The sequence below is a fragment of the Dendrobates tinctorius genome, unplaced genomic scaffold (genome assembly GCF_039654945.1).
Source record: "Dendrobates tinctorius isolate UK_male_01 unplaced genomic scaffold, ASM3965494v1 ptg000138l, whole genome shotgun sequence".
NCBI lineage: Eukaryota > Metazoa > Chordata > Amphibia > Anura > Dendrobatidae > Dendrobates > Dendrobates tinctorius.
Window position 1 is genome coordinate 7557315 of NW_027361806.1, and position 70495 is coordinate 7627809.

A 70495-nucleotide genomic window follows, 5' to 3' on the forward strand; every position below is an offset into this window, starting at 1 on the left:
TTTGGTACAGATACGATATGGATAGACAGATATGGATAAATGGATAGATAGAGCAGATTTCTAATCTGCTTTTGCTATTGAAAACATTATCTATGAGCTCAAAAACCTTTCAGGTGATGCGGTTTTTTAAAAAGATGATCAGCTTTTGCAGCTGAAAAACGTATCCTCAAAAAACACAGGAAAAACGCTGTGTGTGAATGTAGCCTTAGATCAGGAATAGAACAGCCATTTATAGGGCATTTCATAACTTTCCCAAACTCCTATGAAAAAATATTCAGCACATCCTGCATTGAATTACTGTACCCAATTTATTATATATTTTAGGAGTCGGAGTCGGTCCATTTTATACCGACTCCGACTCCACCAAAATGAGCACCGACTCCACGACTCCGACTCCGACTCCACAGCCCTGCTTCCTCCGGCACATCTTTCATTAAGACTGGAGTTCAAAATGTTGGTCCTAATGAATTGGAGCCCAAGTATGTCGGCTATACATTCCACATTATAGTCAAATTTTCATTGTGGAATTAAGAATTGTTTTAAACTGAAGACTTGAATAATGTAGGCCGGACCGGTTACTATCGTTTTTTGGAAAAAATATATATGTGGTCAATTTTAGGAGCGCTATGGCTAATGGAGCACACTGCAATGGATTAGTGGTAAACAAACCTTTTATTAGACCACCGCGTTTCGGCAGCGGACTGCTACCTTCCTCAGGTTACTATCGACTCCCTTCCATTTCATTGGGGCTGTCAGGCAACAATTGCTAGGGGCAGCCTGTAACAGACTGTTCGGTAAGACCGGCTGCGTCCAATGGCGTGAGATTCATTTAATCTTCCCTTTTTTCTTCTCCTTAGATGGTCCGGGTGGCGTGGCTCTTTCTTTTCTCCAAGTTTATTGAACTGCTTGATACGGTAAGTACCGCAGTACATCAGATACAAAATGTGTCCTACAAAAGATAGATGAGACGCCTTTTGTTCCTTGGTATGAAGGTCGGAGGACATAGCTACAACAATGACCGCCTGTCTGGGCATACGGCGAATGTTTGACGCAGGGGAGCACAGGGATGGCCATAGGTTGCAGGTCCCTGAGCTAGGAATATTAATGATGGGTTTTGTGGTTGTACTGCAGGTTGTAGAACTATAATAGATATTTGATGTGTTAGTCAGATACTTTCTTGGTCCAGAACAGATTTTTCTCTGGTCCATCACTCATCAGTCTTAACCTGCTTAAATCTGCTCCTCTCTTTGTCCTCTAGGCTATTTGCACACGTTGCGGATTTTTAGCGTTTTTGCCGTGTTTTTTCTCCTCAAACGCTGCATGAACACTAAAATTCCGCAACCCATTGAATTCAATAGCATTCCGCACGTGCTGTGCTAATGCTGTGTATTTTTCCGCGTCGGAATCACATCGTGGAAAAATACGCAGCATGCCCATTCTTTTTGCGGAATCGCGGGGATTCCGCACACATTGGAATGCATTGTTCCGCTTACTTTCTGCATGTGGCTGTGCAAACCATGCGCAAAGTGAGCAGAAAATGTGTGGATGGTACCCAGGGTCTGGAGGACAGGAGACTCTCCTCCAGGCCCTGGGGTACCATATCCCAGTTTAAAAAAAAAAAAAAATCGTGATATTCTCACCTTCCGGCGTCCCCCGCAGCCTTCCCGCCTGTCAGCCACGCTTCCGGCATCTTCGGGTCCCAGTGATGCCTTGCGACAATGACTTGTGATGAGGTAGCGGTCTCACAAGATGCTACATCATCTGGGGTCATTGTCGCAAGGCATCACTGGGAACGGGATTTGCCGGGAGCATCGCTGAGACCTGGGAACGCTGCAGGGGCCGCCGGAAGGTGAGAATATCACGATTTTTTTATTTTAATTATTTTTAACATCCTATCTTTTACTACTGATGCTGCATAGGCGGCCTCAAAAGTAAAAAGTTGGTCACACTCGTCAAACACTATGTTTGATAAGTGTGATCAACCTGTCAATCAGTTCTCCAAGCGATGCTACAAATCACTTGGAAAACGCTAGCATTCTGCAAGCTAATTACACTTGCAAAATGCTACTTTTTCGTGGGAAATACGCATGCGGCAGGGAGTTGCAGAATAACACATAACCCAATTCCTCCCTGTAAGGCTATGTAGAAATGGTGGATTCTTACACTGCAGATTTTGGTTCAGAAACTTGTTAGGCTGGGGTCACACTGCGTTATGGCAGTTTGTTAACACTGCCATTAACCCCCATTATCGAGTGCATCGCTAATGCATGCCATAATAGGCATGCGCTAGCGATGTGCCTTCATTCTATGATGGAGCCTCCGGCGCGGGCTGCAGCGTCTGAGGCTCCTTCACCGCTGGCGCAGATGGAGCATCTGCGCTAGCGGTATAGCATAACGAGATCGCGTTATGCTATAGCGTTAACGCAGCCCGTCAACGCTATACATTGAACGGGCTGTCTTAACGCAGTATGAACCTGGCCTTAGTGAAAATTTGTTCCATTTATGTGGGGTTTGTTTAGCTCAATGGCAGAATTTTTTTTTTTTTTTTAAGAATTATCTGCATCAAATCCGCAGCTTGTGAATTTATCTGGGGCCATGGCAGACCTTTTCTCTTTTGTTCTTGACTCCACATTGTTTGTGCCTCTTGTCTCCTTGTGCCGCAGGTTTTCTTTGTTGTGAGGAAGAAGAACAGTCAGATCACATTCCTGCACATCTTCCATCACTCCGTCCTGCCCTGCAGCTGGTGGTGGGGGGTAAAGTTCGGTCCAGGTAAGGACTCCAGACGTCCATCTCCATCTTGACTGAGTCCATCTTTGGTTTCTTTTGACCGATTCCTTTTTCACCAGGTGGTATGGGATCCTTCCATGCCATGATCAACTCCCTGGTCCATGTCATCATGTATTTCTACTATGGGCTGTCTGCTGCTGGACCGCGCTTCCAGAAATTTCTGTGGTGGAAGAAACACATGACAGCCATTCAGCTGGTAAGGACGTTGACATTTCTTGGATGATATAACCACAACATAAATCTTTCATATCCTCAGAAACGTACAAGTCACCCTCTTCTGTCCTGTCTCCCAGCTCCAGTTCGTTTTGGTCTCCATCCACATTACTCAGTATTACTTCATGTCCTCCTGCGACTACCAGTTCCCCATCTTCATCCACCTCATCTGGATCTACGGCACCGTCTTCTTCATCCTGTTCTCTAATTTCTGGTACCAGGCCTACACCAAAGGACGACGTCTCCCCAAAAGTAGCAGCAGCAGCATCTCCTCCAACGGAGCCGTGCACCAGAACGGCAAGTCTAAGAATGGCAAAGCCAAAAAGGAAAACTAAACCTCCGCCACAAGACCGACTTCTGAGTTCTCCCGAAACCTGTTTCGGGTGGAAATGTGGGAAGATGATATCTCCATTTTTTTTTTTTTTTTTCTTAATTATTTTTCTTAAACCAATAAAACCAGCTTTGTGATGGCCAGTAGAAACTGCCAAACTGGTTTCCAACTTCATCTGGGGGCTTACACCAGCCAAAAAACAAAGTGCCTAAAGAGACTGTATGAAGTGAGTGTGTCTGACTCCCTCCATCCACCCCCATCATCCAGCGTCTCGGCGAGCTCCCTGTCCTCCAGCATCCAGCTGCTCTCCAGAGAGAGTATAAAAACAAAAAAAAAAAAAAGTCCAGCTCGTTCCAAAAATCCCGTCTTTCTTTACTCTGTACTGTAGTCCCGCATCGATCTCCAAGAATCTGGATTCCTTTGCATCACATTCCAGTACATTGCCTCACTTAGGGGTGCAGGTTGGGGGGGGGGGGGGAGCTCCTTAACTCCAGTCTCCCAACTTCACCCCCCATATATATATTTTTTTATTGCACTGGGTTTTACTGTTCACAGACCTCTGTACCCAGCTTGCTAAAGGTGCAGGAATCCTGAAATACTTGAATATCGGGACGTTTGTGTCTTTTTAGCTTTCTAGGTCTTTATTTTTTTTATTTTTTTTTTGAAGGAGATGACAGTATTTGTGTGGTTTTTGTTTTGTACGTTTTTAGGCGGAATTTATATTAACTTCCCTGATTTGAAGAAGGAAGGGGTGTTATCTGCTCACACTCTCTACCCTTTAATTCACCCCTATGTCCTGTCCACACTGTCCTGTCCATACTGTTCTATCCAAACGCGTTTCACTGATTTCCAAGTATACATAGTAATACTGTTGTCTCTTCCTCGGGGGGCTGCTTGTAACTAGCAAAAACCCTTTAGCAGATGGTTCACTATAATCACTTTTGTATATTAAGAAAAATTGTGCAGGCCTACCCTATAGAGAAATTAGAAAGGGGGAGGACTAGCGCCCTACTGAACATGTGATGCTGGCGGCCTGGGCAGGAGAGGCTGCGCCAGGCTGGGACCACCTTATAACTTATCTGCACGTCTGCCAGAATATTTATCAGTTTTGTGTAATGCTATTAATAAAAGACTTATTGCACATTGTTTAATTCCAAAGCTAAAGCTCTTGTAGATAATACCGTATACGTGGTGGATCCTCTCGGGCGGTTATATACTATGCAGAGAAAAAGGCTATTTCTTTTTTTTTTTTTTTTTTTTTGACCCTTGGATGAAAAAAAAAGAACGCTCTCCATCTGATTTTTATACAACCTCCATGGTGCCAGAGCAGAAAAGTGTACAAAGCCTTAAAGGAAAAGTAGTAAAAAAAACCCAAACAAATTAAATGCTTGATACATATATGAACTCATATCATTCTGGGGTTGTAGGAGAATGGACTGTACCCTGCAGTTTTCTGGCTGTCGTAACCTGCAGTTTTCTGGCTGTCGTAAACCTGCAGGGAGTTGTAGTTGCACAACAGTTGGGGAGCCGCAGACTACTCGCCTAGGTCTTGTATACCTGATTGATCGGCTCAGTTCTGTCGGTGCAGATGGCCAATGCACCCTTTTAAAGGGAGGTAACACGGCCGTAGCAGAGACGGTAAGCCGGGGTCTTCCTGTTGGCTGTGGTGTGGCCATAGCTGCTTGCACTGATCATGTTTCTCCCGCCAGAAGGAAAATTGTCCCATCCTGTATATACCCTTCTCAACTTTGAGAGGTAACAAAATAAAGTTTGTTTTTTTTCTTCCTGAGCCTGGTACATTTGTCTTTGAAATATCTTATGTACAATTTGTAAGAAAAAAAAAATATTTGCAAGTATATAACTTCAATTGCTGCAGAATGCTGGGAAGGAAATACGGAGGTTTTATTGATGATTGTTCTTGGACACACAACCTTTACTGAATCCCCCTTCTAGGCACAGATCTAACACGAAGAGCAAAATCCACTGATACACTTCAAAATACTTTTGGCATATGGCCATTTAATCACTCAGACCCACAAGAATAACTATGGACACTCCAAAGATCATATTTCCTACATAACAAAACGGAGTACGAGTCCACCAAAGATGGTAAAAACAATATGTCTTTATTAGTTTAATTTAAACAATGATCATCATACACAAATTAATAGACAACGCACATACAAAAACTCGTGTGAATAGAACACAGCCACTGTAGTACCAGAATGGGCTATCCAGAAATACTCTAAATAAATCACATTAGGGATATTATGATGTCCAATTAATTAAAGTGCATAGTGCTAGCTAGATATTCCACAAAAAGTCACAACTGGTATCAATCATAAGTGCCTCAGACATCAACTAACAGTAATCGGTATCAAAGAGTACTATAAAAATCAGGGAATATCCCTTTAAGAGTTACTAGACTCACCCATATAAATCTGTCAGTGCGTGTCCTGTGCCAGCCCTGACGCGCGTTTCGCGTGGGCTTCTTCCTTTGGAGCTACAGCATGTAGAGGGCAAGATGGAGTCAAAACAAGAGTTAATATCTGTTAGGTGGAATCGTAGCATAATTGGATCTTTCAAAAACAGCAATGATGTCAAGCATACTCCAAAGCTTAATATTAGACGATAAACCCACAATTAGAACCAGAATGCGGCTGCTGCTGAGGAATCGTAGACTGTTAAGTTGGAAGGGATTTCAAGGGTCCTCATATCCAACCCCCTGCTCAAGGCAGGATTCACTAAACCATCTCAAATGTCTGTCCGGCCTCTGTTAGAAGACTTCCATGGAAGGAGAACTCACCACCTCTCGCGGCAGCCTGGTCCACTCGTTGATCACCCTGTCAAAAGTTTATTCTAATATCTAATTCTCCGTTTCAGTTTTATTCCGTTGCTTCTTGTGTTTCTATGTGCAAATGAGAATAAGGATGATCCCTCTACACCAGACATGGGCAAAGTGCGGCCCGTGGGCCACATCCGGTCCTCTGGCTGCTCCAGTCCGGCTTGTGGACCGAGACAGCTGAGCGACTGAAAAAGAGGCCCAGGGGCCGCAACGTGCCCGCACACTCACTGTCTCCCATCTGCACTGACTTAATTGGTGGAGGAGGGACCTCCGGCCCCTTCCTCCACTGATTACAGTGTGAAACGGCTGATGCGATGACATAATTTCATCGCATCAGCAGTGTACTGCGGAGAGTCAGTGCACCAGGAACAGAAGCAGAGCACCAGGGGAACGGGACCAAGGTGAGTAGGTGGTGGTCTTTCTTTTTTTCATAAGTATGGGATGTTTGGCTGGACATGGGAAGGCTATGGGGGTCTCATGCTGGACATGTGGAGGCTATGGGGATCTCATGCTGGACTTGGGGAGGCTATGGGGGGGTCATGCAGTATATAGGAAGGCTGTTTGGTGCTCATGCTGTATAGGGAGAGGCTGTTTGGGGGGGTCTTACAGTATATAGGGGCTGTGGAGGGCTCATACGATATATAGAAGGGGCTAAATTGGGGTTCAAATGATATATAGGGGGATGTCAGCATACTTAAGTCTTTTCAATATTAAGTGATGCAATGAATATAATTATCAATAACATTAATATAGTGATATTAATATTGAGCAAAATAAATTTCAGCCTATTGGTTTGGCCCTCCATCATGTGACCCCTTGGGAAAATGAATTGCCCACCCATTCTACACTGTGACATCCCTTCAGATATTTGTAGAGTTATTAAATCTCTTCTCCTTTTTTGCAAGTTAAACATTCCCAGATCCGTTAACTGTTCCTCATAAGACATACTCTGCAGTCTGTTCCCCATCCTGGTCGGTTCTCTGAACCTTGTCCAGTTTTTCAATGTGTTTTTTTTTTTTTTTTGTACTATGTGGTGCCCAGAACTGGACATGGTATTCCAGATGAGTCCTGATCAAGGAGGGGGGATAATTACTTCACATGATTTAGACTCTATGCTTCTCTTAACATATCCTAGAACTGTGGTGCTTGCCTTTTTTTTGATGCTGCATCACACTGTTGACTCATGTGCAGTCTGTGATCTATTAGTATCCCAAGTCCTTTTCACACATGCTGTTGCTTAGTTCTATTCCTCCCATTCTGCAGATGTAATTTTCGTTTTTCTTGCCCAGATGTAGAATCTTGCATTTCTCCCTGTTAAATACCATTCTATTAGTCACTGCCCATTGTTCAAGCTTATCTAGATCCTTCAGAATCCTGTCTTCTCTAGTGTTAGCTATGCCTCCTAGCTTTGCATCATTGCAAATTTGATTTACCTTCAGTTCCCTTATCTAGATCATTTATAAAAAATATGGATCAACACTGGGGCCAGGATAGAGCCTTGTGGTACCCACTTGAAACACTTCCTATTGGATGTGCAACCATTTATTACAACACTTTGAGTATGATCACTGAGCCAGTTATGAATCCACCTAACTGTAGCCTTTAGAAGGAAATTATATTAGTCTGGCATGAATTGTTTGCTACAAACCCATGCTGACTCTTGTTAATTACTGTATTCTTATCCAAGTACTTACATACATGCTGTTTAATAATTTTTTTTAAACATCTTTCCTGGTATAGAAGTAAGGCTCACTGGCCTGTAATTTCCTGGCTCCATCTTCTTTCCTTTTTTGAAGATTGGAGCAGGGCAAACGTGTTCCCTACCTTCTGGGACGTTTCCTGTTCTCCAGGATTTGTTAAAGATTCTGGCTAGTGGTTCTGCAATTTCCTCTTAACTTTTTCAATACCCTATGATGTAATTTATCTGGATGGGGGATTTAAATTCTTGTAAATTAGCTAAGTGTTCCCTCCCCATCTCTCTGTTGATAGTGTGGATTCTTATTCCTTCGATGGCACCGTGAATATCAATTGATGTTACAATTGCTTGCTTAGAGAACACAGATGCAGAATAGGAATTTAAAAGGTCAGCCTTCTCAACATAATTTTTGACTATTTCACCCTGTAAACATCCTATAGCATCTTTGACTTTTCTTTTGGCATAGCCTCAAAATCCTTTTTACTGCTTTTGGTCTGCAAGCCTCACTTCATTACTGGCTATAGCTTTTGCCCTGCAAACAGGATTATATTCTTTTTTAGACATTACCCCCCTCTCTTTCCATTTAATACACATTTCCATTTATAAAAGGGATTAAATCCCGTGTTCATCCACCCTGTTCTCGTTAAATGCTTCCTTTTCCAGATTGTGCAGTGAGAATTTAACAAAATCTCCCAGCCTTCTTGGCCATTTCTGTCCTTTAGAACATCCAACCATTCCTACTCTCTGTCCATTAAAATTGGCCTTTCTAAAATCCAACCTTAAAGTCCTCGCTGGTCTTTCTCCAAAATTTGAGGATAGCATGATCGCTGCCTTCTAAATTCCCAGCAAACTTTACTTCAACCATTTCCTCCCTGTTGGTAAGAATTAGATCTAAGATTGCAGATCTTCTTGTTTTCTACCTTTTGAAAGATAAAGTCAGCGAGAGACTCTAAGGCTGTGTGCACACGATGCAGATTTGAAGCGGATCCGCAGCGGATTTTACCGCGCAGAAACGTTGCATATCCGCATTGTGATGTACAGTAGCCTTAAAATCAATTTAAAAAAAAAAAAAAAAAAAAAAACCCGCTGTGCAGACGCTGCGGATTTTTCCGCGGTACAAAATCCGCAGCATGTTCCTTCTTTTGTGCGGTTTTCCATCTCCCATCACCAAATCCGCAGGGGGAGAACCGCATGAAAACCGTAGGAAAAATGGAAGAAATCCACAGGAAACATGCAGGTCATTTGACCTGCGGATTTCTTCCATTCTGCGCGGAAAAATCCGCAGGGCCAAAAAGTCCGTCTGCACTCAGCCTAAGAATTTTCTGGGCCCATTACTTTTGCTTAAGAGATTCCCAATAAATACCTGGATAGTTAAAGTCACCATGTCATACTTTTTTCTTGAGAACACAGACATCTGATGTAAAGAGTTCATCCATATCTTCAGTCTGGCCCGAATGTCCTCAAACCCTGCCAGGAGCTGGTGTCACATTTGTAATCGGTCGTAGCAGCTCTACTCGGAGTGGTGAATGCTTCAGAGACAGCAGTAACAACTAAGAGTGGCAGGTCGTGGCAAAATTTAGACAAACCACCTTTTTCCTATTAGTTGTGTTGAGCCAGTTATTTTGCAATAAACAAGAACAAACCACACAATCTTAGTACAGTTGACCAATAAACCTGATGTGACAGTGGAGGAGGTGGTGTTGGATCATCGTGATTGCTTCTGTTTATATATTACTAGCTGAAGAGCTCGGCGTTACCCGGGCATAGTAGTAACTAACTGTAGTTAGAACAAATAATTATATTGCACATAAGTTGTCGCTTATGTCATCTCCTGTATATACCTATATGTCATCTGCCCCTGTATATAGTATATACCTGTGTCATCTCCAGATTCCCTCCCGTCTGTGCGCAGTGTCCCCGCAGCATGGATCATTTCAGTGCGGCAGCGGCACCGCCTGAGTAATACCATTTAGTTAGAAATTGTGAAGCACTAAGTTAGAGCGGCATTATCTGTATAAGTTTAACGTGAACCTGGCATTGTCAGGTTGGCGCTGTTACACTGTAAAAAAAAAAATTATTCCTGGGTTGGAGAAATCTGTCATTTTTTTAATCTATGTTTGAATTTTTAAGTTAATGAGATTCTTCATGCCAGACAAAGAAGTTCCTGATTCTGGGCTCCCCCTGCTGTCTGTGGCAGAGGGTGGTCTGTGTCAGCATGGTGACACAATTTCCAGCTCTACAGAAGTATTAGGCTAAGTGCACACGTACTTTTTTGCCCTGCGGATTTTTCCACGCAGAATTGAAGAAATCCGCACGTCAAATGACCCTGCATTTTTCCTGCGGATTTTTTTTTGCGGTTTTCCCCTGCGGATTTGGAGAATGGAGCAGGTGGAAAACTGCACAAAAGTGACATGCTGCATATTTTGAACCACAAGAAAACCGCGTGGAAAAATCCGCAGCGTCTGCACAGTTTTTTTCGATTGATTAACATGCTACTGTACATCACAATGCGGATATGCAGCGTTTCTGCGCGGTAAAACCTGCATCATGTGCACATGGCCTTATAACACCATAGAAATGATACGAATAGGCCTCAGTTACCACGACTGTCTACAAGAAAAACTGTTGCTCATATCAACCAATCACAGCTCAGCATTCATCTTTTTCATAGCTCTGGTAAAATGAAAGATACTGAGTGACTGGTTGCTGTGGGCAACACAGGCAGTATAACCTGTTGTGGTCAAGGTGTGCCAATGAAATAGATATTATATATTAGATAATTATACAGGGCTGTGTGTGGAGTTAGCGTGGCTTGATGCACAGATATACTCCTGCTCTGAATTAGTGCAATAGCACTTCTAGTGGTCACACCATGAAACTTACAGCCTGGACTAATTAAATAAAAATGAACAAGTCCACAAAAATTTGCATACACGATCTGATTTAAATATGACATTTGCAGTGTTAACCCTTAGAGTTGCAGGTGGAAGCTTTTCGATCTTGAGCATAAAATGAATTTAGCAATGGTGGATGATTGACACCAACATTTCATTCAAGTCAGAGCACTGCATAGACCTGTTATCCAGTGAGGTGCCCATCCATGCATGACCTCTTCAGCTGAGCATGCAGGATGGCAGAGGGTCTGGTACCATGTATGGGGTCTTCAGTGCATAGACAGGTGTCACCCCCAGCTCTGTGCCCCCTAATAAGCATGCACAGCATCATTTTGTACACCTTTATTACAGTGATGGGAGCAGCTTTATACACACAGTTCTGTGCCAGACATAAGAAACCCTCAGTGAACGTGTACAGACCGCAAGGTAAGACAGGAAACAGGTCGAGTGATTGTAAGAGGATGTGGGGTGAAAATAGTGAAGTGCAACAGCGTGCACACTTCACGGCAATACCCAGAACACAACTATTAATATCAGGTCCGGCACAGCACACAATGAATCGAGATCATGTCATTGTCAGTTTCTGTACATTATAAAAGCCAAATTTAATCATTGCACATCAGTCAGAGCATTCACCCCAATATCACAGGTTAAAAGTCTATAAACCCACAACCACCCTAGAAATGCATTTACAAGTCATAGTACAAAGCAATGTTTTATTCCAAGATACAAATGTACATAAAGTGTTAAAAAAAGTATCCCCAGAGGCAGCAGTGATCAGCGGATGCTCTGGTGGATGATGCTCTTGCTGCTTCTAGCCTTCTCCTTTTCCTTCTTGGTGACAGGATCCACTTCAAAGCATTTCCACAGTCGGAGGGTCTCGTCTGCTGCAGCGGAGGCCACGGTGCTGCCGTCCGGACTCATGGCCAGGCTGAGGACTCTGGAGTTGTGCCCTGATTGAGGAAAGCACCAAAGCTGGACTGCAACCCAAGTAACTACAGGCAGATTTTCGAGAGCGTGTGGCACTTACCTTTCAGTTCTGTTACTCGAATCATTGTGGGATATTTCCAGAGGACGAGTTGATTCTGAGCAAATCCATGGCCAGAGATTAATTCCTTGTAATTCGTGGACCAGAGGATCGAACAGACCTGGAGGACAGACATCAGACTTAGAGTCAGCTGACAAGCCCTTTGTGGTCACTATGGAAAAGAAGTCATCCTTACCTGTGAGTGGGTGTCCACTGAGTTCAAGCAGGTTCCTGAGCAAACATTCCAGATTCTGATATGTCTGTCACTCGTCCCACCACCAGTCGCAAGGACATTAGACTGCCAGGGGCACCAGGACACCGCCTACGGGGGAGAGGAAAACCAAAAAACCCACTAACATTACAAGTAGCATTCACTATTCAGATTTTTGCACATATTAAATTTGGCAGACATGTCCCCAAATAAGTACCAACGTGAAAAACTATGCTGGATCTAGAATTCCTAGGCAGCTCAAAGAATGAGCCAAGATTTTAGATTTAAAAATCATAAGACAGCGAGTGCAGGTCTGGGGTTTATAGAATGTTAGAGTTGGAATGAACCCCCCAGGGTCAGTGTCCAACCCCCTTCCTCAATGTAGGAGTCAATAAACCATCTCAGACAGATCTCTGTCCAGCCTGTTTAAAGACTTCCATTGAAGGAGAACTTACCACCTCCAGTGGCAGCCCATTCCGCTCACTGATCAACCTCACTGTTAAATTTTTGGAGGGGGGTATACATACATCACATATCCAGTATCTGCCTCCACTGGAAGAATATAGGGATTTTTGTGTAGTCACCGTAAAATCCTTTTCTCCGAGCCAATCATTGGGGGACACAGACCGTGGGTGTTATGCTGCTGGCCACTATTAGGACACTAAGTAAACCAGAAAAAAGTTAGCTCCTCCCCTGCAGTATACACCGTCTCGCTGGCTGAGATTCTCCAGTTAAATGAAAAAAAGCAGTAGGAGCATAAACAGTTAACCATAACAATATCAATGCCTAAGGATGCTCCAGTGAGCCAATAGGCTAAAAAGGGTGGGTGCTGTGTCCCCCAATGATTGGCTCAGCAAAAAGGATTTTATGGTGATTACACAAAAATCCCTATTTCTCCTACGCCTCATTGGGGGACACAGAACGTGGGATGTCCTAAAGCAGTCACTGGGTGGGGAGCATACATATGCTAATACCCCATGTACCACTGAGTGAACACCGTGGTACTGCCGATTGCAGGCAGCGTCTGCCGAGAGCTGCATCCGCAGAAGCCTGAGAATGAATTAGGCAATGTTTGTAAAGGTACGCAAGCTGGACCATGTCGCAGCCTTGCGGGGAGGCCTGAGAATGAATTTGGTAACTTTTTGTAAAAGTATGCAGACTGGACGAAGTCGCAGCCTTGCAGACCTGTTCTGCTAAGGCCTGGTGCCGAAAGATCGAAGAGGCGCTCACTGACCAGGTAGAGCGCGCCTTAATCCCCACTGGGACAGGCGCGTTCCTGACATGGTACGATACCTGAATCGCCAAGCGAATCAACCTGGCTAGACCCTTCCTATGCCCGTCTGGAAGTATGAACAGGGCATCTGACTTGTGGAAAGGAGCCATCCGCATGATGTACAGTCTCAGCATCCTAACCACATCCAGCGTGTGGAGGGCCTTCTCAATGCGATGGACTGGCGCCGGAACAAAGGGAAGGCAAAACAATTTCCCCGTTGATATGGCAAGGAGAGGACCTTGTCCAGGAAGGACGGGAACGTCCTGAGAACCACCTTTCCCCGATGAAAATTCAGAAACGGAGAACGGCAGGAAAGGGCTGCCAATTCCGAAACTCATCTGATTGACGTAGTTGCCACTAGAGACCACCTTCCAAGAGAGGACAGCAGTGACATCCTTCAGCAGCGCGAAAAGGAACCTCCTGAAAGGCCCCGAGAACCGGGTTAAGGCCCCATGAGTCAAATGGTCTTCTATAAGGAGACGCCATATGGGAAACTCCCTGAAATGAACGTTTTGAGCTGAAGCTTGGTAGCAATTTGTTGGAAAAGCACTGACAAGGCCGAAATTTTGACACTGAGTGAGCCAAGCACAAGGCCTGATATTTATCCGCATTGAAGGAATTCCAATATGGCCAGAATGGAAAATACCAGAGGTGATTGACCATGAAGCTTGCACTACAAACAAAAGGAAGGTTGTCTAGGTGCGGTGATAGATGCGCATGGACACAGGCTTCCTGGTACTAATCATGGTGGAAATCACATCATGAGGGAAACCAGGGTGGTAAAATCAGGCCCTGCAAGAGTAGATACATATGATATGGAAGTCACCAGGAGACGTCGGCAACTAGTTGTATTAGTTCTGCATACCATGCTCAGCCAGTCTGGCGCGACTAGGATCACTGGCACTACCTTTGCTCTGATCCTCTTGATGACCCTCGGAAACAAGAGAAGGGGGCACAAGGATCGCGCGATCAGAAAATGAACCGAGGAACCCTGTTTAGTCTTGAGGCCATGAGATCCACATCCAGAGTCTTCCGACAATGACAAATCTGCTGAAAGTTCTGGATGAAGAGACCACCTCCCTGAGGCAATGCCTTGGTGACTGAGAAAATCTATCTTCTAATTTTCCAAGCCCGGGATGTGGCTTGCTGAGATGGGCAAATGGTTGGTCTTGGCCCTATGAAAGATGAAACTTACTTCGTGCATGGCCATCCTGCCCCGAAAACCTCCGACTGTTGATATACGCTACAGCCGTGGCGTTGTCGGAACTGGAAGTGTTCCTCGTGAGTTGCAAAACGCATGAACTACTTGAGACGGGCAGATCAGAATGTGAAGGCAAGCGTTCTTGACGTCGATGGATGCTAGGAACTGTCCCTTTTCCATGTAAGTGACAACTGATCGGAGAGTTTCCATTTGGAATCGCCGTACTGTGACATGGTGATTAACAATTGAGATCCAGAGATGGGTCACATGGACCCATCCTCTTTTAGAACCACAAAAGGACTGAATAAAATCTCCTGAACCCTTCGTGAAGGGGGACCGGAATGATGACTCCATCCCTTTGAAGAGCCTAAACAGTCCGAAGGAAGGCTCTTGTCTTTCTCTTTGAGGAAGAGGAAAGGAAAACTCAAGTTGGGGGGGGGGGGGGGGGAGGGAAAGTATTAAGTTACGTACCGGTAACGGTATTTTTCGGAGGCCCATGACAGCACCACGAGAGAGGGGATCCGCCCTATAGGAACAGGAAACCTACAGATACAAAAGGGTGGCACCTCTCCCACGCATCAGTTGGATTACAGAGCTTGAGAGGCTACCATGGTCAGTACACAACATATGATATATACAAACCTATCTACCCTATTTAACAGAATTATTTCATACCATCTCCCACATAAGGTGATTCTATGAACAATCTTCTAAGGAGTGCACCCCTATATGTGAACAAGGGAGGGAACTAAGGGTGCTGTCATGGGCCTCCGAAAAATACCGTTACCGGTACGTAACTTAATACTTTATTTGGACTCCCATGACAGCACCACGAGAGGATTACAGATGTAAACTAACTTAGGGAGGGACTACAGCCTGCAGCACCCTTAGCCCGAAGGTGAGGTCTGAGGAGGCACCCATGTCTAACCGATAGTGGTTAAAAAAGGTGGAAGGAGATGACCAGGTGGCCGCCTTACATATTTGATCAATTGATACTCCAGATCTCTCCGCCCAGGATGATGCCATGGCCCGAGTGGAATGTGCCCTCAGGTTCTGTGGAGCCGGACCGCCACCTGCTGTGTAGGCAAGAGAGATAGCCTCCCTAATCCACCTTGCTAATGTGCGTTTTGATACTCTGTATCCTTTCCTGGAACCTTGGAAGGATAGGAATAATGCGTTCTTCTTCCAAGGATCCGTGGCTGCTAAATATGTCAGTAAGCATCTTCTAATATCTAACGCCTGGAGTTTCTGCTCCTTAGGGTTGGTTGGGTTAGGGAGGAAGGAAGGCAGAACTATCTCCTGTGTCCTGTGGAATTGTGTTGCTACCTTGGGAAGGTATTCTGGATCTGGCCTTAGGATTACTCTATCCTGTAAGAACTCTGTGTAAGGAGGCAATCTGGAAAGTGCCTGTATATCGCTCACCCTACGTGCAGATGTTATTGCTACCAGGAATGCTGTCTTAAGAGATATAATCTTTAGTGAGGCGGAATCTAAAGGTTCAAACGGACTTTCTGTCATGGCTGTAAGGACTAAGTTTAAGTCCCACGGTACGCATCTGTCTTTGTGTATAGGTCTCGATCTGGCCGCTGCTCTGATGAACCTTGCTACCCAATAATCTTTTGCAATATCAGCTGCAAACAGGGCCCCTAAGGCTGAAACTTGTACTTTTAGCGTACTTGTGGAGAGACCCAATTCGAAACCTTTCTGGAGAAATTCCAGAATATGTTTCGTGGGAATTCCATCTCTGATGTCAAAGTGAAAGGTGGATAGGAAGCGTTTCCAGGTCCTAGCATAAATATTAGTGGTGGTTAATTTTCTGCTTCTTAGGAGGGTGTCAATTAAGTTCTTGGAGAACCCTCTATTTTTTAATAGTGACCTTTCAAATACCACGCCGTCAAATGAAGTCCCGCTACTTGTGGGTGGCTGACTGGCCCCTGGTAGAGGAGATCCGGAAGGTTCGGCAGTACCCAGGGATCGCCTACCGACATGGTCCTCAACCACGCGAACCAGGTCCTCCTGGGCCAAAAGGGGGCAATCAGTATGACTCTTGCCTGATCCTCTCTGATCTTCCTGACTACCAGGGGAAGAAGATTCAATGGTGGGAAGGTGTATGCCAGAGAAAAGTCCCATCTTATCAGTAGGGCATCCACCGCCAGGGGATTTTCCCTGGGGTTCAGAGAGCAGAACAATCTTTCTTTTCTGTTTTTTCTGGTGGCAAAGAGGTCTACCTCTGGCTGGCCCCATCTGCAGACAATCTGGCGGTAAATATCTTTGTTCAAAGCCCATTCTCCTTGTCTTAGAGCCTTGCGGCTTAAAAAGTCTGCTCTTACATTGTCCTTTCCGCTGATGTGGAGCGCGGTCAAAGATAGACAATTTCTCTCTGCTATCTGGAGGAGCCGTTCTGTTATCTGCATCAGAGCGCTGGAGCGGGTTCCACCTTGGTGGTTGACATATGCTACCGCTACCTGGTTGTCCGAGTGTATCCTCACATGATGGCCCTGCAGGTAGATAATGAGTTTCTTGACTGCCTGCTCTATCGCCAATAGTTCTCTGGTTGGATGAGATTTCAGAATTAGAATCCCACTGGCCCTGTACCACTATGTCCCCCATATGGGCTCCCCAACCAAAGGAACTTGCGTCTGTGGTTATAATACGGGTTATCTGTGTTATCCAGGGCACCCCTGACGCTAGGTTCTCGCTCTGAAGCCACCATCTCAGTGATGTAACAGTTGAGGGGCTTAGACACATCCGACCTTGTAAGGAGCCTCCAAGGGCCCTGCTATTAATCAAGACGTCGTTTTGAAGGGTTCTGGTATGGAACTGTGCCCACCTTACTGCTGGGATGCATGAAGTTAGAGAACCTAACAGGGACATGGCCTGTCTGAGGGTCATAGATGGATTATCCATTGCCCGAAGAACCTGCTCCTGTATCTTTTGTAATTTATCTAGTGGTAGCAGGCACCGCCGAGTGTCTGAATTTAGTATCAACCCTAAAAATTTCTGTATTTTTAAGGGCTGGAGTCGGGATTTCTCATAGTTTAAAATCCATCCCAGGTTTTCTAACCTGGATCTAGCTTTTTCTATCTGGGATTTACAATGACCCACCAATTTTCCTACAATCAAGAAATCGTCTAAATATGGAATGATTAAGACGTCAACCTCTCGTAAGTGAGCCATAACTTCGGCCACTAACTTTGTAAAAACCCTGGGTGCTGCTGAGAGACCAAAGGGAAGGGCTCTATACTGAAAATGACGTACTGTGCCCTCTACTGAAACTGCCACCCTCAGGAACTGCTGGAAGTCTGTATGGATAGGTACATGATAGTACGCGTCTTTCAAATCTATGACTGCCATAAAACCACCTTTAAACAATATTTTTATTGTTGTATTAATGGACTCCATTTTGAATTTATGATTAATCAAAAACTCGTTAAGGGAACGAAGGTTTATAATCGTTCTGAATGTGTTATCAGGTTTCTGGATTAGAAACAGGGGAGAGTAGAACCCTCTTCCTCTTTCAGCCTCTGGAACCTCTACCAGAACATTTTTCTGACATAGGCTCAAGACTTCCGCTTCTAAAGCAGCTTGTTCGAGATGAGAAGATCTTAAAGGGGTTAGTTTAAAGGTATCCCGCGGGATCTGGGTAAATTCCAACCTAAGCCCGGTGGATATTACCTTGCGCGCCCAGTCACTATTCGTAATCTGTGACCATGCCGGGAAGAAGGATGACAGTCTACCCCCTACGGGAACCGCTAGTCATTGATTTGGTTTCTTTTGATCTCTCGACGAGCATGTAAACATAGCCCGTACCTAGTCTCCTTCTGTCTTCCCATCTGGGTCGATCTCTAACAGGCGAAGAGTTGCGCCTTCTCCCCCTACCAAATGGGCGACGGTAGGACACTGATGAAAGGTTTGGGAACCTTTTGTCGTCCCCCGCCTTTTCAAGCAGCTCATCTAGGACAGTTCCAAACAAATATTCGCCCTCACATGGAATCACACAGAGCTTTGCTCTGGACTGGATGTCTCCCTGCCAGCACTTTAGCCACAGGGCTCTTCGAGCTGCGTTAGAGAGACCTGCTGCTCTGGCGGCCATTCTCACTGCATCCGCTGAGGCATCTGCCAGGAAGGCTGCTCCCTCTTGGATGGTCGGTAGGGCCCCAAGAATTGTCTGTCTTGATGTACCCTGTTTTAGTTGTGACTCCAACTGGTCCAACCAGACCATCATGGACCTGGCCGTGCACGTTGAAGCCACTGCTGGTCTTAAGGAACCGGCCGCCATCTCCCAGGTGTTTTTCAGGAAAGTATCAGCTTTCCTGTCTAAGGGATCTTTAAGGGATCCCATGTCCTCAAAGGGGAGCGAGGATTTTTTTGATGCCTTTGCAATGGCAGCGTCTAATTTGGGGGCTCTGTCCCAAGAACTTACTGCCGGATCGTCGAAGGGGTATCTCCTTTTGAGGGCTGGTGGTAGCGACCCTCTTTTGTCCGGTTTTTTCCACTCTCTGTGGATCAGATCCTGTATCTTTTGGTTTAACGTAAAGACTCTCCGCTTCCTCTGTTCCAGCCCACCGAACATGACATCCTGCATGGATAAATGGGGCTTAGGCTCCTCTACCTCCATTGTCCCTCTGACTGCTTTGACCAGCTTGTCTACCCGGTCAAGAGGCAGACAAAATCGCCCCGAGTCCTCTTCTCCTAAGGAGGACGAGGGAGATGAAGCCTGGGAGTCTCTGCTTTTTCTCCACTCTACCGAGGAATCAGACTCCGCCGGGACCTCGCCCCTTAGACTTTGAGGCTGAGACAAGGACTTTAGGGTTTCCCTCATTTCTACCCTGACAATGTCTCTCAAACTCACCGCTACTGCAGGCGACTCTTCTGCCACCGTCTGCTGAATACAGGGGGGGCACAATCTTTTGAGGCACGCGTCCAGTAATGGGCATGCACAGAGTGCGCATTCCCCATGCTTATTTTTATTTGTAGCTTTTTTTCCCTAGAAAAAGAAAAACACAGAAGGGGGGTCCAGTCACTGAGTGAACTTTCACGAAGATCACTCACCAGTGCCACAATCAAGTACCGGAGAACGAGGGGGATTTCTTTCAGTCGATGCTCCTGTCTGCCTGGAGGAGCTCTTACGAGTGGACTGGTCACTTCGTCCCGCATTACTGTCACGGGACCCTTTCTTTTTCTGTTTGACCTGCCGACGGTCATCCAGGGGCGGCAGTGATGTTTGCCGCTGCTGCCCTTGCTTCTGCCGCTGCTGCTCTCGATCGCTTTCCATTACCACTGCTGCTGCACACTGCTGCATGTAGTAATGTGGCCAAGGCAAGGAACCCTGCCCGGGTCCCGCCTAAATACCCCTCCTCCGGTCAGCAGTATCCATGCCGCGCCCCTCCCCCCCCTTAACGGAGCTCCCTACCCCAGCTGGCGCCCGACCCCGCGCCATCGGTGTTTCCGATGGGCGCCGCCATCTTGGGATCGCCGCGCATGCGCAGTAGCGCGCTGACCCGGAAGTGCCTCCTCCGCCCGCCCCCTGACATCACCGCTACCCCGGAAACGCCGGAAGCCCCGCGGGACGCCCGGTCGCAGCGCCCGGTCGCAGCCCCCTGCACAGCGCTGCCGGAGCTGGGAATCCCCGGGGGGGGGTATACTTACCGGCGGCGGCTTAATTCCGGAGACGGACATCCTCCGGACGCCGCTCCCTGCTGTCCACGCCACCGCCGTGACACCCATCCTGGGCCACCGTGGCGCCTTCCAGGAAATCCGAAACAGGCCGAGGTAGGAGACCCCCTCGCTACCGGTGTTGGCTGGCCGGCCTGGGATCCAATTCTTCTGTAGGATCCCGTCCCCTCAGGAACAGGAAACCAACTGATGCGTGGGAGAGGTGCCGCCCTTTTGTATCTGTAGGTTTCCTGTTCCTATAGGGCGGATCCCCTCTCTCGTGGTGCTGTCATGGGAGTCCGAATAAATTGTATATTATATCAAAAGAATACCAGCTTCCTGACTGATTTGTCATTAGGTAGATCTGAGATCTGGTTCCCCTAGATCCAGAAGCCCTAGGCCTGGGTTTTCAAGAACGGTTAGATCTGTATGAGATCTGAGAGCCTCTGTCTCCGCACAGGGACAGACCTGATCCGAAAGAGAAGGTAGAGGAGGACCAACTGGAATAGAGAGAAAAATCGAGGCTGTTGGAGCAAAAACATCTTTGTTGAGGAAGAAATTTACTTGTGTTCTCCCTGGTAGTATCAGAAATGAGCTGGTCCAGTCTTCAAAAAGATGACCCGATTGAAAAGGGGGGGGAGAAGTCAAACTTTTAGATGTGGCATCCGCCCACCAGCCACGGAGCCCTGGGGCTCTTCTAATGGAGATCGCATTAGCGGCAGTATGAGCCGCGCAATTGGCGGCCTGAAAAGAAGAGTCTACTACAAAGTTCGCTGCGTGAATCATCTGGCTGGTGACAGAGGTTGTCTCCGGAGGAAGATTGGTGCCCTGGAAGGCAGTAATCAGGACTAGAGTTGAGCGACTTTGGTCGGATCGGGTTTCGTGAAACCCGAATGAAACAAAATAAGTTTCAGATGAAACTCGTCCGACTAGAGCAAAAAAAGTCGGAGTTTCGTCCGACTTTTATTTCCCATTGACTTGCATTGGGGTCGGGTTTCGGACGAAACTCCGACTTTGTTTTGCTCTAGTCGGACGAGTTTCATCTGAAACTTATTTTGTTTCATTCGGGTTTCACGAAACCCGATCCGACCAAAGTCGCTCAACTCTAATCAGGACTTCTGCCCAAGCGGCCTTGCCTTAGGTGACCTAAATTGCGGTGAAGGATGGAACAAACGGCGCTCCTGAAGCTTCCAAAAAAACTGAACGGGCAAGTTAGTCAATTTGATGATCGGAGGGGTTTCTGACCAAGGAACCCTCAGATAGGAGAGTTGTGGGAGCAAGACGCGGTACAGGAGGGTCCACCGGAGGGATCTGTAACCGATACTTCATTGGGTCTGGATCAAAAGGGTATTTAGCCAGAGTAAACTTTTGCCCAGTGAACCACTTATGGCTGATCCCTATGATACTGGACAGCTGGTAAATAACCAGCGCGCACACGCTTATTCCTTAAATGAGGAGTGCTGGAGCGGGAATATTTTCCTCATTCAACCTCCGAATCCTATTGACTGATTCTATAAGAGAATCAAGCGACTCTTGATCAGTTGGGGGATTCGGAGGGGCTGACGTGACAGATACAAAATCAGAATTATGCTCGCTGTGAATCTTAGGAGAGGGCGAGCGAGAGACAGGAGTCGCTGACACCGAGGTGCGAACGCGACTAGGGGGACACGCCATGAGCCCGCTTTGGCAGAGACAGTCCTCCCGGAGGGGGAATATAGCCTTGGTCAGAGCCTCCACCGACCATGACAGGGGCGCAGCCCACTCGTGGGTACCAGACGCAGAAGGCCCGTCAGCAGCGGCTGCGAGGGGCGTTGGAGCGCAGGTCGGGGCGCAGGCCGGGTCGCGGTCCGTGCGTAACGGACTAGCTTTAGCACTGGAGAGTCATGCTCGCTGTGGTAAGGCCGACTTGCAGGTAGTACACATGGTAGAAAAGCGCAGTGTGCTTTTTAGTGGCCCGTTTAGCCTCCTGTGAGTGAGGCATATCACTCCAGAAAGGGTTAACAGCAGAGTCTGACTGCAGCTGCAGGGAATGTGCTGGGAAGGGGTTAAGCTCTAATCTGAGGGCAGATGCAGCTTACCCACGGTCCTGTGTTATGTCCCCTGGGAAGAAAACGGTGGTCCTGTGGCATCACCTGGAATTCGGCTGCTCCTGAAAGGGTTAACAGCATCAGAAGTAACAGACATGGCCCCCGAGAGGAATTGCGCATCTCGTTTGGAATGAGGCGCCAAGAGGAGGGGGCGGTGACGATAGCACGGGCGGCGCTATTCAAATTGCAGCCTAGTAGGCCGGAAAAGCCGGGGACTAAATTTTTGGCCTACCCGCGGTAGGCCTGGGGAGGCGGCAGCGCCCTCGAGGGCGGGGCTATTTAAATTGCGGACTAGCAGGTCAAAAGAGCCGGGGGTTAAATTTCTGGCCTCCCCACAGTGAGCGCCGGGGGGGGGCAGCGTTCCACAACAGGATCTTTCAGTCTCATCCTCCAGGTGATGTAGCAGAGCTGGAGGAGGTTTTACAGGGGGGTATTGCTCAATCGATCCACCCTCTGGGTAGGGGGGGGGGGGGGGGGGGAACAGAGCTCTGGGGCTGATTCAGGGCATCCGAAAAAGCGCTGTTCAGGTCTGCTCCATGCACTCCTATGCTACGTCCTGTTTCGCTTGCCCTCGTATCCGTGGAGTACCAACCATAAAGGGAACCATCAGAGGAATCAGCCCCATTCGTTGCAGGAAAGTGTACGTGAAGTGTTACTCCACGTGCTTGCCTGTTGGTTTGGGGGAGAGCGGGCTGTAGAAAGGAACCGTCGCGCCCTTCAATCCGTTAAATAAAAATTTACAGAAAATTAAAAAAATAAAATAAAAACGGTGGGGTCTGAAGCAAACTCAAGTGCCTCCTATAGACCAAGTAAGAACTGGAGAATCTCAGCCAGCGAGAGTGTGTATACTGCAGGGGAGGAGGAGCTAACTTTTTTCTGGTTTACTCAGTGTCCTCCTAGTGGCCAGCAGCATAACACCCACGGTCTGTGTCCCCCAATGAGGCGTAGGAGAAAGTGCAGCTCTGGGATAGAATACAGGACAACACTCGATTAGCACAAAACATTGTAAGCATCTTTTCACCTTACCTTGACAGCACCTTGGTGTTGGGTGAAGGTTTGTACTGGTGTGAACTCCCCAGAGTCTCCTTGGACACAGGACCAGATATTTACCAGGTTGTCATTTGCCCCACTGGCTAAATAGCGGCCATCGGGAGACCACTTCAAGCCGCAGACCTCTTGCGTGTGACCAGTCAGAGTGGCCACATGATGCTGAGCAACTCTGACATCATGGTGATGGATGTGTCCCGTCCTGGAACCACTAATAGCCCAAAAAATAAATAGCCAGATTGAGTGGAAGGCAATACTAGTCCCTTTCAGGTTAAAAGTTCCCACAATGAGTTTTTGAAGCTGCGCAATTTTGCTGTTCCAAAAAAGTTGCATCTTAGATTATGTGCACATGTTAAGCATTTGCAACAGACATTTCAGACCAATAAATTTTTAGGAGAAAAATTACAGCATAAATAAGTGAGTTATATATTAAAAAAAAACAAACACTGCTAAAACATTAAAAGCATTAACCCGATGGTAGATCTGAAACTGCATCAAATTCACAAGACAAATAATCAGTGTGCATGAGAGTTCAGATTTCTATGCAGATGCCACGCTTGGGTCAGGAGAGCTGCTGGCCAGGTCATGCAATGCGATAGTAGTCCATGTTATATGGCCATCTGACTGCACACTAAAGGCCTTGTCACACACCGCAAGATTGCGGATTTTGTGATGCATCAGTGATCTCGCCAGCACTCTCACTGTGTGTGGCATGCATCAGCGACCAGCCTCCCAGTCGGGTATCGCTGATTGGCCCAGTACATTCGTGCACATTTTTTGATAGTCTCCCGCTGCCAGCATGCATCTCTGCATGTGGTAGCAGGAGAGCAACAATCAGCGAGCTCCCAGCGCTGTAAGCAGACATCCAAGGTAAATGTTGGGTAACTAAGCACATGACGCTTAGTTACCCGCTGTGTACCTTGGATATCTGCATGCTGGCGCTTGGAGCTGGTATCCAAGGTACACAGTGGGTAATGAAGTGCCGCACGCTTAGTTACCCGATATTTACCTTGGATACCAGCATCCAACGCAAGCATGCAGGTATCCAAGGTACACAGCGGGTAAGTGCCACGCTCGCTTAGTTACCCGATATTTACCTTGGATACCAGCGCCCTTGCTGGTCCTGATTGCTGGTGAAATCTGCCCTTTTGCCAGCTCACGAGCAATCCTGACAAGGTCGTATCGTTGTCGGGATCGCTGGTGCATTGTTGTGTGATGGGGGCCTTAAAAAGCTGTGTTTTTAATGTGTTTAAAAAAAAAAAAAAAAAAAAAAAAAAAAAAAGCCAGCCTGACGTGCAGAGGTTCTGTGACAAAAACCCACCACTCCTCATAGAAGCGTAGCTTTAGATCATAACGGTCTAATATGTGAAGGTTATGAGACATCAGGTCTTCTCTATACAGGGCACAATAAGGCAGGGTTCACACTTGTGATTTGTTCGCTGCATTTGTAGTCATGCAGGTTTCTACAGTTTAGTCACATTCATTTCACACACTACACTCCTGACATTTAATCGTAGAGCACATTTCCTCTTGGGTCAGTTTTGATCACTACTGTAGTCCACGAATGTGAAATGTCAGCATTATACTACAGATTTATTATTTCTTTTCACCACACTGGCTCAGAAACGTACAAGTTTAGTATTTGGCCACAAGTTGTGACGGTCTCCACACTCGCACAGGCCTTTACAGTTCTGCCCATAAATGCTCTAATAGACTGAGGGTTGTGATGGACTGTTGCCCTCAATCCGTTTTTGAACTTCTACTTGGGGTCATTGCTTATTAAGAAGACTCCTTTGTGCAAAAGTTTTAACCCCACCATCTTGACCAAACTTTCCTTCCTCATAACGCCTTCTATTTTGTGCACCGATCCTTCCTGCAGCAAAGCACCAACAAGAAGCAACATCCCTGTATTAGTTTTTTGCCTTGGAAGACTCCCCTTTGAACATATTCATCCTCGTTACAAACGGAGGACAAGAGTTTTTGTTTTTTTCTTCATTATATCAGATGACATTTCTCCAGAAAGTAACATTTGTTGCCATGCGAGTTGAAGACAGTAACCTGGCTTCTTATGGCAGCGTTCGAGCCGTGGCTTCTTCCTTGTTCAATGGCCTGTCTGGTCATGTCAACACAAGTTTTTTTTTTTTTTACTATTGATGCATTACTGGTATAACCTGTTCCCTCCAGCATCTCACAAGTTTCTGTTCATCTCTAAGTGATCGATTGCATCTCCTTCTCAATCAGTATGATGGCCATGGGGGTCACGTTGTGCTAATATTTGCAGATCATATACACGTGGTACAGTCAGAAGTTTGGCAGTGGATCCCAGTGATGTACCCTCATGGTGGAGGCCAACAATTTTTTTTTTTTTCTGATGTCTTGTCGACTTATAATTTTCCCATGATAGCAAACAATTGGGCCTTGGAGAGAAGCCTTCAATGCTGCCACATACCAGTGAACTAACTCGCACTATTTAGTGTAACTTAATAAACCATTAGGTCAAACTCAGACGTCCATGAAACACCACCAAGTACAGCCCGGCAGCCGTGGAACAGCAAACACATAAGGCTGTCGAGTTTGTGAGTTTGTAAGTACGGTACATCATGGTACAGTTTCACCAACATCTCAATTCAGCCTTCGTGTTTTATAGGATTTTTAGAGTGAAGGACAAAGTTAAACTTTGTATGTAAACACTTGACCTACTGGAACTATGGATGAAGCAGTTGGAAAAAAAAAAATATTGGAAAAATTGCTTGAATCACACTCATGTGACCCCAGCCTTAGGCCGGTTTCACATTTGCGTTTCAGGGTGCAGCAACAGCCTGCGCACGGCCGCCGCTAAGCCCCACCCCCTGCCGTGCCTCCGCCGGTAGCTCCGCCTATCGGCGCATGACGCTGCATGCTTCCCCTATCTTTATCACTGGGGACGCAGGCCGTGCGCAGTATGCGTTTGGCGGCGCATGCGTCCTTTTGACGGTGCGCCGAGCACAACCAAATTGCAACAGGTTGCGTTTGGCGTACCGTCAAAAGGACGCATGCGCTGCCAAACGCATACTGCGCATGGCCTGCGTCCCCAGTGATAAAGATAGGGGACGCAGGACGCATGCAGCGTCATGCGCCGATAGGCAGAGCTACCGGCGGCCGTGCGCAGGCCATCGCTGCGCCCTGAAACGCAAATGTGAAATCGGCCTTAGGCAGGGATCACACATGCGAGAAACACAGCCGAGTCTCGCATGTTAATACCAGGCACCGACACCAGCACTTAGATGGGAGCATGCAGCCACATAGCAATACATGCAGCCGCAAGCTTCACTCCCAAGTGCCGGGGCAGTGCCTGACTAGTCCCGTGTTTGAGACTCTTAAATGAGGCTCCACGGACTTTATTTGCATATTGGTACTAACACGCGAGACTTGGCTGTGTTTCTTGCATGTGTGATCCTGGCCTTAGAGAAAGTATGAAAAGAGGAGAACAGCAGTCACTCCTTGCTACTTTCCCATCAGTACAGCCTTGGACAAAACACTTCATTAAGGCCAGGATCACACATGCAAGAAACTTGGACGAGTCTCGCATGTTAATACCCAGCACTTGCCGCCAGCACTCGAATCGGAGCATGCGGCCGCATAGCATACATGCGACTGCACGCGCCGCTCCCGGCAGCAGTGCTGGATGTTAACATGCGAGACTCATCCAAGTTTCTTGCATGTGTGATCCCAGCCTAAAAAGGAAGACTTGTCACTATTTGGAGAGTTCTGTATTCCTTTATCTAGTTGGTAAAAATAGCAAGAGTATTTATAACAAGTGTATAAAGAAATACGGACACCAAAATGGTGAAGATGGAGTTTATGATAACAGCTGCAAACCCAGAACTCTGTTCTTTAGTTTTTTTACTTTAGCAAGTTGGTCAATTCTCAAGGTTGTTGAGCTGGAATCTTGAGGGGATAATAGAAAGTTTTAATGCCAGTCACCCAAGCTCATAACAAACTACACAAGTGCATTTAGAGAGAATAAAGCAAGAGCCAAGCCTCACCTGGACAGGATGTGGTTGTTCCAGCTGAGCGAACCGACGCGGGATGAGTGGCTGACCATATTCCGTAGGCGTTTCTGCTGCTGAACATCCCAGAGCTGGAAAGTATGAGAAGATATATAAGAAAACATTCAGAAAGCCATAAAGCTAGCAATAAGCAATGGCCATGAACTCACCTGCACTTCAGCATTGCTGGTCCCTACTGCAAGATAATTGCCCTCCTTGATCCAAGAGACGGACGATATGTACTCCTCAGAGTTCTCCATCTGGAGAAGCAGAATGATGTCTCCACTCAGGTAGTTCCAGAGGTAAACAGAGTCATTCAGCGCTACAGCCAGCAGATTCTGCGAGCTCCAGTCAATTAGGTTTAAATCTGGAGTGAAGTTAAAGGGTTTAGATGTGTGGCCCAATCTTACATATACATAAGTACATTATTTTGAATGGTAGTAAAAGGAGTAACAAAAAAGTTATTGATCCTTTCAACTTCTACACACTAGAGGGAGCAGCTGCTGACCTTTGCCATGATAACCAAGTTTAGGGCTAGTTCACATTAGGGCTGCAGCAGATGAGAGCAGGAGCTGCTCCAGGTGTTGGATGTCTCCTCCTCTCATTCTGGACGTTAGAAAAAAGGATGAGAGAATGAAGTTTAGGGTCACACAGCGTCGCCATTTTGTTGGCAACTTCGGAATGATGCAAAGATGTGACTCACTGCTGAGAATAGGCAGCAATGCTGATCCTGTCAAACGGTGCAGAACTGCTCATTGGACTTTACAAAGAGCTGAACGAAGCAGTCACTGTGGCTGCATCACACATTAGATTAGCTAAACGGCCATGTGGACTAACACGAAGGAATAGCTGCATGGCTGAGTGCACAGTATCATATGCTGACAGTTACTGTGATCTGAGCACAGCAGTCTTGTCATTGCATCTGCTGTGCTTAGATTAGGCCTGTTTCACACATCCGTTTTTTGGCATCCGCCAAAGTGTGAAAAACGGATCCGTTTCCATTTTGCCACAAACAGATGCTACCGGATCCGTTTTTCTGGACGGATCCGCTTTAGCCACTAATGCAAGTCTATGGGAAAAAAAAACGGATCTGCCAAAAAAGATGGCGGATCCGTTTTTTTTCAAAACAGCGGATTTTGACAGATGTCTAAAAACGGATGTGTGATACAGGCCTTATGGGAATTTTTGGTGCGCATGGGTCCGGCCACCAGAGCTGCAGTGGCGATTTTGTCTGGTGACTTGTACTAGCCGTTGGATCAAGTCACCACCACAGCGCTGGTGCAGCTTTGCAGATGCAGCAGTAAAGCCTCAGACAGCACAGATGTCTGAATGAGGCTTTACATGGATTTGGCTCTGCTCAATGGTCTAAGCACAGCAGCATAACAATTTAATCACTATGCTTTGAGCACTAGCAGCGACAGTGGTGGTGAGCACAGGTCAGGCAGGCTGACAAAGTATTAGTTACACAAGGCTACTGACTTTGCTTCACCGCTAGAGTTACCATGGCAGCCTCTCTTACCGAAGGACTACAGATTGGAGTACAATGCCAGGATGCCCTACCTGTGCTCACTGCTACAATAATGGTGCTCCTGTCACCAATGAACAATGTGTAAGCAGAAACAGGCGAATACTGTAGCTCAGCACTGGGCTACAATAAAATGGTGTCTTGTTTTAGAGATGTTAACTAGACAGCCCAGGAGGAGTTAGTTCACAGATGAGGCAGCCACACAATGGAAAATGCAGTGGGACACAGTCTCCTATGGCTGCAGTATGCCAGTATCGTGGTCCAACACCTACACAGCAGCAAAAAAAGGCAGCACCCAGTGGCTTCAGAAAAAAAAAAAAAATTTAAACGGTAAATGTCTCAAAAGTGATACATCACGATTTATTAACACTAAAATAAAGATTGGTGCATTCGTTCACAGGCCTCATCAGGTCAGATGGCTGCAGTACTACTTACAGTAATCATTCCTGATCTCTGGAGCATCAAGGACTCTGTCAGGCATGGAGGGGATGTATCTGCTGGGCTTTTTGCTGGATCCAGGGGTTGTTTTTTGACTGTACAGAACCTTCAAGTTGTTCTGGTAACCTGGAATGGAGAGGTGCAATAAAATAAGCCAAGATGTAAAGAAACAGCCCGAGTTGAAAGGAGTTTCCCCTACTGCGTCATCCACAGTTCCCCTGATCTGGCTCCTGCACAAGCATAGTACACTGTCCTGCTTGGGGTGTAGTGGCGATCATTGACTTCTCCTGGCACATGACAGGGTGTCGTACGCTTACACAGGAACATGATCGGGGACACAGCGTGGATGACTGATCCAACTCACCTACACACAGCAGGGTAGGAGGAGGCAATGAGCAAAAGTCAGAAACCTTGTGGACTGGAGCACACCACACAGGGAGGATTATAAAATTATAAATATTTTTTTGGGATATGCAGAGGCGGGTTAAGGACTTCTATACAGGTTGCTAAACTGGATAGCGGCATTTAAAGGTGGTGGACTTAGTTTATATTGGGAAAAGCAGGCAACAGGTTCCTTTTAAAGGCAATCCACTGCAGAGAATCTAAAGAGTAGTGTTTGCTTTATCTTCTTTAATTACAATTAGCCCATAAAGATACAGTTTTGAATTAGGATAAAGGGGTTTTCCTGCCAGAGATCTCACAAACCTTCAGGAGCATTGAGTGACTTGCCACCAAGACGCAAGATTTTGGCATCTTCCATGTCAAATCCATTCAGGTTGACCGCCCAGGCCTTCTGCTGCTCCTGTTTAACACACAAGGTAGAAAAATGGGTGAGGGGTGAGGCTAACACCACAAATTGGTGCCAAGCCCTCACGACAAAACCCATTCCCTAAATATTTTGATATGTGGAGAGTTGTATTAAAATACTAATCAATCATTGGTTTCCAGAGCCGCTTTTCTTCTGAGCTCAGCGACTTCAATTCTGACTCAATGGATAATACAGGGGTGTGTATGAAGGGGAAGTTACCTTTACAATGCAAGTCCCCCCATTTATGTCATCCCCTAGTGATCAGCCATACAGATATACTGTCAGCACAGTGAAGGGGGGGGGGGGGTGTCAGAGGTCACGCTACATATTTTTCAGAGGAGTAAGGATACTCCTCCCAATATTTTTGAGGAGTATTTGTCACCACGGAGGAGTACGCAATTTGTATGAATTAAAATAGGTTAGTGAGCCCCTCTCCTCCTCCTCCCTGCAGTATACTGCGCCCCTCTCCCATCTGTTCCTATCTCTGCTGGTTGTGTGAGTGCTCTTATCGTCGCTGCCAGTTCTGGCGCTGCGTCAGTCAAAATCTTAGCAAATCCCATACCTGCTGCTGAGCAACTCATCTCTATGTCCCTCCAGCATATGTTCTTTCCCGTGGCAGCTAATGAGTCCCCCACTGTATCCACCAAGTTTCTGGCTGCTCCTGCAGCCGCTGATAAAATTATTGTCTCCTTTATGCTCCTATCTGCTCCTGCAGCCACATTTGAATTAACCGCCACTCCTCTTGTTCCTCTGACTGCTCCCGCAGCCACTAAAGAGACGACCGCTGCTTCCCTTATGCTCTCAGCTGGTCCAGCAGACACTTTTAAATTTGCCGCCACTTGTCCCGACTTCCCAGCCACTGAAGAAAGCACCGCTTCCTCCCCCATGCACCCAGCCGCTCCCACGTCCATTTTTAATTTACCACTGCTTTCTCCGGTCTTCTGGCTGCTCCCGCAGCCGCTGAAGACACCGCTGCCTCCTCTGGATTCCCAGCAGCTCCCGCATCCACCGACAGACTCACCGCCGCCTCCCCTGTATATCCGACCTCCTCTGCAGCCGCTGACAAAATCACCGCCGCCTCCCCCGGGTTTCTGGCCGCTCCCGCAGCTGCTGTCAGACTCACCGCCGCTTCCCCTAAACACCAGACCTCCTCTGCAGCCTCGGATATCTTCATCGCCGCTTCTCCCAGTCTTCTGGTCGCTCCTACAGTCGCTGAAGCGGCATCTCTCGCCGCAGTCACAGAGCTGGGAACCGCTGCGTCCTCCTGCTCCCGCCGGCTCCAGTCTGAACCCTGCCGCTTTCTCCGCTGCCACTGTAGCTTAGAACGATGCGTCCCGTGGACGTATCTTACTAATCTGAAGGCATTTTTTCGCCTGCCTGTGCGTCATAGACGCCCAGACAGGCGTTAATGCGACCTCTGGGGGGTGTTATAACCCCATATCATTCTGGGGTCTGCATTATTAGCTTATACCAATTCATTGATGTAGTGGGGTTTAATATAGCATTTAAAAGGGGTGTTGTACAAAAAAAAAAAAAAGCAGCAGATGTAATAATCACCTTTTTAGTAGGGGACTGGTCTGTTGGCTCATTCTCCTTACTGAGCAGGAAGCTGGCCACATCCATCTGCATGGCACTGCGGTTGGGAATAAACCGATCGCCTCCAGCTCGTGACGGCGTACCCTGCAGCTTCCCCTGAGATTTGCCTGGAGAGACAATTTGATGTTACAGTAAGCAAACACTTCCCAGAAGTAGCTCTGTGCAGAAAGTGAACAAGCAGGGAGTGACGGGCGATTTCAGATAGTAAAGATCACAAACATCTGTTAGAGAATTGCATACGGAACAGCTTCCTAACATTCACGAGGGGGTGCCCAGTATCAGTGCCGTACCTGGTGTCTTTGATGGAGTCTTGCTGGAGCTGTGGGATCTGTTTGCTGCCTTCATAGGAGACAAGATACTGGAATTCACCGATGTGTTTGCTGATGAGCAGGCTCCCTCCTTCGCCTTGCGCTGCCATCGTGCCAGCGGAGCGTTGGTGATTGGCGTGTCCAGCTTTAGAATGCTGTTCAGGTCGTTCTCAAACACGAACTGTGCCATAAGGGTCTAATCTGCAGGACAGGAGAGAAATCATTAATGGGGATGAAGGTTAGTGACAAAAAGGACCAGTGTATCCAATACTTGGGAGAACCCCCTCTAGATTATCTGACCTGGGGTGATGTACATGTGATTGTGTATCAGGCTGGCTACAGATTCAAGGAGGCGGCTCTCAGGGCTCCTGTCCTGCCGCCAGATTACAGATGTGGTCGCTGCACCTAGTCCTAATCCATTCACTCCAAATCTAGTATGTTACAATTGAGCGACGACAGACTGATTAGATCAGACTGCTCCTTTAGAGGGACCCCCCCAAATGCCTCCTTAACTATACAGTGCCATAGGGGGATTTAGGACATCACTCTATATAGGGGCTGTTACTGAAAGAAAAAAATCTTGAGATTACATCTTAATTTCTATGAGGGGTTTCAGTGCAACCTTGGGGTGGTCAATGCATCTATATACCTCCTCATTCCACATCTTGAAGACCCTTCTGATGGACAGTGCTCGCTTCCTAGAGAGCGGACAGCGTCCCCTGTACGTGCATGTATTGACACTAGCTGAGCCTGCGGCCATGTATGCACACACTGCACCCAGAAACAGAGCGGCTCCAGGGAGGAAGCAAGCACTGCCCATCACAATCTCCACGCCAAGGCTGCACTGAAGACCCTTCATTTACATAAGCATTAAGACTTCTATTTTCCAGGCACCGAGATAACGCGGAGCCTCCAGACAATCTAAGGCCCCTATAACACTGTATAGTTTCCTTAAGGCTGTGTGTACACGTTCATTTTTTTTTTTTTTACACGTTTTTGCCGCTTTTTTTCCGCAGCAGAAACGCTATTAAAACGTATCCCATGCAATCCTATGGGACTCCGCAGTTGCTGCGGATTTTACAGCTGCAGAATCACATAGTGGTAAAATCCTCAGCATGCCCATTATTCATGTGGAATCGCGGCAACTCCGCCACCATAGGACTGCATTGAAACTCTCACTTCACGCATGTGGCTATGCGTAAAGTGAGCGCTTCATGTTCGGATGGTACGCAGGGTCCGGAGGAGAGGAGACTGTCCTCCATGCCCTGGGTACCATATTCCTGTAAAAGATAGAATTAAAATAAAAAATAGTGATATACTCACCGAATCACCTGAGATGACGTAGCGGTCTTGCGTGTCATCATCTGGGGTGATTCTCGCAATGCATCCCTGGGACCAGAATGTACCGGGAGCGCCGCTGAGATCGGGGGCCGTCGGAACTTAGGCGAGAATAACTTTTTTTTTACATCCTATCTTTGTATTGATGCGGCATAAGCAGCATCAATAGTAAAGTGTTGGTCACACTTGTCAAGCGCTATGCTCGTGTGTCACCAACCTGTCAATCACATTCCAAGCGATGCTTCAAATCGCTTGGAAAAGCGCAAGCTACAAACGCTTGCAAAAGGCTTGTGTTTTGTGGGAAAAGCATGCGAATTCCGCATGAGTTTTACCCGCGGCAGGGAGTTGTGGAAATGCTGCGGACATTTCTGCAACATGGGCACTTAGCCTAAGGGTGTGTGCAGACGATCAGTAAACGCTGCAGGTTGGACGCTGAGTACTTGTGCAACAAACAACCCGCAGCACAGATGTTACAAGAAATCCCACGCCCCCTATGTGTGCACGGACGCCCGCAGATCACCAGCGGAGACGGACACATCTGTTAGTGAATCTGCCTGTGTCAGCAAACGTGCTGCATCCAGAAGCCCCCAGCATTAGGCGTGTGGGGTCCAGGCCATGTGAAGACCCTCTAGCACCGCAGCCCCCAGGATAAGGAGGGGAGGCCGCATCAAAGCCCACCCAGCTTCTATCTCCACAGGGCAGGTAACATTGTACATTCCAAACACCACTAGAACAGCAGGGGCCACCATAGAGGGGCCCCCAGAATAACTGGCCCCAAGTCTGCAGGGCTCAGACTGGCTGCCAAGCCCTGGGGCCACAGAGGCCATGAATGAGGGAAGGAGGGCGGACACCTCCATTACCAGCAGCGGCCTCTTATTATGGGGCTCCACAGCGTTATACCCGGGGCTACCGGCCATGGCAGCGGACACAACCTGCCGCAGCCCAGCACTCACCTCCCGCACAGCGCGACCACAGCCACAAAGTGAGCAGCTAGTAACGGCCACACGCCGGACGCAGCTTATTTTAAAACCCCGCCGCCGCGCCTCCTGATTGGTCGCTCAACGCTGAGTAACTCCATGGCAACCACCTGCCAAAAAAAAAAAAAAAAAGTTACAGGAAGTACCGAATCATTGCGTTCTGATTGGACGAAGCGCACCAAGTGACAGGAGGGGATTTGTTGCAAGCGACCAAACTGGCGTGACGTCACCGGAAGTAACCAGACCGCCATGTTTGTTGAGGGTGAGCACTTGCCAGGGCCCAGGAGAAGGGCTGCCTGACTGTGTGTATGGTCGGTGGTCGTCACGGTGGGCATGATTGAAAGTGTATGGAGTTTTCCAGCCAGTAGGTTCTTAGAAGTTCTTAAACCTTGGAAGTAAATTAATTCTGGGTGACTTTTAGCGGAGATATTTTTTTTTTACCTCACGTAGACGTGACTGAGTGAAGCCACATTGAGGCTCTGTGCCCACGTTGCGTTTTTTAAGCGTTTCCGCAGCGCTTTTAGACAAGCGTTTCTGCTGCGGAAACGCTTAAGAAAAGCATCTAATGTGATAGAATGGAAAACGTACATGTGCTAATGGTGCGTTATTTTCCGCTGCGGAAACGCTAAGCAGAAAAAAACGCCGCATGTTCATTAATTGTGCGGAATCGCATGCGAGTCCGCATGCATACACTGTAAATGCAAAAACGCATAGGAAAACGCATGTCAAAACACTTGAGGCTGTGTGCCCACGTTGCGATTTTTAAGCGTTTTTGCCGCGATTTTCGGCGCGAAAACGTTTAAAAATCGTGTATAGAGCGACCCCCCATGCATTCCTATGGCATTCCGCACATGCTGTGCTAATGCTGCGCTTTTTTCCGCAGCGGAATCGCATCACGGAAAAAATCGCAGCATGGTCATTCTTTGTGCGGAATCGCAAAGAATTGCCGCGATTCCGCACCCATAGGAATGCATGAGAATCGCTGACTTCCCGCATTTGGCTATGCCCACCATGCGGGAAGTTAAGCGTCTCATGTGCGGTTGGTACCCACGGTGTGGAGGAGAGGAGACTGTCCTCCAGCCCCTGGGTACCATACCCCTGTAAAAAAAAGAATAAAAAATCGGTGTATATTTACCTTCCGACGTCCCGCACTGCATTCCCGGCCTAAGCGTACCCAGTAATGCCTTGCGGCAAGGTCCTGTGATGACGTAGTCTCACGTGACTCTAGCGGTCTCGTGAGATCGCTATAGTAACGCGAGACCAACGTCATCACAGCTTTCGCAAGGCATTACTGGGAACGCTGAGGCCCGGGGATGGCAGCGCGGGACACCGGAAGGTAAATATACCCCGATTTTTATTTTTTTATCATTTTTAACATTTTATCTTTTACTATTGATGCCGCATAGGCAGCCTCAATAGTAAAAAGCTGCTCACACTTGTCAAACACTATGTTTGACGAGTGTGACCAACCTGTCAATCACTTTCCAAGCGATGCTTCAAATCACTTGGAAAGTGCTTGAGAAAATCGCGAACAGAATCGCGGTGAAATCGCGATTTCTGGGAAGGAGTCCGGTTTTCATTGTGCGTTTTAAAACGCTACGTGGGCCCATAGCCTGACAATCGCGTCAAAAACGCATGTCAAAAAGCGCATGCGTTTTCCTTGGCAAGGGCATGCGTTTCTGCTCAGGAAAAAAACGCTTGAAAAACGCTACGTGGGCACATAGCCTAAAAGGCGGGTTCATTTCTACAGCAGAAACGCATCAAATAAGGAGGAAAAAGCACAATAATCAGAGAAAAAAACAGTAGGGTGTGAACACGGCCTCAGCGTTACATTTTTGTTACTTTTAATGGAGATATAAAATCATGGCGTTTACCGATGACCGCAAATAATCTGCTCACAGTATTATACGGGTTTTTACAAATACAGAGATAACAAATATCCATATACAGTGGGGAAAATAAGTATTTGTTACGCTGCCGATTTTGCAAGTTTTCCCACCTACAAAGAAAGGAGAGGTCTGTAATATTTATCGTAGGTACGCTACACCTGTGAGAGACAGAATCTGACAATAAAAAACAGAAAATCACATTGTATGATTTTTAAATAATTAAATTGCATTTTATTGCATGAAATAAGTATTTGATCACCGACCAACCAACAAGAATCCTGGCTCTCACAGACCTGTTTTTCTTTATGAAGCCTCCTACTCTGCATTCATTACCTGTATTAATTGCACCTGATTGAACTTCTTACCTGTATAGTAGACACCTGTCCATACACTCAATCACACTCCAACCTCTCCACCATGGCCAACACCAAAGAGCTGTCTAACGACACCAGGGAGAAAATTGTAGAACTGCCCAAGGCTGGGTTGGGCTACAGGACATTAGGAAAGCAGCTTGATGAGAAGGCAACAACTGTTGGCACAATTATTAGAAAATGGAAGAAACACAAGTTGATTGTCAATCTTCCTCGGTCTGGGGCTGCATTCTGAGAAAGGTCAGGAATCAGCCCAGAACTATACAGGAGGACCTGGACAATTACCCGAAGAGAGATGGCACCACAGTCTGAAACATTACCGTTAGTGTCACGATTCCTCCGCTCAGTGAGTGATTGCTATGCTGTCTGATGGAAACTGTGTTTTACTGAAGTGTCAGTGCTTTGCTCGACAGCTCAGCTGCCTAATCTGTGACTGGGAGGTGTGGGACTTTCTCCAGGTATTCAGTGTTTTGTAGATTTCCCAAGCTATTTAACTGAGCTTTCTGTCCTTGAACCCTGCCAGATGTAGTTTGTGCTTCTTGGTGAGTGTTAGCCTAAAGGCCCCGTCTCACTAAGCAATCTCGGTAGCGAGATCGCTGCTGAGTCACAACTTCTGTGATATAACAGCGATCTCACCAGCGAGATTGCTGTGTGTGACAGCGATCAGCGAGCGGCCCCCCTGCCGGTATCGCTGATCGCTGGAAGAAACCTCTGGACATTTCTTTGGTCGCTGGTCTCCCGCTGGCCAGCACGCATCGCTGCGTGTGACAGGCGGGAGACCAGCGATCAGGTGTAAAAAATAATTAAAAAAATAAAAAATATAGTTATTCTCACCTTCCGACGTCGCGTTCAGCCATCCTGCCTCTCTCCACGCTCCGGTCCCAGTGATCCTTTGCACGAATGACCGCGAGACTTTGTTATCCCGCGAGACCGTGACGTCTCGCGGTCATTCTCGCAAAGGATCACTGGGACCGGAGCGTGGAGAGAGGCGGGATGGCTGAACGCGACATCGGAAGGTGAGAATAATATTTTTTATTTTGATTCTATTTTTTACAGGATGGCCAGCGATGCCGGGTGCTCGGCATCGCTGTGCTGATCGCTGGTGAAGCTGTCTGTGTGACAGCTCACCAGCGATCACATAGCGATTTACCAGCGATCCTGACACCTTCATATCGGTGTCGGGATCGCTGGTAAGTCGCTTAGTGTGACGGGGCCTTAAGGGCAGAGACAGACTGACGTATTTCTCATGCGAGAATCACATCGTAAACCTCGTACTGGCTGTTGGCTCTCTTGACCTGAGCTTGACCGCTGCATAGTAATCCATCATGCTGTCTTGCTCAGAGGTGTCGGGCCAGTCCATGCAGTGCGTTGCAATTCTCACACAAGTTATACAGCCGTCTGACTCAGCCCTAATTCTGTACTTCTGAGTTCTGATCTGTTGCCAAACCCTTTGTACTGTGTTCTGACTATCCTTTTGTCTTGTCCTTTGGCTTTGATCCGCTATCTCTTGTTATTGACCCCGGACTGTAACCCGACCTATGCCTTTGTCTTTTCCCCTGGTTATCTACTCGCTCTCTTGGTGTTGACCCCGATACGACTGACTTTTGTGTCTCACGGTCTTTCCATGAGTAGTGACTAGTCACAGTTAGTAGCACCAGTGGCGTAGCGGGGGGGGGGGGGGCGGTCTGCCCCAGGCGGCACGTGTGTGGGGACGGCGCGGCAGCAGCAGCAATTCCTCTCCTCTGTTGCAGAAGCGCGGAGCCTGGACTCACTGACTGTACATTTCCACCTTTCTATGACTGTCGTACGATTTCTGGTTTGTTTCTGTCTCTGGAGATTCTCTTACATCTGTCCACGACGTCCACCAGGCACGCAACAGTAAAGTCCACTCTGTGCATGTGTCAGCACAGCAGCGGCTCTGCTTTCCTAGGTTTTCTGTCTCGTCCTGGCACCGTAGCAACTGCAGAGGCTCCGCCCTATTGATGCTCCCGGGAGGAGGAAAGAATATGGCGGTGCTGCTGCCCCGGCTGGGAGCGAGAGGAAAAGGGTAGGTCAGTACTGCATGGGGTGAGGTGGGATACTGGGGAGGATGGTATGGGGCGACTTGTGGGAGAGGCTGCTGGGTGCACCGCGGCCATTACCGGAGAATGCACCACCAACATCTGTACGGGAGAAGCCACAGACAGCTGTCACATGCCACATAGACATCACACCACAGGTGTCCTAATACAATAATCATCCCCCATATAAGTGTTCTCGTACATCCCCCCCCATATACGTGTCCTCGTACATCTCCCCATATACGTTTCCTCGTACATCCCCCATATACGTGTCCTCGTACATCCCCCCACATATACGTGTCCTCGTACATCCCCCATATCCATATATACTTGTCCTTGTATGTCCTCCTATACGTGTCCTCGTACATCCCCTCATATACGTGTCCTCGTACATCTCCCCATATACGTGTCCTCGTACATCCCCCCATATATACGTGTCCTCGTACATCCCCCATATCCATATATACGTGTCCTCGTACATCCCCCATATCCATATATACGTGTCCTACGTGTCCTCGTACATCCCCCCATATACGTGTCCTCGTGCATCTCCCCATATATGTGTCCTCGTACATCTCCCCCCCATATACGTGTCCTTGTCTATTTCCCCCCCATATATGTGTCCTCATACATCCCCCCATATGCGTGTCCTCAGTGGCGTAGCGTGGCGGGGGGCGGTCCGCCCCTGGTGCCACAAACAGTTGCTACGCCACTGAGTAGCACACTACGCCGTCATGGATTAAAATCCTGCAGGGCATTCAAGGTCCTTTTTCTCATGCCAGCACATGTCCCGGCCAGTTTTAAATTTGCCAGTGAGCTTCTGGATGATCCAGAGGAGGCACAGGAGGAGGTAATGTGATCAGATGAGACCAAAATAGAACTTTTTGGTATCAACTCCACTCGCCGTGTTTGGAGGAAGAAGAAGGATGACTACAATCCCAAGAACACCTTCTCAACCGTGAAGAATAATGGAGGAACCATCATACTTTGGGGGTGCTTTTCTGCAAAGGGGATAGGACAACTGCACCTTATTGAAGGGAGGATAGATGGTGTAAGGTATCACGAGATTTTGGCCAGCAACCTCCTTCCCTCAGTAAGAGCATTGGAGATGGGTCGTAACTGGTTCTTCCAGCATGACACTGACCGAAAACACACAGTCCGGACAACTAAGGAGTGGCTCTGTAAAGGCAAGCCCGGACGCCTGCCCCAAAGGGGCTACAGGGAGAGCGCACATGACTAAGGAGGGATGCTAGGCCTGAAGGTTAGTGAAGGGTTAAGGTGTAGTGCTTTTGTGTTTGTGGGGAAGGTGTGGGGTGGAGCTATGGGGCTTATGGTGCAATGTGAGTTGGCAGGGAGTGGTCAGTTGTGGGATGGAGCTATGGGGCTTATGGTGCAATGTGAGTTGGCAGGGAGTGGTCAGTTGTGGGATGGATATATAGGGCAGAACTGTGGGGGGATGGTCATTCCTTACCTTGCAGACGTCCGGAATCGTCAGCCCCTCACATCTGGGACTTCAGCTTGAATCTTTGGATCCAGAAGATGGAATACCTCGTGGCATAGATGAAGAGGATGATGGAGCAGCACGGCCAGCAGTGGATGAAGGAACAGCTGCAGCGATGGTCCGGTGATGGCGACGGCGGAGAAGATGGGACCCCTCTGCCTCCGAAGCGGCAGCGACGATCACGGCCTCCTGAGCACCTCAGCCCGGAGTTAAGTTTGCAGCGGAGGTTGAGCCCCATTAGCAGACCTGTTGCAGAAGACATCGCGGGGCCGGAGCCAGAAGTCGAGAAGCAGGCAGCCAGACAGCGGGGCGGTGAGTGACGTGGCTGGCCTCCCCTCCAGTTCGGATCGCGGCACACAGTGGTGACGCGCACGTCGCGGCCACGTTACCCGGCATGGTCACCTGACCCGGCGCGGTCATCGGCATCGGTGGACGGCGGTGACGTGACGCGGCAAGGAGCCCGGTGGCGAGGTGGTGTGTGACGTCACCGGCCTCATTTCCTTTCTCGCGGTGCTGGAGGGAAGCGGGCGGTGGCACGGTCATGTGGCCACCCTTCAGCATCCAAGGGCCACAGGTCATGTGGTCCGGTGTCGCGTTCCCCCGGCGTTGGGTGCCAGATTCAGGAGGTGTTGCCTGCGACTGGAGCGCCAACCTCCCCCCCCCCGTTTGAGGCTCCGAGCCGGTGACTTTTTGCCAAGCGTTCCCGGACGGACAGTCGGTCTGGGCGCTGGCGCTGCGGCCCAGGAGGGCTGCAGTCGGCGTAGATCCATGGAGAGGATCGCAGTTGCGGTGCTCGACGCGGAGGACACGTGACGGCTGTTCCGTGGGGTCCCGCGGAGTCAGCCTAGTAAGTAAGGCTCACTTAAACCTTTATTAATGTCTAGATTATATTGGTTGGGAAGGGTGTTGCTACGTATGGTTTCGCACTAGGGTAGTAGTTGGATTGTCATTGGGTTTCGGAACGATGCACAGCTGGTCCATGTGGCCAGCATTCGAATCTGTGAGGGAATGGTTGCTTTTGGTCCAGGAGGCCGTTTTGTGCACTTCATGAGTGTTGGGTGGTTTTATTTTCATGCTAGTTTGTTTTCATGATAGTGGGTATATCTATAGTAAGTAAGGCTCACTAAGGCGCAATTAAACCTTTATTAATGTCTAGATTATATTGGTTGGGAAGGGTGTTGCTACGTATGGTTTCGGGTGCACTAGGGTCGTAGTGTGTTTGTCTGGGGGTTCGGAAAGATGCGCGGCTGGTCCATGTGGACAGCGTTCGAATCTGTGAGGGAATGGTTGCTTTGTGGTCCAGGAGGCTGTTTTGTGCACTTCATGAGTGTTGGGAGGTTTTTTTTTTTTTGTTTTTTTTTTTTTTATTTTCATGCTAGTTTGCTTTTATGATAGTGGGTATATCTATATGTGACGACATCATTTTATTTTGGTTGGTATAATTGTGCTTGCATTCTCTGGGTGTTTGTGTATGACTGGTGGTGATTCCATGGCGGTTTGTAATTCAGGTGGTGATACGGATATTGGCAGAGCGGTGGTGGATAGCCATATCCATGCCGGTTTTATGGTTTATTATTATAGGCATGGGGTCTTTTGGCTGGAGGATTATCGCCGCGCCTAGCATTTGATAAGGGTTTGATGGTAGTTCACTGATGTGGTGAGCAGTTTTATCGCCGCGCCTAGTATTTGATAAGGGTTTGATGGCAGTTCACTGACGTGGTGAGCAGTTTGGGGAGTGCACCGGGCGGCTTAATCTTTCACGTTACAGTGGGGTGTGTGCTATTGCTGGTCAGAGGTGAGGGTGTAGGTGGTCGAGTTTTCATTACGGTGTGTTTTATTTATATGCCTCGGTCCGGGTTCGGTTCTCCAATAGGGGCTTTGAGTGTACTAAGGGTTTTCATGTTCACTAGGGGCATTATGGTTTGTTGCGGCAGACGTTCAGGAGAGGTCGAGATGCTTGGGACGGCAGATCTTTTGGGAACCTGCCTTTCTGGCAACAATGGATGACATTTCCCCCGGGGGGGCTTGGAGTTGACCTTTTACCGGATTTGTTTTCCTGGTTAATTTCTTGGGGTACATAGATATTGCGTGGAGCTGGGGTTTTATGGTTGGTCAATGTCTGGTTGTTGAGGTCCGTGGTTTGGTTTCTGTGTGGTAGTCGGGGATTATCTGGTATTAGGGATGGTGGAGTGCTTATTTTCTGTTCATGGTCCAACCTGGGACTACTAGGGATTATCTGGTATTAGGGAAGGTGGTGTGCTTATTTTCTGTTCATGGTCCAACCCTTGACTACTTAGGGTTTCTTCATGCTCAGGGCGTATTTGCGGTTATCATGTGTTTGGATAAGTCAACGTGTTTGATTCACCTGGGGCCCTATGTCTAAGTCAGGTTAGGTTAACGAGTACATCGTGTCAGGTCGGGGGTCGTTATTAGGTTCCCGTGTATATCGCGCTGCTGTTTTGGGGGTTGAGTTTGGTTATTGAATACGTGGGTCTACGAGCCACTGGGGGCTTTTGCATGATCTGCAGTCATATGGCGTTCTTACGGTAATTTGCTGGTCGTGGCTGCCCAGGGGCAGTTTTAACAACTTTTGTACGTAAGGACTGGTGGGTTCTCACTGCGGTTCTTTAGGGTTGCCGATTGAGCTTTTGGCAGACTGTATCTGGTGGTATTTGTTACAGCCATTGATGGCAGCTACGTAGGAGTTTATTATACAGAGTGGGTAGTTTTCGTTACGATGGGCTAGGAGGTTTATTGTGGGTGCAGCTGGTACTGCTTTGCCTTCTGGGTATACAGCTCTCCTTAGAGTCTTTTCTTTTTGGGTGCCCCCGGACGGGGGGCTAGGGTGAAGTGTTGCGCAAGGATGATGCAACATTTGAGTTGGGTAACCCAGCTGCGGGGGAGGTGTACTTTAGGTAGTGGGTGAGCAGGTTGCAACTATAACATTACTTTCATTAATGTCGGGCTGGTGGTACGCCGTGGCAGGGGAAGCTAGTGCGATGTGCATTGACTTTTAATGATTCTAAGGACCTGTAATCGTCTGGGGCGGTGCTCCGTTTGAGGGTGTTTTTTGTGGTGCTTTAAGGCTGAGTGGTGGACAAGCATCGGGCACTGGTGAGTGCAATGTTTTGACGGATGGCCCAGGTTTATGGTGTCTGGGGTCTTCGGGAGACGTGATGTGTGTCTGAGTTTTCCTGGACTTCAGGTAGTGTGGAGTCGCTTTTCTTTCTTTTTGTGAGTAGTGTCGAGTCCGCAGTTCAGCGGGGAATGGGTGCGGAGTACATCTCACTTTTGGTAAGAGGGTGGCAACAGTAGTGTTGTGATTCTGGGTTCGAAGTGCACGGGTGATGCACACAATTAATTCGTTTCCGGGTCGTGGTGATTCCGGGGTGGATTGGTTTAGGTTTTCGAGTTGGGTGGATATTTTAAGATCGATGCTATCACGCAGGGTTGACGGGACCAACAGCGTTTTGGTACTGCACGTGTGTGGTGGAGACTTGGTCGCTGGGGCGTCAAGGGGTTTGATCTGAGACATCGGGCCTGAATGCTGTGGTTCATTTCTTCCTGCCTGGGAGCCATGCTCGTGTTGTTGTTCATGACTACATAGTGGGTTTTACTGGGCACGTTTTTCAAGAATCTGTCAAGAAGCCCGGCTAGCTCAGTCGGTAGAGCATGAGACTCTTAATCTCAGGGTCGTGGGTTCGAGCCCCACTTTGGGCGCTTGCTTCTTACCTCCTTTTGGAGGTTGGGGAACCAGTGTAGGTTCTTTTGTTACGTCAATAATTGTTGGCTTTGATTATTATCAGGTGGAGTGCAATTTTCTGCCTGGGAGCCGTGCTCGTGTTGTTGTTCATAGGGGCTCCTGTTTGGAATGACTACATAGTGGGTTTTACTGGGTACATTTTCAAGAATTTATCGGAGGTTTGGGGAACCAATGTAGGTTCTTTTGTTCACGGCAATAATGGTTGGCTTTGATTAATTATTAGGTGAAGTGCAATTTTCGGAGGCGCCTGCAATGTTGCGGTCTCAACGAGGCAGAGGCGGCGGCTCAGGTTGGGGACTGGTCGCGCAGGCGGTGCATAGGATTGGACGATGCGGTTGGCTAGTTGCAGGTCTTAGGTGTGGCTGACCTTGTTGTACTGGTGGTTTGGTGTAGGTAGGCATTGTGAGATCTAATGCGGATAAGTTGTGATCGATTGGTCTTGGTACAGAAGCATTGGTTACTCAAGCCGCAGAGTCGGCTCGGGTTGGGTTTTTTGGTGGTGGTACTCGCACGTACAAGGTGTCATACGTGCTCGCGGTGGCGGAAAGGAGGGGGGTATTTGAAGTCGGTGGATTGCACAAAGAGCGGGGGGTGAACCCAGTGCAGGAGCGGGTTACCCCTGGTGGTGCAATGGTATACTTGGTTAAGGTGGGTCTCAGCTGTGCTGTGTCACAGCGGGACATGTTAACGTGGGACCCTGCTGTGCTGGGTCACAGCGGGGCATGTTAACGTGGGTCCCTGCTGGGCTGGGTCCCAGCAGGACATTGGTTGGGCAACACTCGGCTGGGTGTCCTCGAGCCGGTGTGGTGCGGCTGAGGGCATGTGGTGGAGCTGGTGTTGCAATCATGTACAATGGACTCTTCATTTACCCCCCCTCCTTTTGCTGGTGGTTATGTTTATGGAATATTTCTACGTTTATGGATAAAATGTTATTGCTTGTTTGGTGTTAATAAACGGGGCTGCTGTGTCCTTTTACATCCAATGTCACGCAGTCGTGTCTTATTTAAGTTAAGAAGGGGTAAGTGTGGGTTTTGGGATGGGTCATTACAGTGAAGCCGTCAGTCAGACTTTCCTAAGTCAAGGCAAGCCCGGACGCCTGCCCCAAAGGGGCTACAGGGAGAGTGCACATGACTAAGGAGGGATGCTAGGCCTGAAGGTTAGTGAAGGGTTAAGGTGTAGTGCTTTTGTGTTTGTGGGGAAGGTGTGGGGTGGAGCTATGGGGCTTATGGTGCAAAGTGAGTTGACAGGGAGTGGTCAGTTGTGGGATGGAGCTATGGGGCTTATGGTGCAATGTGAGTTGGCAGGGAGTGGTCAGTTGTGGGATGGATATATAGGGCAGAACTGTGGGGGGATGGTCATTCCTTACCTTGCAGACGTCCGGAATCGTCCCGCCCTCCCGCCCTAATTTTAGGATCTTCTGGAGATCGACATGGTGAAGAGAAGAAGAGGTTTGACGTTGTCGCAGCAGTCGGCGGAAAGGAGGGGGGTATTTGAAGTCGGTGGATTGCACAAAGAGCGGGGGGGTGAACCCAGTGCAGGAGCGGGTTACCCCTGGTGGTGCAATGGTATACTTGGTTAAGGTGGGTCCCAGCTGTGCTGGGTCACAGCGGGGCATGTTAACGTGGGTCCCTGCTGGGCTGGGTCCCAGCAGGACATTGGTTGGGCAACACTCGGCTGGGTGTCCTCGAGCCGGTGTGGTGCGGCTGAGGGCATGTGGTGGAGCTGGTGTTGCAATCATGTACAATGGACTCTTCATTTACCCCCCCTCCTTTTGCTGGTGGTTATGTTTATGGAATATTTCTACGTTTATGGATAAAATGTTATTGCTTGTTTGGTGTTAATAAACGGGGCTGCTGTGGCCTTTTACATCCAATGTCACGCAGTCGTGTCTTGTTTAAGTTAAGAAGGGGTAAGTGTGGATTTTGGGATGGGTCATTACAGTGAAGCCGTCAGTCAGACTTTCCTAAGTCAAGCATTTCAAGGTCCTGCAGTGGCCTAGCCAGTCTCCAGAGCTGAACCCAATAGAAAATCTTTGGAGGGAGCTGAAACTCAATGTTGCCCAGCGACAGCCCCGAAACCTGAAAGATCTGGAGAAGATCTGTATGGAGGAGGGGGCCAAAATCCCTGCTGCACTGTGTGCGACCATGGTCAAGAGCCACAGGAAACATTTGACCTCTGTTATTGCAAACAAAGGTTTCTGTATCAAATATTAAGTTCTGGTTTTCTATTGTAACAAATACTTATTTCAAATAATAAAATGCAATTTCATTATTTAAAAATCATACAATGTGATTTTCTGTGTTTTTTTTAAATTTCTAGATTCTGTCTTTCACATTTGAAGTGTACCTACGATAAAAAATTACAGACCTCTCCAGTCTTGTAGGTGAGAAAACTTGCAAAACCGTCAGGGTATCAAATACTATTTCCCCCACTATTTCTATATTATTATTTTTATTTTTTTCATAAAGAGCATTAAAAATGTCATTGTTAATTCACATTTACGTCATTTGAAATATGGTAAGGTTTCATTTCTAGAGGTTAGGACCATTCCGAATAGGGTCACCGTGGATGCGGTGGGATGGCTTTTTTCGTTTCGTTTTTTTAATCAAAATTTTGTTAATTCAGTACCCTATGTTATTTTCATGCGCTCTTGCTTTCTATTTATTAACAGCAGGGTATTTGCTCACGCTGTTTTTATCTTAGGCTTTGTCTGTTTAGTGGCCAGTGTGAACATGCGCCTACATGTTGCATGCATACCAACTTATATTCCAGTTCCTTTCTTTAGGTTTTAGTCATTTTAGAGAATGAAAATAAGTCTCTGACTTATATTTTACCCTTAGTGTATATGCTTATAGGCATCATTTTTGATGCAGAAGAATATTTAGGAGAAAGCCAGAGGTGTTTTTCCTAGCGTCTTTTATGATATTTTTTGGACGTCTTTTGCCGCCGGCTTCTGTGTTTTCCTGTCCATATAACATTATGCATGTCACTTTATTTAACTTCTTTACATTTTTTTATGTTTTTTTTAATCCGCTTTTTCAGATGGGTTCCCGGCAGAATCTGCATCAAAAAGACTTTATGTGCACATACCCTAAAAGGAGCATTTCTGGGAGTAGCTTCTGTTTGAAAAATTCATCATCGATCCGTCATAAATCTCCATGTAAACGTAACCTGATAGTGCCACTCATTCCCCTTTTAGTAGTAGTGCTGCTGTGACTGACCGTTCCATTTAGGGAGACCCCAGCTTGGATTTCGGAGTTACCTAAGTGTCACCTGCAAAAACCCCTGCAAAAATGACCATAATGCACAGCAATGTAAACACAACATTGCTATGCACATGTTCCATCTTTTGCTACTTATTTTAGCCGCTTCAGGGTTTGGTAATGTGTTCATAGTTTAAATCTTAGAAAAAAGATGCAACAAGGCCGCCAGCAATTTCCTGAAGTGGCTTCGCTTAGGGAAACCTCGGCAGATATGCTGTCAGAAATAAGATGCTGTGTGCACATGCGCTAATACATGTGAATTTATGACACTTTGTAATCAATCCGGTGAATTAAAAGTGCCGTCTTGTATCAGTTTGTTAATTTTTTCCTGTCTATTGGATTTCTGTATTTGTTCACAAATCTCCTCAGTCTCCCCAATGACTGTCTAGTCTGAAACATTACATTCAATACAGGGAGAGGCTTTTGCAGCCACAGCTTTCCCCTTCCTCGGTGTCTGAGAGCGCATGCTGTGAGAGGGGAGAGGGAGCAGCTAAAGGAGACATCTCATTGACTCATAGCACTCAGCACAGCTTGGATATCTCACCAAGAGCCGTCAACTCAGCAGGCTTTGTATCAGAAGTAATATGCAGAAAACAGAAGGAAAAAAAAAAGGGTTTGTCCTTTGAAAACATGTTATTATGAGAGTCGGGCCGAATCCATTCACAAAACCCACTGCAGTCTACGGTGCTGCCCGAATAAGCCGAGCACAGCGCTCAGATGCTCCATAGGAAATGAATGGAGTGCAATTTGAACTTGCGTACTACATCTCCATTGTAAGTGAGATAAAAGTGCCTGTTTGTACCAATCGGTGCAGGTCCCAACTACTCCTCTGACTCTCCCATCTTTCCCCCCTCTGCGTCTGAGCTCTGTCATGTCTCAGCACAGAGGGCGTGATTATGTCACTACAGTGCGCCCTCTGTGCTGAGTAGTGTAGAGGGTCAAAAGATGCTAAGGAAACCTAGTGGGGAGAGGTATTTGTTTATTTTTTATGTATAAAGCAGTATAGGAGGCACATTATACTGAATGGAGCAATATATGGGACCCATTATACCGTATGGAGAACTATGTGGTGCCCATAATACTGTATGGTAGACTATGTGGTATCTATGATAGTGTATGCGAACTATAGGGGCCCATTATACTTTATGGAGCACTATATGGGGCACATTATACTGTATTATATAGGACCTGTTATACTGTATGGAGGACTATATGGGACACATTATATTCTATGGTGCACTATATAGGACCCATTTTACTGTATGGATGACTTTGTGAATATTGTATGGGGGACTGTGGTGCCCATAATACTGTATGGAGGACTGTGTGGTACCTATAATACTGTATGGAGGACAATAAGGACTATATAGGTGGAAAATGACTTTGTATGGACTGTAAAGCTGTGAGATATGCTGTTCTGTGGCCCCACCAAATATTAAGGTTTTTTGTTTGTTTTTTTTATGGGGGGGGGGGGGGGGGCGGCAAATAAAACTTCTGCTCTGAGGCCCCATGATTTCTATGTATACTCCTGGTTAAAATACCAACCCTTGGACAGGTGTGGTGCTGTGTCTACATGAAAGTATGCACTTATGCCGCACTCGGCTTTCCTGACCTGTATTGACCAGCCCCATAGGCATATATGAGTGTCTTGTATCAGGAGAGCCACCACTTGTCCACACACTGAGGTCCGTACTCAAACCGTGAATGTTGAAGTTGGGGAGACCAGTCTTAAAATGTGTTTTTATTGTCAGCTAAATAATTTTCACATATATTTTATGTTTCAGTGCCTCATCATTTTTAATATCTCTGCTTGCGGCAGCCAGTAAGAGAACATTCCTGCTTTCGTTCTGAAGTTTAACTATTAATCAGGATCCTGCATGAGGTTTATTATGACAATTACATATTTTTTTTCAATAGTTTATTAAAAAATAATATATCTTACAGCCTTTATTTTTAGTCAAACATTGACATAAAATGCAATATAAATATGTTGTGTATAAAAAAAAAAGCATCCAAACGGCAAATCTGGTTCTGTGGACATCTAGAGTTGGAGGCAGAGGACGTGCAGCGGCGTATACGGTACGTCAGCTCAGAGGGCGGTCTTCCCCAGGGATTAGTTGGGAATCATAGCAACTAGAACCCAAACAAATAATAAAAAGTAAAAAATATATATATTATCAGTGATGTCACGCATTCTTGATTACAGTGTATACTAATACCCCATAACTAGCGCAAAACCTCCACCAGTTATACCTGTTATGTACACAATAATGATAGTTATAACTTAATATAAAGGTAAACTTAAAAGGATTGATTAGTACCATACTATTAGTGCGCTACCCGTGGGATAGGTCATCAATATGCAATCGGTGGAAGAGGAGCTGTGTCAGTAATCCCACTTATGTCTATACATATATGTGGCTCATCTCTGGACAGTCAGTGTGGGAGTAGGAGCAATACAGCAGGGCTGACAGTGCTATGGGAAGAAGAGACCTCATAAAAGGGTTTGTAATGTGACACAGCTAAACTCATCTGTGCTGCTCCTACCTCCACATGGACCTTATCTGAAAGGTGTGAGTCATCAGTGCTCTAATATCCAAACAATTTCTAATCATGCAGGAGGTGAGACCAGGAGATCAGAGCTGTATCCTTACATCTCATACACCGAGAAACCTAAGCTATGATGGGGGCGTGTTCTTTTTTCAGCTGTGGTTGTTGCCTGCTTATGATTGGGCAACTCGTACAGGGAGAAGTACATGCCTCCAGTGGAAAAATATCTGATAACTTTTGTTGAGTCTAAGTGAGTGTTAAATAAGTAGGTGCAAAATACTTTCATAGCTAATATTTCTGCAACGGACAGGTGAAATGTAAAAAAAAGAAAAAAGAGTTTTACTTCACTTTGCAGCCACCATTACATTCCATATCCATGTCTAAATGAAAAATTTGGTGAAAGGTCCTCTTTAATTATATTTGTTTTTTTTTTTAGTTTTAAAAAATATTTATTAATTTATTTTTACTTTATTATTTAGTCCTTGTAGAGCATGTGAATCTACAATCTACGAGCATTTGATCACTTGTACCATATACTGCAATGCTACAGTGTTGCAGAATATAATAATAATCATGATCTCTTGGGCTTCCTAAGCGTACACAGATGGCGGTGATGGGGACTACCAGCTGCTCTAGCAATTCATTGTAGTTGTAATAGGACAACCCCTTGGGGGTTTTTGTTTGTTTTTAGATAATAACGGATGTCCCCTTTAAAAATGAAGAAATTTTCCTGAGGCAAGTTGTACCCTCCTGTCACTTGTCTCTCTACTAACATTTTTTTTACTCACCATTCCTCCAGCTGTCTGTGATCTCTTCACACGTTCAAGTCCCCACTGATATTCATTATGGAGTTGAAAAAGTTGCTATGCGAAGCCTGTAGGATGGAGGGAGGGAACAGTATGTCACCAAAGAAAGTAGTGAAAATCCTGTACCGAGGAAATTTTCACCCAATACTAAATTTTGGAACCATCTCCCTTGGCAGTTGGACTTCCTCTAACTGTTGGAGAATATTTGGTAGTATAGTTTGTGTAACAATTAGAGGAATACTGCATGAGTGATTCGAGTGAAAAAAAAAAGCTGTGTAAACCAGCAGGGAATGCCTGCGTCGCAGCTAGCTGGAAGTGGGGGTTAGCAGCACTCGCTATATTTGGTGCTCTAACCAAGGACCTTAGAGAGAGGGCCACGAAAGAGAATAGAAGAAAGTTCAAGCCTCTGCTTCAAGGGAGACCAACCTACATGTAGTCAAAAGAAACAGAATTGCCACCATGGAGGTGAACAATGGGACTTGTTCCTGTGAGTGAAGAGTGCATCAGCCAACAGAATAATTGGCCTCCCATGAGGGACGAAGAAGTAGCCACACGTTGTTTGTTGCGCCTGCTCTGTCTCCTGTGTACTCTGAATTAATTCTGCCATCCTCTTGTTGAGAAATAATTTCTTCCACCAAGGAATATTGTGCTCAATATCTAACGGAGCACAACAACACCCAACCACATAAGCCTTTAGAATAGATTTCCTAGAGCCTGGAAACCCTGCTTTGAACAACGCAGGCAGAAATATTAAAATAATTGCTGCCACTCAGTGGTGTTGCAGCTGTTTGACCCTCCAAAGGCAAAGAATGGTAGTAACCTGGCAATGCAGAAAATGTAGGACCGGAAATGCAGCAGCTGGGTCCCCGGACGGATTGACCACAGGTGGATCATCCCTAATGCAACTACGGTATATTAGTGCAGTAAAACTTACAATTTAAGACTGCTTTTGCAATTTTTTTTTTTTTTTATAAATATGTTCATTGTTGGGTTTATGTACTGTAATAAGATACGCACCAAGCAGATGACTGCAGGGATGAGGACCAAGGCTGCCACCATCAAGCCAATAAGTACACTGGCGTACACAGGGATCGCCCCAACTATAACACAAAACAAAAAGTTTATTAGCAAAGTTGTGCAGGATATGATGTACTTACTAAAGGGGTGTGACAGGTACTGGCGCTCGGGGGCCCATTGGTTCTCCTTACATCTCGGTCCTAAGTCCTCCATTTCTTCTAAGGGAAGTACTCTCCTGTACTTCTAAAACTGGAGCAGCAGTGCACATGCTTTACCACTGCTCCAAAGAAGCTTCTCACAGTGGAGTACGGACCCTTGTTTTAGTGATCGGGGGGAGGTACAGTAAACATCCCTGATGATCAATACGGTAATGTGCAATTTCACTCTCTGCTCTTTTATGGTAAAAACATAACATTCTTTGCACGGTGTAAGGCAGCAGTAGTACCGTACGCATTGAAGAGGCAGTGACCCACAAAGTTCAAACTCAAAAGTCCCTTTAATGTGTTTCCTCACAGCATTAAAGTCCAATTCACACAAGTGCAAATAATATTAGTGTTCAGTTCACACCAGTCAATAGCACTTCATAGTACACGGCTTTGTATCACAGTTCCTACTAAACATGCCGGACTTCGCCTTGTCCAGGTTCCATGGGCGACCACGCCGTGCCAATGTCTCTCACTTACAGCCTCCTTTAGTCTGCAGTCACAACACACGCTAGTCCATCTCTGACTACTTCCCGTGGGTGTCCTGCATCGCTGTATCACAGTCTCTCCTCACAGCCATACACAGACCTTGACGTGCTCCTGTCTGCAGCTGTGACACATGCCAGTCCTTCCTTCAGGCACAGGACAGTCTACCTCCGGGCACAAGACCTGTTCACATCCATGACCAGTCATCGTGTACGGCAACACCACTGTGTACGCTGTGGGTTGCCAGGCCTCTCTGTGGCCCTGACACACCTGAGACTCTCTAAGCACTCACCCTTTCCTGCAGGGTTTTTAACATAGCAACCTAAGGCTTCCAGACACATGGAAAACCTGGGTCCGGATTGGAACAGACTGCAACACTATCATACTGCATCCAGAGCAGGTTTTCCGTACCTCTGCCTTGGACACTTACATGTCCAAGACTAAGGCTACTTTCACACTTGCGTTTTTTTTGCGCTGCGTGCGCAGTGCAAACGCACATAAAAAGTGAATCATGCGTTTGTATGCTTTCTTTGTGTTTTTGCGCATGTTTGTTTTTTAACCCCTTCACCCCCAAGGGTGGTTTGCACGTTCATGACCGGGCCAATTTTTACAATTCTGACCACTGTACCTTTATGAGGTCATAACTCTGGAACGCTTCCATGGATCCCGGTGATTCTGACATTGTTTTATCGTGACATATTGTACTTCATGTTAGTGGTAAAATTTCATTCAAATAACTTGCGTTTATTTGTGAGAAAAATGGAAATTTGGCGAAAATTTTGAAAATTTCGCAATTTTCCAACTTTGAATTTTTATGCCCTTAAATCACAGATATATGGCACCCAAAAAACTTGATAACTAACATTTCCCATATGTTTACTTTACATCAGCACAATTTTGTAACCAAAATTTTTTTTTGTTAGGAAGTTATAAGGGTTAAAAGTTGACCAGCGATTTCTCATTTTTACAACACCATTTTATTTTTACGGACCACATCACATTTGAAGCCACTTTGAGGGGTCTATATGATAGATAATACCCAAAAGTGACACCATTCTAAAAACTGCACCCCTTAAGGTGCTCAAAACCACATTCAAGAAGTTTATTAACCCTTTAGGTGCGTCACAGGAATTTTTTTGAATATTTAAAAAAAAATGAACATCTAACTTTTTTTCACAAAAAAAATACTTCAGGTTCAATTTTTTTTATTTTACCAAGGGTAACAGGAGAAATTGGACTGCAAAAGTTATTGTGCAATTTGTTCTGAGTACGCTGATACCTGATATGTGGGGGGGAGCAACTGTTTCGGCGCATGGCAGAGCTCAGAATGGAAGGAGCGCCGTTTGACTTTTTCAATGCAAAATTGTCTGGAATTCAGATCGGACGCCATGTCACGTTTGGAGAGTCCCTGATGTACCTAAACAGTGGAAACCCCCTACAAGTGACCCCATTTTGGAAACTAGACCCCCAAAGGAACTTATCTAGATATGTGGTGAGAACTTTGAACCCACAAGGGCTTTACAGAAGTTTATAACGGACAGCGGTACAATTAAAAAATCATATTTTTTCCACAAAAATGATCTTTTCACCCCAATTTTTATTTTCCCAAGGGTAACAAGACCCTAAAAGTTATTGTGCAATTTGTCCTGAGTACGCTGATACCCCACATGTGGGGGTAAACCACTATTTGGGCGCATGGCAGAGCTCGGAAGGGAAGCAGCGCCATTTGACGTTTTTGGCTGGAATTGAGATCGGATATCATGTCGCGATTGGAAAACCCCTGATGTACCAAAACAGTGGAAACTGTTGTGAGTTCATTTTCCCCTTCGTCACTGAGGTCTGGTGAACTCCCTATTCTGGTAAAGGAAGGTAATGAGCCTGATTATCAGGCACCTGAGTCTGAGGATGACTGGCTGAGTGGAGTCACGGACTGGATATAAGGCTGTCGACGCCCTTCTGCCCTGCGGGTGATTTCTCTGTGGACTTCTAGGACACCAGTCTGATTCCTGCTCCTCTAAAGCTAAGTTTTCTGTTTTGCCTGTTAGCTTTTTGTTTTGTTTTTTGTTTTCCTTGCTTTTCAGTATTCTGCCATTCCCTGCTAGGGGGGAGCTGAATCTCCTTTTGCCTGTAGCTCTGTCTTCAGTATATTCCTGAGTACTGACATAGCTTTTTGAAGCCTAGCGTCTTCAGGGCCTTTTTTTACTGTCAGTCTGTTGGCTCTTATTTTCATAGGGTTTTTCACGGATTGCAGACAGCAGCCTTCCTGTCCTTTTCTATCTAGTTAGCTTGGGCCCCTCTTTGCTCTGTCTATCTTTCTGTCTGTGTTAGTATTTTCATCTTGCTTCACCGTCATTATATGTTGGGGGCTGCCTATTGCTTTGGGGTCTGCTCTGGGGCAGTTTAGATTTCCCCTTTCTTTCTTTAGGCCTATTTAATTCTCCGGCTGTGATCGAGGGGTCTAGGGCATCGTAGGAACCCCCCACGGCTACTGCTAGTTGTGTTGACAGGTTCAGGGGTCTGCAATCCGATAGCTGCCAACTTCTCTGGTTTTCTGGACTTAGCTAGCATTTCTGTTTTTGCCTCCTACGGTGACTCATTCATAACAGGAAACCCCACACAAATGACACCATTTTGGAAACTAGACCCCCTAAGGAACTTATCTAGATGTGTGGTGAGAACTTTGAACCCCCAAGGGCTTCACAGAAGTTTATAACATAAAGCCGTACAATTAAAAAATCATATTTTTTCCACAAAAATGATCGTTTCACCCTCAATTCTTATTTTTCCAAGGGTAACAGGACCCTAAAAGTTATTGTGCAATTTGTCCTGAGTACGCTGATACCCCACATGTGGGGGTAAACCACTATTTGGGCGCATGGCAGAGCTCGGAAGGGAAGCAGCGCCATTTGACGTTTTTGGCTGGAATTGAGATCGGACACCATGTCGCGATTGGAAAACCCCTGATGTACCAAAACAGTGGAAACCCCCCACAAATGACACCATTTTGGAAACTAGACCCCCTAAGGAACTTATCTAGATGTGTGGTGAGAACTTTGAACCCCCAAGGGCTTCACAGAAGTTTATAACATAAAGCCGTACAATTAAAAAATCATATTTTTTCCACAAAAAATGATCTTTTCACCCTCAATTCTTATGTTTCCAAGGGTAACAGGACCCTAAAAGTTATTGTGCAATTTGTCCTGAGTACGCTGATACCCCACATGTGGGGGTAAACCACTATTTGGGCGCATGGCAGAGCTCGGAAGGGAAGCAGCGCCATTAGACGTTTTTGGCTGGAATTGAGATCGGACACCATGTCGCGATTGGAAAACCCCTGATGTACCTAAACAGTGGAAACCCCCCACAAATGACCCCATTTTGAAAACTAGACCCCCTAAGGAACTTATCTAGATGTGTGGTGAGCACTTTGAACCCCCAAGGGCTTCACAGAAGTTTATAATGCCCGGGCATGAAAATAAAAAAATCGTATTTTTTTCCACAAACATGATCAATTAGTCCCCAAATTTTTCATTTTCTCAAGGGTAACAGGAGAAATTGGACCCCAAAAGTTGTTGTCCAATTTGTCATGAGTACGCTGACACCCCATATGTGGGAGAAAACTACTGTATGGACACACGTCGGGGCTCAGAAGGGAAGCAGTGACGTTTTGGAATGCAGACTTTGATGGAATGGTCTGCGGGTGTCATGTGCGTTTGGAGACCCCTGATGTACCTAAACTATTGAAACTCCCCACAAGTGACCCCATATTGGACACTAGACCCCCCACGGAACTTATCTAGATGTGTGGTGAGCACTTTAAACTCCCAAGTGCTTCACAGAAGTTTATAACGCTCGGACGTGAAAATAAAAAAATCATTTTTTTCCACAAAAATGATATTTTTGCCCCCAATTTTTTATTTTCCTAAGGGTAACAGGAGAAATTGAACCCCAAAAATTGTTTTGCAATTTGTCCTGAGTAGGCTGATACCCTACATGTGGGGATAAAACACTGTTTGGGCGCATGTCAGAGCTTGGAAGGGAAGGAGCACCATTTGACTTTTTCAACTCAGAATTGGCTGGAATTGAAATCAGACGCCATGTTGCATTTGGAGAGCCCCTGATGTGCCCAAACAGTGGAAACCCCCAATTCTAACTCCAACCCGAACCCCAACACACCCCTAACCCTAATCTCAGCCCTAACCCTAGCCCTAACCCTAACCCTAATGGAAAAATGGAAATAAATACATTTTTTTTATTTTATTATTTTTCCCTAACTAAGGGGGTGATAACGGGGGGGTTTGATTTACTATTTATGGCGGTTTTTATTTTTGGCAGCTGTCGCACGCTAAAAGACGCTTTTTATTGTAAAAATAGTTTTTGCATCACCACATATTGAGAGCTATAATTTTTCCGTATTTTGACCCACTGAGTCATGTGAGGTCTTATTTTTTGCGGGACGAGTTGACGTTTTTATTGGTACCATTTTCGGGCACGTGACATTTTTTGATCGCTTTTTATTCCGATTTTTGGGACGCAGAATGAACAAAAACCAGCGTTTCATGAATTTCTTTTGGGGGGGGGGTGCGTTTACACCGTTCCGCGTGCTGTAAAATTGATAAAGCGGTTTTATTCTTCGGTTCAGTACGGTTACAGCGATACCTCATTTAGGTCTTTTTTTATGTTTTGTTGGTTTTATGCAATGAAATCTATTTTATATAAAAAATAATTATTTTTGCATCGCTTTATTCTGCGAGCTATAACTTTTTTATTTTTTCGCTGATGATGCTGTGTGGTGGCTCGTTTTTTGCGGGACAAGATGACGTTTTCAGCGGTACCATGGATATTTATATGCGTGTTTTTGATCGCGTGTTATTATACTTTTTGTTTGGCGATATGATAATAAATCATTATTTTTTGCTTCGTTTTTTATTTTTATTTTTTAAGGGGTTCGCTAAAGGGGTTAACTAATGGGACAGTTTTATAGGGCGGGTCGTTACGGACGCGGCGATACCTAATATGTGTACTTTTATTGTTTTGTTTTTTTTATTTTCAAAAAATGGATTTATTTGGGGGAATATTTTTTTTTTTTGTAATTTATTTGTTGATTTTTTTTAAATTATTTTAACACTTTTTTTTATTTTTTTTTTACTTTATTAAATAGTCCCAGGTGGGACAGCACTGTCCTGTGACAGATCGCTGATCTGTCACATCACAGATCACTGTGACAGGTCAGCAATCTGTCACAGGCAGTGCACAAGGCTTCCTCATGCCTGCGCTTTGCAGGCACTGAGGAAGCCAGCTTCCTGCAGGCCCCCCAAAGGCCCCCGTTGCCATCTTGGATTCGGGGGCCTGCAGGAAAGGAGCCCCCGGCAGCAGCGCTGCACATTGCGCTGCCGTGGGGGGCTCAGGGAAGCACGGAGGGAGCCCCCTCCCTGCCGATGCTTCCCTTTAACCCCCGGTACACCGCGATCATGTTTGATCGCGGAGTGCAAGGGGTTAACGTGTCGGGGGCGGTCCGTGACCGCCCCTGACACATTGTGCCGGGTGTCAGCTGTGATATCAGCTGACACCCGGCCGCGATCAGCGGCGCTCACCTAGTGGGCGCCGCTGTTCGCGGTAGACGTACTATCCCGTCCATGGGCATAGGGGCCCGGGTCCCATGGACGGGATAGTACGTCGGATGTCAGGAAGGGGTTAAAAAAACGCATACTTTTTTTGCGCTGACGTGCGCTCCCATAGACTATAATGTGTTTTTGGGTGAATTTTGTGTGCCCGGGCGCACACTACAAAAAAACGCATGTGCATACAAACGCATACAAACGCATGTCTATGCGCACCCATGTTAAGCATAGGAAAAAAAAACGCATGCGTTTTTTGTGCAAAAACACAGTGCAAAAAAACGCAAGTGTGAAACCAGCCTTATACTTACTTTGATTATCAGTCTGCATTGCAGTCACAGCTACGCCCGTGACTGCCATGCACACCTATGGCCTTCATACACCTCCGTGCATATCCTGGGGAGACTACACAGCGACCCCTACCTGTGACATCAGTCACTACTTCACCCTTGCAAACCCAGCTACGCCTGTGACCGCAATGCATTCCCATAGCCTCAATACGCCTCAGTGTGTATCCTGGGGAGAACATACAGCGCCCCCTAGCTGTAACAGGGGTCACTGCCTCACAACGGTGATTCAGCATATTTGGAGTCTCCAGTGCTGCTCCAGTCCTCTTCGGGGGTCACCTGACAACTATTTTGACATGCCAACGTACACTATGCTCTAAAAGTCACTTTTACAATATAAGTCTATGGAGTGTCCGATCAAAGCTTCATACTCTTACATTGTAAAAGCAATTTCCGCCAAGTCGGATTAATCATCACGTGATCTTGAAGAGGACCAGAGAGGTGCTGGAAACCCGAGAAGATGGTGATTGGCGAGAATGTTACGGGGCTGACACTACATATCCATTCACACAGGATTAGGGAATAGAAAGTTTGTGGGGCGCTTCTTTAAAGACTGTAAGGAGACACTAGTGAAAGGTCTGGCCGTACCTGCTGTGGCTGCTGTTGTCAGTGTTTCTGTAGGTGTAGAAGCGAAAGGAAAAAAAACAGAGTTTTATTACCAGGCTGTTGGTTTCCATAGATTGCCATCTATATACCCATAGCCATATACTGGATGTTGAGGTCACTTTTACATTGTTAAAGAGCTTAAAGGGGCTGGATACAGGAGACCTCAGAGCATCGTACACATCTTTTTAGGGCAATTGGAAGCTTTTGATTACTTTCAATTCACAGTGAATCAATTCCCTTGCAAATTGAATCACCCAGATAAATTCTCAATACTGGCACATAAAATGTATAAAGATTTGCTCATCACTACAAATGTATATGGATATTACACATATAGAGAGGGATAAAATAGGTGTATGAACAGACTTCTAGAAACAGGAAACCTGCTCTTACTTACAGTATGTATCTTACCATAGAGTTACTGTATCTATTGGCTTCATGTAGATGGTTATTGTGATGTGTATATTATCATCCAGCCTCAGCAGTGCCCTCTTTTAAAGGGAACCGACACCTAAAAATAACACTATTAACCTGTATATATGAGGTTAATCTGCAGGTTAATAGCGCTGTGAACCTGCCCGGCGCCAGCACTTAAACCCCCATTGCCGGGAGGAAATGATGTTTATTATTCCCGGCAGTGTTCCGCTCTCAGTCACGGAGTCTGCGCCGGCACGGTTTCCGTCACCGCTCGGTGTATATAAAGCAGCGGATGTAACAACGCTCCCGGCACTGACTGACAGCTGGGTCTAATGCTGAGCTGCGTCCTTGTGTACAAAACTATATTATGGACACAAGGACCGCTGACCTGAAAAATGTTATTACCTGCAGAGGAGGAGAAGTCATCAATGAAACAGTAGTGGACGGCTTCTTTAATTTTTGTCTCTTTGTTGTCAATAAGGATTGTTTTAATATTTCATTTTTGGTCCTGTGCTGGGTTCTTCTAGATGTTATTTCCAGCTGACCTATTGACTAGTCCATAATTTATGCTATTACCCTCTCTTGTAGGTTTTAATAGACTACATGGCGGAAGGTTTACTACTCCTCTAGTGATAATCTCCTGATAAAACAGTGATATTCTCAAAACTACAGCAAGCAGCCCGGTAAGTGATACGTCACTGCCTCTACATCATGCTGCTCTCAGATTAGGTGACAAAAACCTGGTGACGGATTCCCTTTAACCTTGAATACATGTAGAATTAAAATAAAAAATACTGTAGATAAAGACATCAAATACAGTATATACAAATACATAGCTAACAACAAATTCAGTATTTACAAATAAATAACAAATTCAATCTAAAATAAATAAAAAAATCATAAACAGAAAAATGAAGAAATGATCTGTTATAAAGATGAAACTAACTAATACAAAAAAATGCAAACATTCAACAACCAAACAACACACACGGCCACATGTAAATATCCATAATTGTTGAAACTAACAAATCTAAAAATCAAAAATAGAAATTAGAATAGGAGCTCAGGAATGATTCAACCCCTGATATCTCACCTGCAGAGGAGGTGTTGTCAGGAAGAAACAACTGCAGATCTTCCATCATTTCTGCATTCTTTTTTACCGCCTCTAAAAATGTAGTCTGCAGCTCGTCACTAGAAGGCGCCACTGAGCTATTTGGAAACACAGCTATATTTTCTGTCTTCACCGAGCCTTTGCTGGGGGAGAGAGACAACTTTTGTCACTGATTACTCATATACTCGCCTTCCTAAGATCACTCATTCACTGATAGTAAATCAGCAAAACCCAAACTGGTGACCCGATAACCAAGACCCAAAAAATGACCATTGTTATCATTCATAACTTACCTGAATCCAGTTATTTCCACTGATTGACAGGAAGGATAAATTATTCTTATCGCCATGAATACCTGTAAGTAAGATATAACGGAAGATATCAGTAATATCAGACCACAGAATGCAGAATGTCAGCCATAAATCATAGATGGTATTCTGCCCCTGATTTAGCTTTGTGATATAAAAGTGCAATAATAGTTGTAGACTCACCAGCTCTTCAAGCCTTTTCCTTAGCTCGATATAATAGGGATCAGTTGCATTTAAAAGTCTTTCATCAAACTTCATATTCATAATTGTGAAGGAGAACCCTACATAAGTTAGGGAGGGAGTCTCACCAGTTACAGGAGCAGCAGTGGTGATTCCTGGAGTTATGGGAGCCGCAGATGTTTTTAGTGTTCCTGTAGTTATCTGGGGAGCATTTGTCAGTGTTCCTTTTGTGATAGGCGTAGCAGTTGTCTGTGTGTCTCTAGTCATAGGAGAAGATGATGCCACTATTTCTCTAGGTATGGCAAAAGCAGCGGAGAGTTTATGTGTATTTTGTGGATCAGCAGTTATCATCGTCCCTGTAGACATAGGAGCAGCAGATGTCTGTGTCTCTGGAGTTATAGGAGCCGCAGTTGACAGTCTTTCTGTAATTCCTTGACCTGCAATTAATGTCAGCGTTTCTGCAGTTGTAGAAGTAACAGTTGTCAGTGTTTGTATAGATATAGGATCAGATGTTGTTGATGTTTCTGTAGTTATAGGATAAATTGATGTTGTTAGTGGTCCTGTACTTATGGGAGCAGCAGTTGTCAACGTTTCTGTAGATATGGGAGCAGCAGTTGTCACGGTGTCTTTATTTATGGGAATAGCAGTTGTAACAGTTTTTGTAGTTGTTGCAGCACTATGTGTCAGTGTTTCTGAAGTAATGGGTGTAACAGTTGTCACTGTTTCTCTAGTTATAGGAGTAGCAGTTGTCTGTGTGTCTCTAGTCATAGGAGAAGATGATGCCACTATTTCTCTAGGTATGGAAAAAGCAGCGGAGAGTTTATGTGTATTTTGTGGACCCAAAGTTGTCAGCGTCCCTGTAGATATAGGACCGGCAGTTGTCATTGTCTCTGTAGATCTAATAGCCGCAGTTGTTACTGTTTCTGTAGATACAGGAGCAGCAGTTGTCAGTGTTTCTCTAGTTTTAGGAATGGTTGTCAGCATCCCTGTAGACATAGGAGCAGCAGATGTCAGTGTCTCTGTAGTTATAGGAGCCGCAGTTGTTAGTCTTTCTGTAATTCCTTGACCTGCAATTAATGTCAGTGTTTCTGCAGTTGTAGATGCAACAGTTGTCAGTGTTTGTTGAGATATAGGATCAGATGTTGATGTTTCTGTACTTATAGGATAAATTGTTGTTATTGCTCCTGTATTTATGGGAGCAGCAGTTGTCACTGTTTCTGTAGATGTGGGAGGAGCAGTTGTCACTGTTTCTGTAGTTGTGGGATCAGCAGTTGTCAGTGTTTCTGTAGTTGTGGGATCAGCAGTTGTCACTGTTCCTGTAGTTGTGGGAGCAGCAGTTGTCACTGTTTCCGTAATTGTGGGAGCAGAAGTTGTCACTGTTTGTGTAGTTGTGGGAGCAGCAGTTGTCACTGTTTGTGTAGTTGTGGGAGCAGCAGTTGTCACTGTTTCTGTAGTTGTGGGATCAGCAGTTGTCACTGTTTCTGTAGTTGTGGGATCAGCAGTTGTCACTGTTTCTGTAATTGTGGGAGCAGCAGTTGTCACTGTTCCTGTGGTTGTGGGAGCAGCAATTGTCACTGTTTCCGTAATTGTGGGAGCAGAAGTTGTCACTGTTTGTGTAGTTGTGGGAGCAGCAGTTGTCACTGTTTCTGTAGTTGTGGGAGCAGAAGTTGTCACTGTTTCTGTAGTTGTGGGAGCAGCAGTTGTCACTGTTCCTGTGGTTGTGGGAGCAGCAGTTGTCACTGTTTCCGTAATTGTGGGATCAGCAGTTGTCACCGTTTCTGTAGGTTTGATACCAGCACTTGCCATTGCTTTTGTACTTACGGGAGCTGCAGTTGTGGGAGCAGCAGTTGTCAGTGTTTCTGTAGTTGTGGGATCAGCAGTTGTCAGTGTTTCTGTAGTTGTGGGAGCAGCAGTTGTCACTGTTTCTGTAGTTATGGAAGCAGCAGTTGTCAGTGTTTCTGTATTTGTGGGAGCAGCAGTTGTCACTGTTTCTGTAGTTATGGAAGCAGCAGTTGTCAGTGTTTCTGTATTTGTGGGAGCAGCAGTTGTCACTGTTTCTGTAGTTCTGGGAGCAGCAGTTATCACTGTTTCTGTATTTGTGGAAGCAGCAGTTTTCAGTGTTTCTGTAGTATCATGAGCAGTAGTTGTCATTGCTTCTGTTTTTAGTGGAATAGCTGTTTTCACTACTTCTGTAGTTAATGCAGTAGCAGTTGTCAGTTTTTCTGTAATAATGGGATTAGTGGTTGTCAGTGTTTCTACAGTTATTGGAGCAGCACTTGTCACTATTTCTGGAGTTATTGGAGCCACTGTTTTCACTGTTTCTGCAGTTATTTGGACCATAGTATTCTCACTTTTTCTAGTTATTAGAGCAGCATTTGTCATTGTTTCTGTAGTTATGGGAACAGCATTTGTCCTTGTTTCTGTAGTTATGGCAGTAGAAATTGTCATTGTTTTTCCAGTTCTTAAAGCAGCAGTTGTTCCTGCTTCTTCAGTTATGGGAGCTGCTGTTGTCACAGCTTTTTTATTATTATTATGAGCAGCAGTTGTGACTGGTTCTACAGTTATGGGAGCAATAGTTGGCACTGCTTCTTTAATTATGGGAACAGCAACTTTCCCTGTTCTTGTTGGTATGGAAACAGCAGTTGCCATTGTTTCTGTTGTATTGAGAGCAGCAGCAGATAACACTGGTTCTGTCATGTTGGGAGCAGCAGTTGTCAATATTTCCGCACCTATAGGAACAGCTGTTTTCACTACTTCTGTAGTTATTATAGTTGCAGATGTTGTCACTGCTTCTGTAGTTATGGCAGCAGCAGTTTTCACTGTTTCTTTTGTTACGGGAGCAACAGTTGTCACTGTATCTGTAGTTATGGGTGCAGCATTTGTCACTGTTTCTGTAGTTATAGGTGCAGCAGTTGTCAATGCTTCCGTACTTATGGGAGCAGCAATTTTCAGTTTTTCTGTAGTCGTCACTGTTTCTTTTATGGGAGCCGAGGTTGTTATTATTTCTGTAGTCATGTGAGCAGTAGTTGTCACTGTTTCTGACAATATGGGAGTAACTGTTTCTTTAGTTGTAGGAGCAGCAGTGGTCATTGTTTTTCCAGTAATTGAAGTGCCAGTTATCACTGTTTTTGAACTTATGGGAGCCGCAGTTTTCACAGTTGCTCTACTTGTTGGCGCTGCAGTTGTTACGTTTCTAATTGTTACAGGAGCAGCAGTTATCACTGTTTCTGCAGTTGTGGGAGCAGCAGTTGTCAGTGTTTCTATAGTTGTGGGAGCAGCAGTTGTCACTGTTTCTGTAGTTGTGGGAGCAGCAGTTGTCACTGTTTCTGTAGTTGTGGGAGCAGCAGTTGTCCCTGTTTCTGTAGTTGTGGGAGCAGCAGTTGTAACGGTTTCTGTAGTTGTGGGATCAGCAGTTGTCACTGTTTCTGTAGTTGTGGGAGCAGCAGTTGTCCCTGTTTCTGTAGTTGTGGGATCAGCCGTTGTCACTATTTCTGTAATTGTGGGATCAGCAGTTGTCACTGTTTCTGTAGTTGTGGGAGCAGCAGTTGTCAGTGTTTCTATAGTTGTGGGAGCAGCAGTTGTCACTGTTTCTGCAGGTGTGGGAGCAGCAGTTGTCACTGTTTCTGTAGTTGTGGGAGCAGCAGTTGTCACTGTTTCTGTAGTTGTGGGAGCAGCAGTTGTCCCTGTTTCTGTAGTTGTGGGATCAGCCGTTGTCACTATTTCTGTAATTGTGGGATCAGCAGTTGTCACTGTTTCTGTAGTTGTGGGAGCAGCAGTTGTCCCTGTTTCTGTAGTTGTGGGATCAGCCGTTGTCACTATTTCTGTAATTGTGGGAGCAGCAGTTGTCACTGTTTCTGTAGTTGTGTGATCAGCAGTTGTCAATGTTTCTGTAGTTTTAGGATCAGCAGTTGTCACTGTTTCTGTAGTTGTGCGATCAGCAGTTGTCACTGTTTCTGTAGTTGTGGGTGCAGCAGTTGTCACTGTTTCTGTGGTTGTGAGATGAGCAGTTGTCACTGTTTCTGTAGTTGTGGGAGCAGCAGTTGTCAGTGTTTCTATAGTTGTGGGAGCAGCAGTTGTCACTGTTTCTGTAGTTGTGGGATCAGCAGTTGTCACTGTTTCTGTAGTTGTGGGAGCAGCAGTTGTCACTGTTTCTGTAGTTGTGGGAGCAGCAGTTGTCCCTGTTTCTGTAGTTGTGGGATCAGCCGTTGTCACTATTTCTGTAATTGTGGGATCAGCAGTTGTCACTGTTTCTGTAGTTGTGGGAGCAGCAGTTGTCCCTGTTTCTGTAGTTGTGGGATCAGCCGTTGTCACTATTTCTGTAATTGTGGGAGCAGCAGTTGTCACTGTTTCTGTAGTTGTGTGATCAGCAGTTGTCAATGTTTCTGTAGTTTTAGGATCAGCAGTTGTCACTGTTTCTGTAGTTGTGCGATCAGCAGTTGTCACTGTTTCTGTAGTTGTGGGTGCAGCAGTTGTCACTGTTTCTGTGGTTGTGAGATGAGCAGTTGTCACTGTTTCTGTAGTTGTGGGAGCAGCAGTTCTTCCTGTTTCTGTAGTTTTGGGATCAGCAGTTGTCACTGTTTCTGCAATTGTGGGAGCAGCAGTTGTCACTGTTTCTGTAGTTGTGCGATCAGCAGTTGTCACTGTTTCTGTAGTTGTGGGAGCAGCAGTTGTCACTGTTTCTGTAGTTGTGGGAGCAGCAGTTGTCACTGTTTCTGTAGTTGTGCGATCAGCAGTTGTCACTGTTTCTGTAGTTGTGGGAGCAGCAGTTGTCACTGTTTCTGTATTTGTGCGATCAGCAGTTGTCAATGTTTCTGTAGTTGTGGGAGCAGCAGTTGTCACTATTTCTGTAGTTGTGGGAGCAGCAGTTGTCCCTGTTTCTGTAGTTGTGGGAGCAGCAGTTGTCACTGTTTCTGTAGTTGTGCGATCAGCAGTTGTCACTGTTTCTGTAGTTGTGGGAGCAGCAGTTGGCATTGTTTCTGTAGTTGTGGGAGCAGCAGTAGTCAATGTTTCTGTAGTTGTGGGAGCAGCAGTTGTCACTATTTCTGTAGTTGTGGGAGCAGCAGTTGTCCTTGTTTCTGTAGTTGTGGGAGCAGCAGTTGTCAATGTTTCTGTAGTTGTGGGAGCAGCAGTTGTCACTGTTTCTGTAGTTGTGGGAGCAGCAGTTGTCACTGTTTCTGTAGTTGTGGGATCAGCCGTTGTCACTGTTTCTGTAATTGTGGGAGCAGCAGTTGTCAATGTTTCTGTAGTTTTAGGCTCAGCAGTTGTCACTGTTTCTGTAGTTGTGGGAGCAGCAGTTGTCAATGTTTCTGTAGTTTTAGGATCAGCAGTTGTCACTGTTTCTGTAGTTGTGGGTGCAGCAGTTGTCACTGTTTCTGTGGTTGTGAGATGAGCAGTTGTCACTGTTTCTGTAGTTGTGCGATCAGCAGTTGTCAATGTTTCTGTAGTTGTGGGTGCAGCAGTTGTCACTGTTTCTGTGGTTGTGAGATGAGCAGTTGTCACTGTTTCTGTAGTTGTGAGAGCAGCAGTTCTTCCTGTTTCTGTAGTTTTGGGATCAGCAGTTGTCACTGTTTCTGCAATTGTGGGAGCAGCAGTTGTCACTGTTTCTGCAATTGTGGGAGCAGCAGTTGTCACTGTTTCTGTAGTTGTGGGAGCAGCAGTTGTCAGTGTTTCTGTAGTTGTGGGAGCAGCAGTTGTCACTGTTTCTGCAATTGTGGGAGCAGCAGTTGTCCCTGTTTCTGTAATAATGGGAGCAGCAGTTGTCACTGTTTTTGTAGTTATAGGAGCAGCAGTTGTTGTCGCTCTCTCTCTAGGTATGGGAGCATCAGCAAATGCTGTCAATGTTTGTGCAGTTATAGGAACATTAGATGTTGTCACTGTTTCTTTAATTATGGAAGCAGCAGTTGGCACTATTTCTGTTGTATTGGGAGCAAAAGTTGTCAGTGTTTCTTTAGTTTCAGGAATAGTAGTTGTCACTGAATTTTTACTATTGGGAGCAACAGTTGTCACTGTTTCTGTAGTTATGGGGGCTGCAATTTCCACTGTTTTTGTAGTTAAGGGAATGGTATTTGTAACTGCTTTTGTAATTTTGGCACCAATACTTGTCATACTTTCTATACTTATAGGAACAGCTGTTTTAACTTCTTCTGTAGTTATGACAGCTGCAGATGTTGTCATTGTTTCTGTAGGTTTGACACCAACACTTGCCATTGTTTTTGTACTTACAGGAGCTGCAGTTGTGGGAGCAGCAGTTGTCACTGTTTCTGTAGTTGTGGGAGCAGCAGTTGTCACTGTTTTTGTAGTTATAGGAACAGCAGTTGTTGTCGCACTCTCTCTTGGTATGGGAGCATCAGCAAATGCTGTCAATGTTTGTGCAGTTATGGGAACATGAGATGTTTTCACTGTTTCTGTAGTTATGGGCGCTGAAATTTCCACTGTTTTCGTAGTTAAGGGAATTGTATTTGTAACTGATTTTGTAATTATGGCACCAATACTTGTCATACTTTCTATACTTATAGGAACAGCTGTTTTAACTTCTTCTGTAGTTATGACAGCTGCAGATGTTGTCACTGTTTCTGTAGGTTTGACACCAGCACTTGCCATTGTTTTTGCACTTACAGGAGCTGAAGTTGTGGGAGCAGCAGTTGTCACTGTTTCTGTAGTTGTGGGAGCAGCAGTTGTCACTGTTTCTGTAGTTGTGGGAGCAGCAGTTGTCACTGTTTCTGTAGTTGTGGGAGCAGCAGTTGTCACTGTTTCTGTAGTTGTGCGATCGGCAGTTGTCACTGTTTCTGGAGTTGTGGGAGCAGCAGTTGTCACTGTTTCTGGAGTTGTGGGAGCAGCAGTTGTCACTGTTTCTGTAGTTGTGCGATCAGCAGTTGTCAATGTTTCTGTAGTTGTGGGAGCAGCAGTTGTCACTGTTTCTGTAGTTGTGCGATCAGCAGTTGTCACTGTTTCTGTAGTTGTGGGAGCAGCAGTTGTTCCTGTTTCTGTAGTTGTGGGATCAGCCGTTGTCACTGTTTCTGTAATTGTGGGAGCAGCAGTTGTCACTGTTTCTGTTTTTGTGGGAGCAGCAGTTGTCAATGTTTCTGTAGTTTTAGGATCAGCAGTTGTCACTGTTTCTGTAGTTGTGGGTGCAGCAGTTGTCACTGTTTCTGTGGTTGTGAGATGAGCAGTTGTCACTGTTTCTGTAGTTTTAGGATCAGCAGTTGTCACTGTTTCTGCAATTGTGGGAGCAGCAGTTGTCACTGTTTCTGTAGTTGAGGGAGCAGCAGTTGTCACTGTTTCTGTAGTTGTGGGAGCAGCAGTTGTCCCTGTTTCTGTAATAATGGGAGCAGCAGTTGTCACTGTTTTTGTAGTTATAGGAGCAGCAGTTGTTGTCGCTCTCTCTCTAGGTATGGGAGCATCAGCAAATGCTGTCAATGTTTGTGCAGTTATAGGAACATTAGATGTTGTCACTGTTTCTTTAATTATGGAAGCAGCAGTTGTCACTATTTCTGTTGTATTGGGAGCAAAAGTTGTCAGTGTTTCTTCAGTTTCAGGAATAGTAGTTGTCACTGAATTTTTACTATTGGGAGCAACAGTTGTCACTGTTTCTGTAGTTATGGGGGCTGCAATTTCCACTGTTTTTGTAGTTAAGGGAATGGTATTTGTCACTGCTTTTGTAATTTGGGCACCAATACTTGTCATAGTTTCTATACTTATAGGAACAGCTGTTTTAACTTCTGTAGTTATGACAGCTGCAGATGTTGTCATCGTTTCTGTAGGTTTGACACCAACACTTGCCATTGTTTTTGTACTTACAGGAGCAGCAGTTGTGGGAGCAGCAGTTGTCACTGTTTCTGTAGTTGTGGGAGCAGCAGTTGCCACTATTTCTGTTGTTGTGGGAGCAGCAGTTGTCACTGTTTCCGTAATTGTGGGAGCAGCAGTTGTCCCTGTTTCTTTAGCAATGGGAGCAGCAGTTGTCACTGTTTTTGTAGTTATAGGAGCAGCAGTTGTTGTCGCACTCTCTCTTGGTATGGGAGCATCAGCAAATGCTGTCAATGTTTGTGCAGTTATGGGAACATGAGATGTTGTCACTGTTTCTGTAGTTATGGGCGCTGAAATTTCCACTGTTTTCGTAGTTAAGGGAATTGTATTTGTAACTGCTTTTGTAATTTTGGCACCAATACTTGTCATACTTTCTATACTTATAGGAACAGCTGTTTTAACTTCTTCTGTAGTTATGACAGCTGCAGATGTTGTCACTGTTTCTGCAGGTTTGACACCAGCACTTGCCGTTGTTTTTGCACTTACAGGAGCTGTAGTTGTGGGAGCAGCAGTTGTCACTGTTTCTGTAGTTGTGGGAGCAGCAGTTGTCACTGTTTCTGTAGTTGTGGGAGCAGCAGTTCTTCCTGTTTCTGTAGTTTTGGGATCAGCAGTTGTCACTGTTTCTGCAATTGTGGGAGCAGCAGTTGTCACTGTTTCTGTAGTTGTGCGATCAGCAGTTGTCACTGTTTCTGTAGTTGTGGGAGCAGCAGTTGTCACTGTTTCTGTAGTTGTGGGAGCAGCAGTTGTCACTGTTTCTGTAGTTGTGCGATCAGCAGTTGTCACTGTTTCTGTAGTTGTGGGAGCAGCAGTTGTCACTGTTTCTGTATTTGTGCGATCAGCAGTTGTCAATGTTTCTGTAGTTGTGGGAGCAGCAGTTGTCACTATTTCTGTAGTTGTGGGAGCAGCAGTTGTCCCTGTTTCTGTAGTTGTGGGAGCAGCAGTTGTCACTGTTTCTGTAGTTGTGCGATCAGCAGTTGTCACTGTTTCTGTAGTTGTGGGAGCAGCAGTTGGCATTGTTTCTGTAGTTGTGGGAGCAGCAGTAGTCAATGTTTCTGTAGTTGTGGGAGCAGCAGTTGTCACTATTTCTGTAGTTGTGGGAGCAGCAGTTGTCCTTGTTTCTGTAGTTGTGGGAGCAGCAGTTGTCAATGTTTCTGTAGTTGTGGGAGCAGCAGTTGTCACTGTTTCTGTAGTTGTGGGAGCAGCAGTTGTCACTGTTTCTGTAGTTGTGGGATCAGCCGTTGTCACTGTTTCTGTAATTGTGGGAGCAGCAGTTGTCAATGTTTCTGTAGTTTTAGGCTCAGCAGTTGTCACTGTTTCTGTAGTTGTGGGAGCAGCAGTTGTCAATGTTTCTGTAGTTTTAGGATCAGCAGTTGTCACTGTTTCTGTAGTTGTGGGTGCAGCAGTTGTCACTGTTTCTGTGGTTGTGAGATGAGCAGTTGTCACTGTTTCTGTAGTTGTGCGATCAGCAGTTGTCAATGTTTCTGTAGTTGTGGGTGCAGCAGTTGTCACTGTTTCTGTGGTTGTGAGATGAGCAGTTGTCACTGTTTCTGTAGTTGTGAGAGCAGCAGTTCTTCCTGTTTCTGTAGTTTTGGGATCAGCAGTTGTCACTGTTTCTGCAATTGTGGGAGCAGCAGTTGTCACTGTTTCTGCAATTGTGGGAGCAGCAGTTGTCACTGTTTCTGTAGTTGTGGGAGCAGCAGTTGTCAGTGTTTCTGTAGTTGTGGGAGCAGCAGTTGTCACTGTTTCTGCAATTGTGGGAGCAGCAGTTGTCCCTGTTTCTGTAATAATGGGAGCAGCAGTTGTCACTGTTTTTGTAGTTATAGGAGCAGCAGTTGTTGTCGCTCTCTCTCTAGGTATGGGAGCATCAGCAAATGCTGTCAATGTTTGTGCAGTTATAGGAACATTAGATGT

At 46.1% G+C, this 70495-nt stretch overlaps 3 protein-coding genes across 4 annotated transcripts in view; 1 reads left to right on the forward strand and 2 right to left on the reverse strand.

Annotated features, from left to right (window-relative positions):
* The window catches only part of ELOVL1 (ELOVL fatty acid elongase 1), a 23761-nt gene extending 18641 nt beyond the window's left edge, over positions 1–5120 (forward strand). The window contains exons 5-8 of the mRNA XM_073544514.1: positions 858–914; positions 2664–2769; positions 2847–2983; positions 3081–5120. Coding sequence (XP_073400615.1) covers positions 858–914; positions 2664–2769; positions 2847–2983; positions 3081–3335 — 555 coding nt within the window. The 3' untranslated portion in view covers positions 3336–5120. The remainder of the gene's footprint in view (positions 1–857; positions 915–2663; positions 2770–2846; positions 2984–3080) is intronic.
* Positions 5121–11093: 5973 nt separating this feature from the next.
* CDC20 (cell division cycle 20) lies at positions 11094–34401 on the reverse strand. The gene is made up of 11 exons (XM_073544513.1): positions 34262–34401; positions 31953–32171; positions 31624–31769; positions 29964–30060; positions 29256–29384; positions 27466–27662; positions 27293–27387; positions 23247–23478; positions 11990–12115; positions 11797–11914; positions 11094–11719 (listed from the first exon to the last, which is right to left on the reverse strand). The coding sequence occupies exons 2-11, from the start codon at positions 32158–32160 to the stop codon at positions 11544–11546; spliced, it is 1524 nt and encodes a 507-aa protein (XP_073400614.1). The 5' UTR covers positions 32161–32171; positions 34262–34401; the 3' UTR covers positions 11094–11543.
* Positions 34402–48812: 14411 nt separating this feature from the next.
* LOC141048682 (uncharacterized) lies at positions 48813–64085 on the reverse strand. 2 transcript variants are annotated; one of them, XM_073544515.1, is made up of 7 exons: positions 60785–64085; positions 60587–60648; positions 60276–60436; positions 58748–58774; positions 51506–51588; positions 50471–50556; positions 48813–49265 (listed from the first exon to the last, which is right to left on the reverse strand). In XM_073544515.1, exons 1-6 carry the CDS (start codon positions 63869–63871, stop codon positions 50497–50499), a joined length of 3480 nt encoding a protein of 1159 aa, XP_073400616.1. In that variant the 5' UTR covers positions 63872–64085; the 3' UTR covers positions 48813–49265; positions 50471–50496. The 2 variants fall into 2 exon arrangements, with proteins under 2 accessions (XP_073400616.1, XP_073400617.1); XM_073544516.1 differs by lacking the exon at positions 58748–58774 and having other exon boundaries at positions 60785–64084.
* Positions 64086–70495: the final 6410 nt, after the last annotated feature.

Bases quoted from the DNA above. Each gene is read 5' to 3' on its own strand.
- CDC20 (XM_073544513.1), bottom strand. From the start codon at position 32,160: ATGGCACAGTTCGTGTTTGAGAACGACCTGAACAGCATTCTAAAGCTG. The intron at 12,116-23,246 runs GTAAGGTGAAAA...TCTCCCCCGTAG, and splicing joins AACACCAAGGTGCTGTCAAG to GCGGTGTCCTGGTGCCCCTG. The intron at 11,720-11,796 runs GTAAGTGCCACA...TTCCTCAATCAG, and splicing joins TCGAGTAACAGAACTGAAAG to GGCACAACTCCAGAGTCCTC.
- LOC141048682 (XM_073544515.1), bottom strand. From the start codon at position 63,871: ATGACCACTGCTGCTCCTACAACTAAAGAAACAGTTACTCCCATATTG. The intron at 60,649-60,784 runs GTGAGTCTACAA...TCTTACTTACAG, and splicing joins GGAAAAGGCTTGAAGAGCTG to GTATTCATGGCGATAAGAAT. The intron at 50,557-51,505 runs GTGCGTATCTTA...TCCATCCTACAG, and splicing joins TCCCTGCAGTCATCTGCTTG to GCTTCGCATAGCAACTTTTT.